General features: G+C 42.9%; 1 protein-coding gene across 1 annotated transcript; it reads right to left on the bottom strand.

The window, feature by feature from the left end:
• Nucleotides 1-9,998: 9,998 nt before the first annotated feature.
• arhgap20 (Rho GTPase activating protein 20) lies at nt 9,999-51,577 on the bottom strand. Its single transcript, XM_061723097.1, has 15 exons — nt 51,287-51,577; nt 47,934-48,019; nt 35,814-35,990; nt 34,139-34,288; nt 32,798-32,839; nt 32,415-32,499; nt 32,249-32,326; nt 32,068-32,134; nt 31,356-31,553; nt 24,396-24,586; nt 22,967-23,131; nt 22,050-22,159; nt 20,626-20,815; nt 13,809-13,920; nt 9,999-12,223 (listed from the first exon to the last, which is right to left on the bottom strand). The coding sequence occupies exons 1-15, from the start codon at nt 51,359-51,361 to the stop codon at nt 10,599-10,601; spliced, it is 3,351 nt and encodes a 1,116-aa protein (XP_061579081.1). The 5' UTR covers nt 51,362-51,577; the 3' UTR covers nt 9,999-10,598.
• Nucleotides 51,578-69,694: the final 18,117 nt, after the last annotated feature.

The following is a 69,694-nucleotide window of genomic DNA, read 5'->3' as shown; positions in this document are numbered from 1 at the left end:
ATGGCTCTTTCAACATTTTTGGTTGCCGACCCCTGGGTTAGGGGATCGGGAAATGAGGGGTGGTTTTATTTATGTTGACTCCCATTCCTAGACTTGGAGGCGTCACACACCGCTGGAGGTCATTTGTGTATGATGGTGAGGGTCAAGGCTCATAGAAAGTTTTTTTTAAATGATTCAATGATCAAAACAAGCACCTTATCAGAACATATTACCTGTGTTCGTTGCAGTGTCTTAGGTTGGATCTGTCCTCCTGGGGAATTGATTTTCATCCCAGAAACAGCACAACATGGGAGCCAGAGCCACCTAGAAGTGAGTACGTTTAACTCTAACTGTAGCCCTGACAGACGAGTTCTCAGGGGTGTTCTTTTAGTTAAACCCAATCTTATTTATCAATCCGCAAGTGGAAATTATACAGAATTGTTGCAGTGTAAATTACGATAAACATGAGCTGAGAAACTGTTGATAGTTGACGTGGGTGAAGTCTCTGGAGATCATCACGAACGCGTCGGGGTGTTGTGTTTGTCGCCTGGTAACACCCATAGTGATGATGTCACAGGCAGCATCAGCAGGGGGAACTCTCTCTGCAGACAGCACAGATGGAAACCTGCATCCAACAACCACAGGTCCTTAATCTGAATCTAAACAAGCCTCTCAAGCACTACTGCCGCACTTCTGTCCATGTTTGTGAAGTCTTTAGTCCACCTGCATCATACCAAATCCTTGTGGAGATGCTGGAGTCCAGAGCATGCTCCTCAAAAACATGATACTCTGTCACGGCTCAGACAGGACAGAGAACCCAAATGCACAACACCAGGCAGGATCAGAGTCCAAGAGGCTTTAATCTTTGTCAAAGGCAGGCAGGGGTCAAACCGGGTAGTCAGGCAGATCAGGCAAACAAAACCAAAACGGGCAGGCAAAGATCCATAAACCAGGAATCAGGCAGGGTCACAGGCAGGCAGGCAGGCAGGCAGGAAGGAACAGGACATGAAGGCTGGAAAGCGAGGCAAAAACACTGTGACCATGACATACTCCTGCTGGCACTTCTGCTCATCCATCCCACCTTCCAGGGGTCTCACACTCCCAAAGATCATTTTCATGTGTAAAACTCACACAATATTATAAACTCTCTCTGTGTTTTTGTATTTGATCCTGATTGGCTTCAAAATACTTCATTATGGGACATGTTTGAACTGAATCTTGTTGTTATTCTCATCTATCAGTTTTTATAATCGCCTGTTTCTTTCACATCACATTGAGATTCATGTGCTCTTTTCTTTCAGTTCAGTCACTGTTTCCACATCATACTGTAAGTACTTTCTAGGTGCAGTTTTTGTACGAGTTAAGATAGAGCCTGAAGAAGAATCCCATAAATATGGGGAAAGCGTGATAACAACTGTTGCTTCATCCATCATCTCCAAAGAGTTTAACGTGTTGTTGAAGCATCCAAAAACAAAGAAAACCTGGCATTGCTGAACTTGCTTTGTACTCCACCCTGCTTGTCTTTCAGCTCAGGTTCATCTTATTACAGCTGATAGCAGCAATCGGTGTTGCTGACTGCTGGCCGACCGGCTGCTGACACATGAAGACTCTGAGGCTCCGAGATGCCCTCCTTCAACCCCCACGTTCTCCATCTCTAACTGTCCTGCCATGAAAGCTGCAGCAACCATAGTGTCTTGTTCCCATAAGATTATAAAAAATGATGGGACTGAGAGAGATGTGTGATTCTGAAATCGAGTAAAAACACCTTCCTTTGGTTCAGTTCAAACATCAGGATAAAACCTTCACTAGCAACAGGAGAACCATTGGTAGCACTTTATAATAACTACACACTATTAAGCATTAGTTAAGCATCAGTAAATGCTTAATTGATCAGGAATTCATCATTAGTAAAGCATTATTCATACATTACTAAGCATTAATAAACACAGTTATAAACCTCACAACTTTACACTATTAAGCATTAGTAAAATGCTTAATTGATCATGAATACTTTGTAAATGATAGGTTTACCATTTATAAATAAGTATTATATGTCTGTTAATGGTTCATAAGATCATTTAGAATGTCTAAGTAAATTATATACGAACCATTTGTATGTATATCTATGCATACATTTGTACATGGTTAGAGTGTTAATACATGTTTTATAAACACTTATTCATACTCAATGAACGATTTATTAAGGTAGTTACTACTCATTAGTTAAGTGTTTCCTGAGAGCCCATCTAAAGTGAGGACAATCTCTGCCTTATAAGGCATTTATAAATGAGATAGAAGCAGTGATATAGAAAATGTCCATTTTTATTGCAACAATGTGAACTGCCCTTGCAGTTTAAAAAAGCAAAGCTAATGCTTTACTAATGATGAATTCATGATGAATTCATGATCAATGAAGCATTTACTGATGCTTAACTAATGCTTAATAGTGTGTAGTTATTATAAAGTGCTACCCAACCATTTCTGAGATGACTATTGTCCAGTTTTAGGATTTGAGACCACAGGAGGAGAAACGAGCAACAAACCCAAGTCCCTTACTTAAACAAGCGTTGCTCTCCCGAACAGAATCAACAACAAAGAAAAAAAAATTTAGAGGAAAAGATAACCAAACAGCAACAGAAAACAACACGGAAACATGACGGAGCAGCAAAACAGTCCAGCCGGGAAAAGAGGAAAGACAACATGGTATACTCTACCTCGTCCTTTTTCCTTCTACAAATGTATTCACTGTGTCTCCTCTGTGTTTGTCCCAACCATCTCTTACCAAGACATAGTTCATTTTCTTTGTACTAATAACCTCTGAAAACCTGATAATAACATGGACTAACATTGCCGATGGTGCAGGGTTGATTCCTCATAAAGAGATCCTTTTATAGGAAGCTTCACTCCAAAATACCTTCGTCTCCATCCTTTATAACCTTTATATTCCAATTTCATGGATCTCTGGCAATATTACAGGACCCATTTGGGCTTCCTAGAGTCTATCCCAATTCCCAAACTATTCCACACTCAATATTAAGAAAGAAAGAAAGAAAGAAAGAAAGAAAGAAAGAAAGAAAGAAAGAAAGAAAGAAAGAAAGAAAGAAAGAAAGAAAGAAAGGTACCAAGGAGGGAAGGAAATCCTAGAAAAAACACCATATGAATGATCAAAACCAAGATTGTTTCGTGTAAAAGGAATAAAACCTCAGTCTTCCAAGAATATCAACTTGAACTGGCATTTACCATCAACAATTCAACTTCTTGATGAAAAGTTGAGATAAGTTATTTGTTTGTCCTGTGGCATTCATCCAGTTGGATGAGTACAAACGCCAATAAACAGCTTTTAACTAAAACTCTGAAATTAGTCTAATGTGACTAATTTCTGTTAAGCAATAGAGTTGTGTGTGCCTGGCTCGCTGAGGAATCAGGCCACTAGATCCCTGGTAACAAGAACCATCCCTGTGTATCGTAATGTCACCCACGCTGGAAAATATGAGGACCTTAAGTGCTCAGATCTGAGAGTCTCACATGAGTCAGGCCATATTTCTCCTGGTTTTGACGTCTCTATAAATAAATGAGTCAGCACTAGGTTAGTTCAGAGAAACAATGGCAAAGCCACAGTTGGTTCTGATGATGTGTCGTCGTGTGAAAAACACGGGTGTAGTTTCAAGGGATCTCACTAGAACCATACATTCAGAAGCACTCATCACATAAATATATAATCATGTCCTGTGGAGATTTGACATAGCCGTGTTACGCTTTCCCACTTTTTCTTCTAATGATGAAGTCGGGCCTTAGATGTTACCGGTGGCTCAAAAAGAAGTTGTAGGTTGTAGTATTCCCTGGCACAAATATGGAGCTAGAACAGTCTCATAATTCGCAAATGCACACACCGTTTCACAAATGCACAGGACAAGTTTCACAAATGCACACACCGTTTCACAAATGTACAGGACAAGTTTCACAAATGCACAGAACAATTCACACGTGCGTAGGACAAGCTATACAAATGTATTTTTGAACCTGATTTACAAACGTTTTTTTTGTCTGTGAGCTGCGCTGCATTTCGTGTGACTTTTGAGACTCTCCTGACGTGACTCGATCCACAAATCCGTTTTTTAACACAGAAGGATCTGCAACCAATCAGATATCTTCCTTTGTTTCAGCCAATCATAAGAGCGCACCCACGTGGGGTCGGTGTGTGCATTTGTGAAACGATGTGTGCATTTGCGAATTATGAGACTGTTCTAGCTCCATACACAAAATACTCTATACTTTACTTCTAAAGAGTTTTATATCCATGATGACCTTGGTATTAAAATGACGGAAATTGCTGTGTCACAGTAATGATAATCTGTCTCAAACTAGTACGAAAAACAGCATACATGCATGTTGTGCAAGAAACTAATCAGTTCCACAGATTATCACAGCAAGAAAAGCATCATAAGGAATTGCTTTAAAACAGCACAAAGCAAGTTTAGGCGTGGAGGTAAAGTTGGATTAGTTTGGCCTCTTGCTTGGTCCTGCTCTCACTCCATCTTCTATTATTTAGGTCTGTCAGTTGCCTCTCCCTGGACGTCCTCTCTAACTCTGTAAGGCAGCGTAACTGAGGTCGGTGTGTGACGTAGTGCTGTAAAGTGATTCTCAGCATGTTGCAAGACCACCAGGACGCAGCTCCAAAGTTACTTCAACATGTTTTGGCCGGCAGTAGGGATGATGAAAACTTGAGCTCGACAAAGCTCCTAAAACCACTCACGTATTCCTTCAGCTGAAGCTCAAACTGATATTTTAATACGAAAGAGTGCTGTATTTTTGTTCTAAATGCAGAAAAACATATACAACGGACTGAAATACAAAATAATCCACAATGTCACACAGTAGCAGGTACTGAGGCTTGTATTTAACGGCTGTAATCTCTGCTGTTTGGTGGCGCGTAGACAGTAAGGTTGCTTGCAAAAAGAAACATTGTTATTAAAACGTAATTGCCTCATCATACGATGTGTTGTGTCTTATTTGAAGTTTTGCTGGCTTTCTGGACCGTCATGATATACCGGTCAGTTGTCTGTAAATGCTCAGTGACACGTTTGTGAGCAGTTTGGATGAGTCTTTGAGTCGTTCACACATGATGATTAAATACCAGCACGAGACCGCTGACCACTCGCCTCACACAAGTCTGGTAAACTCAGCAAAAGGCTTTCAAATTCAGTACATTCATTTCAGCTTTATTGTTTATTTTGCGCCAAATCGTTGGGGGAGTTGAGCAAATATTAAAAAGCTCACAACAATCTCCTTCCACGCAGCATCCAGGAGCTGTTCAAAATCCAGGAAAACAAATATGAACTGAGAAATGCCGGTTTGTTCAAAAACCAAAAGGCAAGAACAAAGTCAAAAGAACATTGTACTTCAGTAAATGGTGTAAAACTATGGAATTGTTGCGAAAAGGACTTAAGAATGTGTAGTTCAATCCATACCGACTATCAACGGGTATAAAAATATACTGTAATGGGATATACTGTAATGCAATCAAATTCATTGACACCAAATTTCATAGTGTAACAATTATTACTAGGCTTTTGTTTGCTTCTTTGCACCTACCTTTAACAAGCATTAACTTTTTTCCTGCACGTCCTTATAAACATTGTCTAGTATTGATTGTATGATAATAGGGTTAAAGACATCACAAGCTCAGGCTTCAGCTACACCTTTTTTGGTCACATCTATTCGAGCCATCTCTGTAGTTCCTCTCTGGTTTTGCTGTTTTCCGCATGTGTGCTGGATGATGATGGTTGCACCGATGTAATAACATTGTTTTTTGGATGACCAAAATAAACAAAAAGAAAGAAAGAAAAGAAAGAAATCATCTCAAGGCACTTCAACAGCACAGTTCAATTAGTCCAATTCGTACAAATACAATAAAATAACAATAATAATGACGTCTTTGCTGAGGAAACCCACTTTTCTTGGATACATCCCCCGTCCTGAGCAAGCACCCGGCGACTGTGGAAAGAAAAACTCCACTTTAACAGGAAGAAACCTCTGGCACCACCAGACTTGGGATGAGTGGAGAGAAAAAGTAGAGAACTGCAACAACAGATCAGGAAGACCTGCTGGGAAGAAGGAACACAGGTTAACAACATGAACAACGGTGTCATTAACAGTTGGATCCAGGATTAAAATCTTGTCATGTGTGGGCCCGTCTCTTATCAACAGTTTCTAGCCTTAAACAGTGACTTAATGTTCAGCTTGACAACAATGAAGTGAATGATTTGGCTTCTTGACAAGCAGCTGACTGCAGTGTGTCAGATTGAAGTACAAAAATGACATGTCTTATCATCCACAGTGTAAAAAATGTGTCCATGTCAAAATGAAGGCTCAGAAATTGTGAGGTATCAATGTTTTACCATATCCATCGTTTTTATAGAGCAGCGTTCATCTGGCATCATGTCAAATCCCATCTGTCTATTTTATTTCAGCCCTTACAGTGTATTTTTAATACTGAAAGAACATTTAGAGCTGCTGGCTGTCAGCATGACAGTCAGCAGACTCATGCCTGACATCAACACATCTCTCCTCAGGAGTTTTCTTCTGGCTCTCTTAACGGCGGAAATATGAATTCTATATCAGCGTTGTCATCTAAAAACAAGGCATGTCAAGATTTGTCAGCGTAAAACTGGTTCTGCAGCTGTGTGTGTGTGCATAATTGTTTGTTTTTCTTGAAGAATGGAACAAATTATTCCCTGAAATGCTTCATGTTGCAGAAACGCAGCCTGTCACAGTAGTTCTGGTTTTGTGTCTCTGCAACAAATCCTGAGACTTTCTGTCAGAATGCTGAGTCTAAAAGACTTGAAGAAACAACCATCTTTTGAACATCTATTGTAATGAATAACTGTGGCAAGGGAAGAATCTGTTAATGGAAACTAAGTGAGCTTTCTGAGACTTCCCGAGACTCCCAGAGTGAGACCCCAAAGAGATGTGTTTACTAGTAAATGCTCTGGGGCCTCAGTTATAAAGCTTGCTTGCGCACAAAACAGGGCTTGAAAGATGCGCACGCCACCTTCTACGCAAAGGTTGGGATTTAAAAAGAAAAAACCCGTGCCGTCTTCGCATCGCCTTCGCACAGGGTGTCTTGATGATTTGCAATTACAGGCTGAGCCTACCGTTAGTTTTTAAACTGTAAAAAGTGGGGGGGACAAGAACATGATTTTGAAAAGTGGGGGGGACATGTCCCCCCTGTTCCCAGTGGAAATTGCGCCCTTGGTCCGTGGCACTCACGCCGTTTAGCGCAGTAACGGCGTGCTGCCACTCACTCGCTTTATTTTATACTATTTATATACTTTTTCTACTTTTACTGTGACCACCAAATAATGTGGTTTTCCTGTCCTCCACATCATCCACAACATCTCCATCTCAGTCTTCGTGAAATGTAGTGGCACGGTGGCTGGATACTTCTCATTCATCCTGACGCGCAGCAGAAACAGGCCACGTTTACACGTAGCCGGGTATTTACAAAAACTGATATTTTCCCCTCTACGTTTTCAAAAAAATCCTCGTTTACACGGACCCGCATGAAAACGCTCTTAACGTCATGCAAGCCAATCAGAATCCTGGAAAAACATCAACAAATGACACGTGTGTAACTTCCAGTTAAGGCTGATTTATGGTTCCGCGTTACACCAACGCAGAGCCTACGGCGTAGGTTACGCGGCGACGCGCACGTACCTTGCGCGTCGCAGCGTACCCTACGCCGTCGATTTAACGCGGAACCATAATTCAGGCTTCATGCTGCTGGCTGACGCGCTCACAGGCTTGAATGAGCAGGAGAGGCTGGACGGGGGGGAGTTACTTTTAAGTGTGACTTTAGAATATTAAACAGGTAAAATACAAGAAAATATTGACGGTGGCCAAACTAATTGTAAACACAGGTCGCACACATGACGCTGGTGAGTTTCTGGTGCATAATGTGACGTTCTGAAGCTTAAATCTCCGTTTTCCTCCGTTTTCCTCCGTTTAGACGCAAACGGGAAAACGGAGTTTTTGAAAATCTCCACTTTGGCCGGAGTTTTCAGAAATGATCGTTTTTGGTGACTTTGACCGCCGTTTCCGTGTAAACGAACGGCCAAAACGCATGAAAACGCCTCCGTTTTTGTAAATACCCGGCTACGTGTAAACGGGGCCACAGGCTGCAGGAAGCCGCTGCGCATGCTCAGCAGGCTCATTCATATGCAAATACTACTTTGCATTGCCCATTTATGGTATGAAGTGGGCATGTAGAGGGCGGGGTATGAGGCGAATTCACCTGCGCAACCATCCAGCTGGACTGTGATTTATGAAGAGAACATTGTGTGCAAGTGTGCGTGCACACGGTTTTATAAATCCAGATTTTTTTTTTGCGCCCGCCATTTTCAGCTTTTGAGTTTACGTGCACTTTAAGTATGAATCCTACACACTCTTTTATAAATGAGGCCCCTGCTGGTGTTTCCTGATTGCACGTCATATTCCCATATGTTCTTAAACTCTTTGGTTTCTCTGTTCTCCACGTACACCAGAGAACCGATTCGACTTTATGCTCAAGATCCTTGAAGGATTTCCTCAAAGGGCGGGGCGGAGCGTTTGATCCCCAACCAAACTGACAGCTTCATTTGTTTGCCATAAATGTAGATACTCATCTCCCTCTTATCACTTCATTCCCGAGAGGCAGCAGCTGCTTCCTCCACCTCAAGCAGAAACATGTCAACAGACTGACGGATCTCAACAGCGGTTTCACAAGAGTAACATTTATTGAAATTGATGATGTTTTAGTTCTTGAGCATTACACATCAGATGTACACGATATACCAAACGGGGCATTTTGGAGCAAATAAACTTTCTATTGGGGCAACAGCAGCAGCAGAATTGGCATTTACAAAATACACATTAGATTTTTTCAAACATCATACCAAAGAATAAGATAATATAATTATATATACATATATATATAATATATATATATATTTTATATATAATTTTTCCATCATAAATATGCAGAACTATACAGGCTGGACACGATTCACTGTAGTGGAGATAATTCTAATAAAGATTCAGGTGATGATCAGGTGTCACCTGAGAAAAGAAAAGGAAAGGTTTCTGAACGACACACATGGAAAACTGTACACGTGTGAGACCGGACGTTCATGGAGATCATGAAGTGCTACAACAAGCCAGAATAAAAGAGATTTCCACCTCAGTGATGCGTGGTCTCACATTTTTCCTTCTTACGCTGCCGACAATCGCGTCATATTCAACAACTTTCGTTCACACAAACTGGCATGAAAGCAGCCTGCAGGGCTGCAGACCACACAGAATCACCGTTTCTGACAATCACTGCACTCTGGAAAAGGAATAGTTCGTCTAATAAATGCAACTGGTTTAAAAAAAAAAAAAAAAAGTACAATTGTTGTTAAACAGTCAACGGTGTTTTGTTTATATCATATGTACAAAAGGCATTTATGTTATAACTGTGAGCAAAATGTTACATGTGCAAGATAGAGGTTATTCTTTTTTTCTTTGTGGTGTTTTAAGCAGACAAAAATCTGTGTTTTTAATGGCTGTAAGAGCTTTGGAAAATGCAACTTCAGAGACATTTTACAAGCATCTGTAAACAGAGTTTGGTCACAGGCCGGAGAGGCCACGGCATTTGGAAGGTGAAATGAGGACAGAAACCAGACTGAATGCTCGGTTTCACAGACGGTACCGGTGGATCACGACACACCACGCCAGGTTTCCCAGCAGTTGGTCCCGACCACAGAAGTGAACCGCTCTAGCGGGGAGACGCAGCCGTACCTTACACAGAATCATGAACTTCAAAGTACCATTACAGTAATCAGCAACATGACCCCTAGGGCTGGGCGATATATCCAGATTTTAATATATATCGACATATTTTCAAAAGCGATATGGTACGAGACAATATCGTTTATATCGATTTAAAAAAAAAAAAAAAAAAAAAAAAAAAAAAAAATATGATTTTGATATAGCTTATTTTGTGACAAATTGACAAATGTTTTGTTATTTGCACAACTGTCAACCTCAGTGGAAAAGTCTGCCTGTTACTGTCTACATTGTATTAATTGCACGGTGTATTTTAATTTAATTATTATGCAGGAAAGGGATATTTGTTTTATTTTATTCAAGAAGCATTTTTATTCTATATATGCAGGCAGTTTATTATTATTATTTCATTTGTTTTATTCATTTTGATATTGTGCAGACCTCTGTTAATAAATGTACCTGTGTGACATTTGGCACGAGGCTTTGTATTAAAACTTGTATTAAAAATTAGACTGTTTTTTTAAGGGTTTGCCTCAGAAAATATGAAGCTAACAGAGATGCTATGCTATAATGCTTTGGGGGAAACCCCAATTATGGCACAGAAAGAATATCGATATATATCGAGTATCGCCATTTAGCTAGAAAATATTGAGATATGACTTTTGGTCTATATCGCCCAGCCCTAATGACCCCCCCCCTTCCAGAAAAATAATGTGTATTTGGCAGAGTATAATCCCAACAATGATGGCAGTCGTATAGAAATCAACATGTCAGATAAAAGTCAGTCTCCCATTTACAAAGTGTACAAAGTTTATTTACACGTAGGACTCTTCTGCAAAGAAAAGCTGCTCAAAGTCTTCCAGTTGCGGGTCGCTGCAGCGCCGGCTCCGCCACTCCTTCTTGCTCTGCACGATGGCCAAAACCACTTCCTGGCTCCTGCGCAGGCAGGCGTCTGAGTCCGCCTTGCCCTGCGAGGAGAAGTAGTCCCTGACGGCCCGGGTGGAGGAGGGAGACAGGCAGGGGTGTGAGGAGGCGTGGCAGGGCTCCACGTCCGTAGCCCGCAGCCTGCCGTCCTGCGCCGGGGCCCCCGGGGCCCTGGGGGCCGGGGGCCGGGCCCGGTCCAGGGTGAGGCTGGCCGGGTGCTGGCACTTGGCCGGGAGTTTGGTGGGCTCGGAGGCTCGGCGGGGGAGAGTCTTCCGGCCCTTGTGGACTTCCAGGGGTGGGATTAGAGAGTGGGACTTGGGCCTGTGCAGGATGAGGGCTGTGGGACTCTGTCCGAAGAAAACCCCCTGCGGGGGCTGCACGCTCTCGCTCTCCCCGCTCCCGGCCCCGGTCTGGGGTCTGGTGGGGGAGGGCGGGGGCCTGCAGGCCGCCGGCTGGTCGTGCAGCAGCCGCAGCTCCTTGACCGTCAGAGCCTTGTCCGCGGCTCGGTAGAATGGGCAGCGCCCGCGCTGCAGCTGCAGCAGGGCCTGGTGGTAGGAGGGGGGGCTGCTGGACCTGCGGCCGCTCTGATTGGTCTCCGCAGCTTCCTGTGCGGGCGCGGCCGTGTGGCCGTTACTGGCGGGGTGGGAGTGTCCGTTCACCGCCACTGCGTCCTCCGTGTGTCCGGTCTCAGGCTGCCGCAGGGACAGGCAGAGCTCCCTCTTGAGCCACGTGTTGGGGTGGAGGCTGTGGCTCTGTCCGGGGGCCGGGGGCCAGTGAGGCGGCACCTCCCTCTGGGGCGGGGAGTCTCTGGGGGACTGCTGGGGGGCCGCCCCGCCGCCCACGCCGTAGTCGGTGGAGTACTGCGAGAAGGCGGAGTCCAGGGAGCTGAGGGAGGAGCCCGTGGGCGAGGTTGCCGGGGACGACAGGCTGGAGCAGCTGGCGTCCAGGCGCAGCGGCGGTGGAGGCGCGTGCTTCGTCTTCCTCCGCCCGCCGCTGGGGACTCGGGCCGCTCGGCTCTGGCTCTCCTCCTTCCTCTCCTCCTGCAGCTGCAGCCGGCCCAGCCCCTGCTCCAGGAACACCTCGTCCTCCTGCTGCCCCTCTCCCTCCATGGCGGCGTCGTAGCTGGCCTTGCGCGGGGGCTGCCGCCGGCTCTCTGCGAGGGCCAGCAGCGCGCTGGAGGAGGGCGTGCCGGCCAGGGCCAGGGCCGGCTCCGAGCTGCGTCTCAGCCGCCGCGGGGCCTGGGAGGAGCAGCCCACCTGCCGGGTGCGGGGCTGACGAGCCACGGGGCTGAAGCGCCGGGGCCGGGCCAGCGGCGGCAGCTGCAGCAGCAGCTCCCCGTCGGCGTCCGGCTCGGGGTCCCCGTCGCTCAGGGTGATCACCGAGTCCCGGCTGCAGCTGTCCGGCTTGTCCTTGTCCCGCAGCGGCAGCGGCTCCTGGTAGGGAGACTCGGGGTCGTCGTTCAGCTCGTTCTCCAGGCTGTCGTAGGACGAGTCGTTCAGCTGGAAGGAGGACGCGTCTGGGAGGAGAGAAGGAAGAGGTTATCAAAAGAGAGACAACAAAGTAAATAAATACATAAACTGTCTGAAAAATAAATATTTTCCAGACAGTTTATCCAAAAAGGGCGGGAGTGATTAGAGCAGGGGTCGGCAACCCGCGGCTCTAGAGCCGCATGCGGCTCTTTAGCGCCGCCCTAGTGGCTCCTGGAGCTTTTTCAAAAATGTTTGACCTTTTTTTTCCTTTTTTTTTTTACCTTTTTCTCTTTTTCTCTTCCTTTCCTTTTTAATCTCGACATTTGGACTTTTTTCTCGACATTTGGACTTTTTTCTCAATTGTACTTCAACATTAATCTCGACATTTCAACTTTTTTCTCAACATTTCACCTTTTTTCTCAACATTTCAACTTTTTTCTTGAGATTTCGACTTTTTTCTCTCGACATTTCAATTTTTTTTTGCTAAATTTTGTCATTTTTCTCAACATTTTGACTTTTTTCTCGACATTTCGCCATTTGCCTTCATTCTAAGGCTTATACAAGACTTTAAATGTTTTGCGGCTCCAGACATATTTGTTTTTTGTATTTTTGGTCCAATATAGCTCTTTCAACATTTTGGGTTGCCGACCCCTGGATTAGAGAGTGGTCTCAGTTGGACTAGAAGAGGAAACACCAGGGATAAAAGCAGGAGCATAGAGCCTCTATCTTTCTATTCTTCTTTTGTGGTTGCAGTTTTATCTTTTCTTTATGCATAAATACAAACAAAAATCCCTGGAGTTAAACTTGATCCAGTATAGATCAAGTCTCCTCATGCTTCCCAAGCTGAAGAGTGAATGCTTATGGATGGATGCTGATGTATAAAGTTGCTTTCGTCAATGGAAATTATGACTAAATATCATGGCCAACGAACCTTCATCACCTGAGGAAAACGAGACGAGACGCAACGAAAATGCTGGTCATGTGACGATAACGATAATTAAATATATAATGCAATATCGTACAGGAATAAAAAAGAGACTAAAATGTAGATTACAAAATACAAACTCTGCTAAAATGTGTGCGATCTTTGGATACACTTTCCTACATAGACGTGGAAAAGAAAACCAAATGCGTCTTCGAAAAAAAAAAAGATGGGGAGAAATGGAGATAAATAAATATGTTGTAAACTCAAATTAGAGTCTTCTGTATCTGGAATTAATGTATTCTTGAGTTTATATGGTAACAATATTATAATAATAAGATAACCTTGTTTGTAATTGTAAAATGGGGTTGGCTGAATACAATCTTTGACTAAACTGGACAATTATGACTAAAATGAGACTAAAATGCTCAGACTTTTAGTCGACTGAAACTCGACACGACTAAAAGGAAAATGAACGAGACTAAAACTAATAAAAACTAAAATGATAGCTGGACCCAAAGACTGGACTGAAACTAAGATAGAAACAGGCTGACAAATACAACACTAGTGATGTATAACGGATCCAGATTCACTGGTTTTAATTAAAGAACAAAACCAGGAGTCTTGGACTCGTCCTCCACCGTCATCCAAGTTTTCATTCATCTTTTCCCCTGTATGTGCTCGTCCTCCCTCTCTCTCTGGGGTCTTACCGGAGCCGTGGTCGCTGCCGCTGCTCTTCTGGCTGCAGGCTCTGAAGAGCGACGCCACGTCTCCCAGGACGCTGCAGCAGTTGTCGATGAAGAGCCGGACCAGCTCACACACCTGCAGGATAAACACGGCCGGGTTAGATCCTGCAGCCGCACACATCTGCACACATCTGGAGCATCTTCGGGTTTTTAAACATCTCCTACAGCTGCTGATCATTTCTTCTCACCGTTTTTCAGTGGGATGACAGAGTTGTATTGTTTATGCAAAGTCTCTGACCCGTTATCGTTCCGTGGTGTAAGCAGCCGCGACATTCTCAGAGGAAATTTAGCCAAAAATGCAGCTTCTAAGTTTCTGTGTCAGGAACGTGGAACCTTTCTGCAGCATATGCACGACACCAGCACACTCAGGGAGATTAGTGTGTTATCTTTGTGTTTTGTAACACAGGAAATCCTCAAATAATGGAAATAAAGATATTGAGCCATCATCCAGATTCATGGAAATGCAAAGCCGTTATCTGAAGGTCACATTTGAAGGCAAGGACTACTTTTCTCTTGGTTCTGCAGAGCAGTATTTGCAGAGTATTTTGCAGAGTATTGGCATTCCCGAGCAGCCTGATCACAGCGCCTGCAGCTCCTCCCTCCCAGCCCTGGTTTATATCCCCGTGATATTATATGACATCATGAACAGTCTTGAATTAGCACTTGCTTTAATGGCCACTGACTGTACGTCACTAGGAACGGCGGACACATCCAGCGTAGGAGTACTGGGGGAACCTAATCTTGACGTTTAGGGTCGACATACCGACCAGCTGAAGTTTTCAAACACGCCAACGGTGTCTGTGGTTTGTAAGTCCTATCAGCCCAGCTGGAATCTGTCTGAAACTAATCACACAGCGTGTTTGAAGGAGCCGCTTCTCAAACTAAACTGACTAATGGCACTTTTCCACTAGCACCTACTCGGCTCTACTTGGCTCTACTCAACTCGGCCTGGTTTCTTTTCCATAAGTCGGGCTGAGTACCTACTAGTGGAAAAGCGCCATAAATGTACTAGACAGGGTCGACATCCTCTCACAGCCACACCAGCTTGTGAATGCTGAATCCCAGCAGAGAAGAGAGTGCTGTTTTCTCCTCCGTCAGCGCAGACAAACTGAGCGAACTGCAGCCGAGTGAAAGCTCAGGCCACCGTGCAGAGACAGAGCGTGCAGGAACGAACGTCCCGTCTGCCTCGCTGTCTCCAACATGGAGTTGACATCACGGCTGCTGAGCTGCAGCATGTGCACACCTGAAAACATCCATCTATCTGCCTTCATCACCCACTGAACAGAAAAGGCACAAAGGCATCTCAGGGATCTGCTTTAGGCAGCGTGAAGCAACTCAATCATCTCCACAAGACCAAGACCAAGTGGATGAAAGGGGAGATAACTTCAGTGCAACTGTCCCATTCCTGAACAACAGCTCAATATTTGTTTCAAAAACACACTTTTAAAGTGTTTCCTAACACAGATAAAAGTGGAAATGACTAAATCAACCAGATTTTAAGACGGAAGCTAAACCGACCTCCACAACGCATGTTGAAGATGAAACCTTTTAAGCAACAGATTAAACCCTGCATGATCTAGATCAGAGGTTTTCAAACAAACATCGCAACAAGTTATTTTAAACGATAAGACTGCAATGAGCAAGATGAGTGTTGGGCTTGATCTGCAGCTGAACACACACATTAGTGGGAGGAAGACGTATTAAATGACATAACAGCCCATTATGACGGCAAAGCCGATCATCTGCTCATGAAAGCAGAGGATGAAGAGATGACGACTTTTAAAACAGGATAAGTTAAAGAAGGTTTAATTGGTCCTGAAATCTGACCAAGCAAAGTGCCACAAGCTCATCCGGCTGTTAACGTGTTGTGCAACCTTTGCATGCCACTTTCTACCCTCTGTGATCCGGTGCCCTCTATGAAATCAGCTACACATCTGCACATTTCCCCGACTGAATCAGAGAGATGCAGTGAAGAGTTTCACTTTGCTGCCAGACTTTAAAATCACGGACATTTTTCTCTGTCACTCAGAGTGCTGCTCTGCTACGTGATACAACACACTGTTGGAAGGAGCCTGTGGGCGTCCAGGACCCCCATACCACCCTGAATCCATCCATCAATCAGTCCAGAGCTGCTGCTGCTTCTGAACCTCAGCAGGATCTAATCTTCACCTCTTTAACCCTTGTGCCGTCTTCAGGTCAAGGGAGGAGGAAGAGAAGGAGGGAGGAAAGAAGGAAGGAAGAATGAAAAGAAGGAAAGAAGGGAGGAAGGAAGGAAGGAAGGAAGGAAGGAAGGAAGGAAGGAAGGAAGGAAGGAAGGAAGGAAGGAAGGGAGAAAGGAAGGAAGGAAGGAAGGAAGGAAGGAAGGAAGGAAGGAAGGAAGGAAGGAAGGAAGGGAGAAAGGAAGGAAGGAAGGAAGGAAGGAAGGAAGGAAGGAAGGGAGAAAGGAAGGAAGGAAGGGAGGAAGGAAGGAAGGAAGGGAGAAAGGAAGGAAGGAAGGAAGGAAGGAAGGAAGGAAGGAAGGAAGGAAGGAAGGAAGGAAGGAAGGAAAGAAGGAAGGAAGGAAGGGAGAAAGGAAGGAAAGAAGGAAGGAAGGAAGGAAGGAAGGAAGGGAGAAAGGAAGGAAGGAAGGAAGGAAGGAAGGAAGGAAGGAAGGAAGGAAGGAAGGAAGGAAGGAAGGAAGGAAGGAAGGAAGGAAGGAAGGAAGGGAGAAAAGAGGAAGGGAAGGAAGGAGAGAGCAGGAGGAAAGAATGAAGGAAGGGAAAAAAGAAGGAAGGAAGGAAACAAGGAAGGGAGAAAAGAGGAAGGGAAGAAGGAAGGAAGGAAGGAAGGAAGGAAGGAAGGAAGGAAGGAAGGAAGGAAAGAGGAAGGGAAGAAGGAAGGAAGGGAAAAAGAAGGAAGGAAGGAAGGAAGGGAGGAAGGAAGGAAGGAAGGAAGAAAACAAGAAGGGAGGAAAGAAGGAAGGGAGAAAAGAGGAAGGGAAGAAGGAAGGAGAGAGCAGGAGGAAAGAAGGAAGGAAGGGAAAAAAGAAGGAAGGAAGGAAGGAAGGAAGGAAGGAAGGAAGGAAGGAAGGAAGGAAGGAAGGAAGGAAGGAAGGAAGGAAGGAAGGAAGGAAGGAAGGAAGGAAGGAAGGAAGGAAGGAAGGGAGAGCAGGAGGAAAGAAGGAAGGAGAATGAGGTCATTTTGACCCGGAGACAGCCCAAGGGTTAAACCATTCAGAGGAAGGAAAGGAGCAAAATAGGAAATAAATCAACGGTATTCATCAAACACAAACTATCTGAACGTTTCAAAAACACACGCACATCCATCAAAGTGCAGATACCACTGCACGGCCATGTGTGCAGCTCAAGCAAAAGATCACACATCTGTCTCAGTAACGCAGGGACTTCCATGCAGTTTTAAAAGGAAAAGTTCAAACCAAGTGAAAGGACTGGTTCACATTTCAGGCACCGAGCTCAAGAAAAAACTGAGACTGAAGCTGCGTTTACCTCAGAAGCTCCTACACAGCTATGTTCGGCCCAAAACATTTAAATTATACCCTGCACCAATCCCAAACGGACAATCTGCTAAAACGGAGCCTTCACACGTCGCCAGGCGAGGCTTGAGAGTAGCCATTACGGAACCGGGAGCTCCGACCACAAGGTGGGAAGGCTCCAAATCTCACTTTGTTATTTTCCCCTCCCAGAAAAAAGTGTTGAGAAGGGACACGCAAACACGCAGCGTGAGAGCATGAAAGTGTTATTAAGGGAGTGTGTGTGAAACGGATCTGCTGGCATCCGAGAGCCGTGGGGATTTTTGCATTGACAAGTGTGTGTGTGTGTAGAAAAGAGGGGTGTTTTCAGTCAGCCACTGCTCTGCATGCAAACACACACTTGGCCTCAGGATTCTGTAGGAAATTCTTTGCATGTTTTCTCAATGAACCTCAACCACTTCGAGATGCAGAACACACAAGCTTTTCTTCACACGCGCAAACATTAGTTTGAAAAGATAAGCAAAGCAGCCACCCACGGAGATTTACCGCAGTAACTAACTCTCCAGATAGTTCAAAACACTCATCTTTTTCATTTGTCTTGTTACATTTTTAAAAAAGGACTTGGTGCAGGGATGTGGTGGAAGCCCGGGCTTCTGCTGCGACTGCAGCGACTGCTGCTGCTGAACGGAGACATTTCAGGGGAGGAACGCCGGCCGAGACGCCAGGGAGGAAGCTACTTTTAGAAATCCACAACAGACGGACTGGACACAGTTTCCATTTCAGCTCAGGTTGTTCATCTGAGCGGCTGTCGCACGTAAAGATCAAGCTAGATTAAAATGACTTGCAGGCAACAATTGTGCATGCATTGTCTGAACAAGTATTTACGTCAAATAGATTGTTATAAATAGATGGAAAATGTAAGTGAATTAAATTATTTGAATGGCGAGACAGCAAAAGAATGTGTGTGTGTGTGTGTGTGTGTGTGTGTGTGTGTGTGTGTGTGTGTGTGTGTGTGTGTGTGTGTCTCAACATTTCTAAACTTCCCATCAGGCCTTTGTCCTCTTTGTCCATGCTGCCCAGGAGGCCGATAGGAACAGATCCACCGTATTTTAATCAAAGTTACCTGAGGTGACCAGCTCCTTCAGCAGACCCCTGCTGGAGTATCTGCAGAGCTGCCAGCAGACATTCACTGAAGAATATAGGGTTTCACATGTTGATTCAACGGCAAAATCTAATATTTACTGCAGAGTCTAGCAGATGCTGAGTGAACATAAACAGTTGGTCGGTCCGCTAAACGCGGTAGCATGGCGACCACGATGAGGCAGTGATACTGGCTAGCCATTGGCTGAGCCGGCTGTCAGTCATATTAGAAATAAACATATCGCTTGATACAAACTCTCCTGGCGTGGTACAAAAAACAAAGAAACAAAAACACCCCCCTCAGAGTTGTCATGGGTGTGAAATCAAATGATTGAGACCAAAACAGTTTTTCGAACCAGACTGTAAATATGTTTTTTTCTTCACAAAATTTTGCAGCCAGCCTCTAGGGGCCGGTTGAGGAACTGCAACCAATCTTAGTTGTGCATGAGCCTCGACCCAGATATCAGAAGGTCAGTGCCTGACCTCTCTCCAGCTACGTGTTGCATCAGTGCTGACCGTCAGGATGTGATTAGGGGAACTAGTACTTCTTTGTTTTTGAATTTCCCGCCGCTATTTCTTCTGTGTGGTTTTCAAGTCGAGCAAGTTAATTGAATTGTCTGCAAAATGCCACGCATCACATTTATTTCTTATATGATTGATTGGCAGTCGGCTCAGCCAACCGCTGGCTGTTATCTCTTCTTCATCCATAATCGTCATGCTACTGTTAAGTCAATACGTTAAACGGTATCTCCTGCTGTAATGGTCTTTGGGAAGGAGCTGGGAGCAAAGCTGACTTTGATTGTAATACGGAGGCCATGTTTCCACCAGCGTCTGAAGAAACATGTTTGCACTTAGCAAGAAAAAAACTACCTTCAAGACCAGTCTTCAGAAACCAATGGGTCATGTGACCTCATGCTTCATCCATTGTTGAATAAAGTCTATGGGTGACAAGTGTTTCTTACAGCACACTCACTCTCGATCACTCATGCTGAAGCAGTTTGCTTAGATTATTCCACTGAAGTGCTAAATTCCTGGGAGTGTGCACAGCGTCTGAGCAAGTCGCTCCACACACACACACACACACACACACACACACACACACACACACACACACACACACACACACACACACACACACACACACACACACACACACACACACACACACACTCACTCAGGAGCGGATCAAAGTGGGCTGAACACGGCTAGCGGGTGAGATGAGAGGATTGATAGAACCCTGAGAGACGTGAGCGGCGCAGCTTCATCAGCTGGTCCAGGTTTTTACTCTGCTGTTTGCTCAACACCTTCTTGGATGAAAGTTTCCTGGATATCCTGATGACGACCAAACACCTTCTCGACAAGAAGTTGGACAGATTCTTGTAATAGGGCGGTGTTAAAGTAGTTTATGTTGTAGACCGGGAAGCGCAGTGGACAATTGAATAGAAATATGAGCACATCCATCATTCCAGTGGAGATAAGGCCGGTTCTGTTGTGGGAACTCGCTCAACCGTTTTCAGCTGACTCCTTTTTCCGATTCACAGATGCTTGACTGCTTTGTAAAAATTAGTTCTCCTGGAAATTTAATTTGAATTCATTTCCAGGGCTTTTTCTTCCTTTCACATCAATAACCACTTTGTCCTACAGTCAGCATGCTTGGATGACAACGGTTTTGATGTATTACTTGAACATGGAAACAGCCAACAGAAGTATCAAGCACACAGCCGCTGATACTTACCACCAAATAGGATACAGATCATAACTTTCCGACTTCAATTTTCTCTTTTTTTTAAGCATTTATTCCAAGTCTGACCGATGCGTCCGTACCACAGAGAATTTTAGGACCCATCTAAATAAGTAGACGATGTTGTCTTATGTAATCAATGATAATAACCTTAAATTCTGCAGACATCTATTTGTTTTTGCCTTGTTTTGCTTTCATTTAGGGAGGGCTGGATGGAGACGCTCCAGGGGTCATTTCCAAGCTTGGGGTCGTATTTTGTTTATTCAAGAATGCTGATAATAGGTTTAAGGTTGCTTATAAGCAGATTTATTTAAGGCTAAATCCCCCCCTCTGCTCCCAGTCTGCAGCCAAAGCTCAGCCTCGCCGTTAAGACCAAACATGTTCGACTCTTATTAACATTTCTGAACATATCTGCATATGATCCTTCTCACCTTTTTGGTGGCCTCCCCCTCCATCTCGGGGGTGCTGGGGGCCGGGGGCCACAGCATGCTGGGAGCAATGCAGACTGACAGGTTGAAGGCGTTCATCTGGTTGTCGTGGGCGTTCCCTTGTATGCAGTGCAGCACGGCGATCACGTGTCGCAGCAGAAGCAGGTTCTCGCCGGGCAGGAGGGGCAGCAAGCTGTGAGACAACGATATAGAGACGGATGAGAGGGGGGGAGACGCACCTGATTATCTGCTTACATGCTTGTGTCTGGACTAGGGATGGGCGGTATGGAATAAAACATTTATCACGATCATTTCTGGCATTTATCCCGATAACGATAAAAATGACGATAGAGAAAATAACAATTCAACTCCATCTTTGTAACTATAAATCTATCACCACATTCAGTCTTTGGAGCCCCCAAAACACTGCTCTAAAAGAATACTGAATACTACTAAACTACACCAATTAAATTCATAAAAACCAATTAAATGAGTCGTGCTGTACTGCAAAACTAACAACTCAAGCTCCTCGCTCTCAGATCCACCATGTTTGTTACACAAAAACGTCATCAACGGGAATCTTCCTTCCTTCCTTCCTTCCTTCCTTCCTTCCTTCCTTCCTTCCTTCCTTCCTTCCTTCCTTCCTTCCTTCCTTCCTTCCTTCCTTCCTTCCTTCCTTCCTTCCTTTCTTCCTTCCTTCCTTCCTTCCTTCCTGCTCTCTCCTTCCTTCCTTCCTGCTCTCTCCTTCCTTCTTCCCTTCCTTCCTGCTCTCTCCTTCCTTCTTCCCTTCCTTCCTGCTCTCTCCTTCCTTCTTCCCTTCCTTCCTTCCTTCCTTCCTTCTTCCCTTCCTTCCTTCCTTCCTTCCTTCCTTCCTTCCTTCTTCCCTTCCTTCCTTCTTTTTTCCCATCCTTCCTTCCTTCCTTGTTTTCTCCCTTCCTTCCATCCTTCCTTCTTTCCTTGTTTTCTCCCTTCCTTCCATCCTTCCTTCTTTCCTTGTTTTCTCCCTTCCTTCCATCCTTCCTTCTTTCCTTGTTTTCTCCCTTCCTTCCTTCCCTTCCTCTTTTCTCCCTTCCTTCCCTTCCTTCCTTCCTTCCTTCCTTCCTTCCTTCCTTCCTTCCTTCCTTCCTTCCTTCCTTCCTTCCTTCCTTCCTTCCTTCCTTCCTTCCTTCCTTCCTTCCTTCCTTCCTTCCTTCCTTCCTTCCTTCCTTCCTTCCTTCCTTCGACGGTTTATCGTGAACGGTAAAATATCACCCATTCCTAGTCTGGAAATATATGTCAGGAATGTCTCTAAAATGGTTAAGTCATTGCTTTAATGCTGCTTCTGGAACAAAAAGGGTATTTGCATCATGTCTCTCATGTCGGTAACAAACATCCCAGTTTGATAATGTCACAGTGGAGATGCAAAAGTCTCCGCTAAGAGCGTCTACCTCTGGATGGACGACAGCCGTTCCTCCTCTCCCTCTCCCTCCAGGACGTCCACCCACTGGTGGTAAAGATCCACACACAGAATGCCGCCGGGGATGTTCCGCAAAAAGTCCTGTAAGAAGAAAAACAAAGATAATTGGATTGAGATTCTTTTTTAAATGAGTTAAGCTTAAATATTTTCTTTGTTGATGTTAACTGGCAAATATGGTTAAATTATTATATTTATTTGTATCAGAGGAATTTTATAGGCCATATACAGGACTGTCTCAGAAAATTTGAATATTGTGATAAAGTAATTTATTTTCTGTAATGCAATTAAAAAAACAAAAAATGTCATACATTCTGGATTCATTACAAATCAACTGAAATATTGCAAGCCTTTTATTATTTTAATATAGCTGATTATGGCTTACAGTTTAAGATTAAGATTAATATTCTAATTTTTTGAGATAGGATATTTGAGTTTTCTTAAGCTGTAAGCCATGATCAGCAATATTAAAATAATAAAAGGCTTGCAATATTTCAGTTGATTTGTAATGAATCCAGAATGTATGACATTTTTGTTTTTGTAATTGCATTACAGAAAATCACAATATTCTAATTTTCTGAGACAGTCCTGTATAATAAATAATCTTCTGTCAAAGGAACATAAACATGTTTATGTCTCAGGTGAAACACATCACACATGAAAATGAAGCATTAGTCATGTCTGTCCCTGGACCCACTGCTGCAGCGGCTGCATCTGGATCTGGATCCAGAACAATGCTCCACCTTGTGAGCGGGACTGGCCGCCTGCCCGGCTGCACAGAGACAGATGATCCTGTCTGGAGCTGGTTCAGTCTGGACGCACATCAGTCACACCTGCTGCAGGAACAGGTGAGGCGGGTGCAGAGCGGTGCTCGCGAGGCCGGTGTGTTACCTTGAGGACGGCAGCGATGACGAACACGGACTGCCGTTTGATCTCCGGGTCCTCCGTCCCGCTGTCCAGCCGGTCTCGCAGCTCCCGGCAGGCTTTGGCCCCGGCTGAGCGCCTGAAGATGCCCCGGGTGTACGGCCCCTCCAGATACAGGAACGCCAGCATGTCCTGCAGGAAACAGAAACATCGGAGGTCAACGGGACAAAAACCCTACAGACCCAGATGGAGGAGCATTGCAGGAATATCAGGGATCCAAAAGAGATCAAAGCATTTCTCAATTTGTTCAAAAATGAACAGTTTTTCTAGTGTCATTGATTAACAGAATAGCAGTTTAACAGACAAAGTAAGCAGCTTTTTTCAATAAAATAAGCATCGACCTCCCATAACTAGGCCTGTTTTGAAAAAAATTGATTTTCCGATTCTAAATCGATTCTCGTATTAATTCCTAAAAATCGATTTGTATGTCTAACGATAGATTTTTTTTCATCATTACATTTTCGCCCGCTGAACTTTAATCCCAGTAGTCACTAGGCCTGTGTTGAAAAAAATCGATTTTCCGATTCTAAAATCGATTCTCATATTAATTCCTAAAAATCAAATCTTATGTCTAAAGATCGATTTTTTTTTTTTCTCCATCATTTTCTCCAGGTGAACCTTAATCCCAGTAGTCGGACACAGTTTGTCATGACACTTCTGAAAAATGCCAGGTGCTTCATGGCAATATGTGTGCGTGGTGACAGAATAAATTAGATAAGCTAAAATGATTTGTTTACTGCATGAACTGTTGCAATTTCTTTCTTTTTTGCACTTTATTGAAAGGCCTGTTTGAGTTATTTATTTCTTAGTTATTTCACAATAATTATTGTGAAATTATTATTTCACAATAATTATTGTGAAATAACTAAGAAATAAATAACTAATTCAGGCAACAGCTCAAAAAACATTTTAAATAACACTAAGCCTAAACACTAATATCGAATCGGATCAAATCATGATAATCGATTCTGAATATTAAGAATCGAATCGATTCTTGACATTTGAATTGATCCCCAGCCCTAGTAGTCACGTCATTTAATTCACACATGGGCGTAGTGTGAAACTATCAAACAATGAACATGGCGTCAAAGAATAGCTGCAGCTCCTGAAAGGCTTAAAAATGTGCATAAACATATTTTTTTCTTGAACTTAATGAATACATTTTTTTATATAACATTTTTAATAACACTAACCCAAATCAATACCGGATCGAATCAAATCCTGATAATCAATTCTGAATCTTAAGAATCGGAATTGATTCTTGACATTTGAATGGATCCCCAGCCCTGCCCATAACACCACATCTCCTTTAAGTCAAGTACAAACTCAACCCAGAATCCTCCCATCACTTCAGGACGAGGTCCCCACCCCCTCACCCGCTCTAATCCCAGCTCACCATGACGGGCTTGGGCAGGCCGTGGTCCGGGGAGCACACCGCGCTCAGGGGCTGTCCAAACAGCCGTCCCTGCGTGGGGGACGGGGACGTCGGGGACAGGGGCAGGCTGTCCAGCTGCGTGTTGGAACCTCTCCAGAAAGGCCAGTTTATCAGCGAGCGCTTTCTCTTGAAGGTCTTGGAGTGACCAGGCTCTGTGAGACACGGGGGGTTGAGAGGTAGATGTTACAATCACCGGTGGTTATTCCAGAGCGTGGCGAACAAAACTACAACGGTACAGCGTAATCACCAGTTTCATCATTAGTGTGCTATACAAATAAACTTGCCTTGCCTTAAAGTGATAAAAAAAAAATACTGAACAATTATTGTCTCCTTAGATTAACCCGATTAACAACCTTAAAAGGATCAGACTGTATTTTTTCCTTAATACTGAACATTCATTATGTCTGAAGCAGACATTAGCTCAAAAACATGAACAAAATCCAAGACTGCAGCTTTGCTTGAAGCCCGCTAAATCATGTAAACATTTGATTGAATCCTCCTCATCAACACTCAGCTGCAGACAATGCTGCATTTGAAACAGGGAAGTTGAACTCTTGACCACTAGTAGTTATACAATCTGCTAAAATGAGGAAAGAAAGAACTGTACTAATAATGTTCTACTTGCACAGGTTTGATTGGATAAAGAAGGGTAAATATTTACAGTCTGAATTGATAAACCCAATCTGAGCTCCAGGCCAGGGAATCAAACTTTGTGATGTTTTATCATTCAGACATTTTAACGAAGTTCGGATTTATTCTCAAATACAATATGGGCTGCAGCATCACCCGCCATCAACAAACCACACTTTAAAACGCAAGTAAAATGTCATCCATACAAGCAGCAGTTCCTATCATCAGGCTCTAAAATCTAAACAAACACACAACAACACACACACATGAATGGTGTGACGGTAAAACGTTTCCCTTATTCTTATCTACATTCTTATCTGTGGCGTTTTATCAATTTGAGCAGCTCGGTGACTTGTGTTGAGACTGTGTGTGACAGGAGGCATCAGTACAAACTGTCCTAACCGCAGACGAGGGATATGCAAATATCTGAGGAGGAAAATGTGCCACGCCAGTATTTTTCTGTCAGTTCCAGGGTGTAAGGAAAGCTTGCCGTTGTAATCCTGGGCTAGAAAAGCATGTTAAAGCAAGACACAGGCGTTTCATTCAGGGATCTGTGCAAATTTAAAGCAGCACAAAGGAACTGAGCTCAGCAGCTCCCCCTATAGAAGCGGAGGTCCAATCGCCTTAACAGCACCCTCATGTTTTCTCTTTACTTATATATCATTAAAATCATTACTTTTGAGTTTAAGCTAGTTAGATATTCCGTCAAATGAAATAAAAACTGATATTTTAACTTAAATAAGCAAGTCTCTTGTGCTCCTATAACAAAAAAGGGCAGAATATATCTCCTTTAAAGAGACAGAAGCTCAAATGATGCATTTCAAATTAAATGTTTCAAAGTTTCTGCAGCAAAGTAGTTTAGAAAAATCCTCTCCGCATCATTAAAGCATGTACATCCCATATAATGCATCCAAAAAAGCATAACAAGATGAATTTAAACGTCACATTCAGAGCATTTCATGATAAACATAAGTGTGGCAATGCTCGCTTAGACACTAAATTCAATCAAACAGGAAGGATGTTTCAGGACAGGCTCACAGAAACAGAAGAAAAACTGACCATGAAGACGTGTGTTCATCCTTGAGAACATCATTTCATCTGAAACTTGTATTTTTACGCGGCGTTTACCCACGCACGTGTTTTCTTGCATACATGCCGGGCCTCGTGGCGATGCGTTCCTTCTGCAGCGTTTGCTCAACGGTGCAGTGCAACAGCGCTTTCCTGTGTTGGGTAAGAGTCTGTCTGCAGGTCTGTGTTCACTGTTTCTACATGTCCTCATTGACATGAGCGCTGAGCACGTCTGCATACTGGCTGTGCACTCAAGTGGTTCATAATAAGAAAATACAGCTGTATAAAATAAAGATTGACGAGGTAGTGGGGGAAACGTGACAGTAGTGACAAACATTGACTATTTTAATCGTGTAGATTTGATGATTTGCTGTTTCTCCTCGCGTCCTCTCTTTCTTTTTTTAATCCCATTAGACATATTTTAAAGAAAATAAAGCGCTAATGTTGCCTTGCCGTCTGGGAATTTGTAACGAACACAAATAGTTCATCAAATAATATCAGATGAGTTAATAGGAGGACTGAATATAGAAATGACTAATAAATGTACCCTCGTTTTTTCTATTAATGCCAACCGGCCCAAACCAAAACACTGCAACCCTGCAGCCATTATTGTGAAATACTACTGAGGCGACTCTCGCTGGCCAGCAGTTTTGAAATAACATTTGTTTCTAACAGGATCTGATTTATTTCCAAGGGCGGGACTCTCCCGACAAACAAAAGATTCTTTTAGTGGGTGGAGGATCCCGCAGCCAAAAAAGCCCCACAAAATCCCTGGCATACCTCACACAGAGTCCACTATTAAACAATCAGCCGTGGCGCAATGCCCACGTGCACCCTGGAGCAAAGTTTAACAGTGACTAAAGATACTGGCCTGCTCCGGCACTCGGGGAAGAAATGAAGAAAAAAAAAATGAAAAAAAAGAGAGAAATCTGAACTTGCTGCAAATCAGGTGTGACATCACTGCAACACTCACAGATCAGAGTAGCAGAGAAAGCAATAAAACATATTTAAGGTTTCTTTTTTAGGGGTCATCTTGGATATGTATATTATTCACTTTTATAGTAAGATATAAGTGATTAATAGGAACTGAAGACTAAATAGCCGAAGATCAGGCGGGCTTACACAACCAGGAGAGGGGCAGACGCTGGTGAGGGAAGTGGAGAGTTTCTGGCGCAAGAAAGTCTGTGTTCTTAAAAGAAACGCAAAGATGTGCATCGTAGGACACATCGGTATCAAAGAGGGCAACGAAGGTTACACACCACCACAGATACCGTCAGATCAGTTCACCCCATGCATTTGAAAATGAAGCTGGAAATGTTATTTGGGAGAGAAACGTGGCTGTTTGTTCTCCTGCTTCTTGACCTCAGTGAGTTGTGTCAAAACAAGCCTATAAATAACTCACAATCCTATTCCTAACCCAAGTTCAATACAATAATTTTTGGGGGTTCTGTTTAAAGAGGTATTGCTGGACAAAGTCCCCTGTCAGCCGTCAGGAGCTGGCCACGGACAGCTGGCTAGTTAATGATGTAGTCTGGCACGTTAGGCCCAGCCCAGCTTTTATGTTGGACATTTCTTTGTTTCTGCTTCATGCTGCTCTGAGGTTCTGTTAAACTGCCATGAATTAGAGCAGAACCTTTAAATCATGGCAACGCCGTCCCAGTTATTGATAGAAAAAGAAAGGACTTAGAACATCTGCAACATGTCACAATGACGCACTGGACTTGAGAGAAATGTTGCTAAACAGTTACTTAAGTGTCATTTAATGGGTTGATTGAGACTAGGAATGGGTGATATTTTACCGTTCACAATAAACCGCCAAAAAAATTCCCCACCGTAAGAATTTGTCATCTCACGGTAAAAATGATAAATTCCCGTTGATGATGTTTTTGTGTAAAGCTGATTTATGGTTCTGTGTTAAATCCACACACAACGTACAGGAAGGAAGGAAGGAAGGAAGGAAGGAAGGAAGGAAGGAAGGAAGGAAGGAAGGAAGGAAGGAAGGAGCCACAAAAAGAAAGAAAGAAAGAAAGAAAGAAAGAAAGAAAGAAAGAAAGAAAGAAAGAAAGAAAGAAAGAAAGAAAGAAAGAAAGAAAGAAAGAAAGAAAGAAAGAAAGAAAGAAAGAAAGAAAGAAAGAAATGAGCCACAAAAAAGAAAGAAAGAAATGAGCCACAAAAAGAAAGAAAGAAAGAAAGAAAGAAAGAAAGAAAGAAAGAAATGAGCCACAAAAAGAAAGAAAGAAAGAAATGAGCCACAAAAAGAAAGAAAGAAAGAAAGAAAGAAAGAAATGAGCCACAAAAAGAAAGAAAGAAAGAAATGAGCCACAAAAAAGAAAGAAAGAAATGAGCCACAAAAAGAAAGAAAAAGAAAGAAAGAAAGAAATGAGCCACAAAAAGAAAGAAAGAAAGAAATGAGCCACAAAAAGAAAGAAAGAAAGAAAGAAATGAGCCACAAAAAGAAAGAAAGAAAGAAATGAGCCACAAAAAGAAAGAAAGAAAGAAATGAGCCACAAAAAGAAAGAAAGAAAGAAAGAAATGAGCCACAAAAAGAAAGAAAGAAAGAAATGAGCCACAAAAAGAAAGAAAGAAAGAAATGAGCCACAAAAAGAAAGAAAGAAAGAAATGAGCCACAAAAAGAAAGAAAGAAAGAAAGAAATGAGCCACAAAAAAGAAAGAAAGAAATGAGCCACAAAAAGAAAGAAAGAAAGAAAGAAAGAAATGAGCCACAAAAAGAAAGAAAGAAAGAAATGAGCCACAAAAAGAAAGAAAGAAAGAAATGAGCCACAAAAAGAAAGAAAGAAAGAAAGAAATGAGCCACAAAAAGAAAGAAAGAAAGAAATGAGCCACAAAAAGAAAGAAAGAAATGAGCCACAAAAAGAAAGAAAGAAAGAAAGAAATGAGCCACAAAAAGAAAGAAAGAAAGAAATGAGCCACAAAAAGAAAGAAATGAGCCACAAAAAGAAAGACAGACAGACAGACAGACAGACAGACAGACAGACAGACAGACAGACAGACAGACAGACAGACAGACAGATTCCCGTTGATGACGTGTTTGTGTAACAAACATCTGAGTCTTTCCAGTTTTGCAGTACAGGTGTAACTCATTTAATTGGTTTTTATTAATTCAATGTAATTGGTGTAGTTTAGTAGTATTTAGTATCTTTTAGAGCAGTGTTTTGGGGGCTCCAAAGACTGAATTTGGTCTTTGGTGAGTTGAATTGGTATTCTTTTTATCGTTATTGAGATAAATGCCAGAAATGATCGTGATACATCTTTTAGTCCATACCGCCCATCCCTAATTGAGACTACAGCACTGAATAAGGGTTTCTGCCTGCCCTCCGCCCAGTAAACACACGTTTGTTAGTCTTTGGAGTCGTCTATAGCCGCGAGGCTGGTATGGAGCGATCACGTAAGATGCTGTTATGCCTGAAGCGAAGGAATCTGAGGCGAAGCTTGTGGTTGGCAAACTGGAGCCTCCTTGCCTGGAAAACACACTTTTTTCCTCCGTAATTTGTTTTCCTCCAAGCCTCATGTCATACTTTTTCCACCATGGCCTCTTCAGTACTGTCCATGGTCATCTTCCCCCCCCCCCTCCCTCACCACGCCGCACACTCCCATCTGCTCCTCGCCGTCTGGGTTTCTTCCCTCTGCAGATTCCTGCGTCTCTATCAGCCAAGCGTTGGTTGTTTCTTTTTCCTGTAACTCCGCTGGCCTTCAATCTTGCTCAATAGCTGTGTCATCGCTTTTCACTTTCCATCTTCCTATTCTCACACCGGTCCATCCCTTCTGGGGTTTCTCTCTCTTTGTCCGTCTTGTGTTTGTCTTATTTCTGCGTCGCTCTTGTCCCGACCCCGTTTCCGTACCAACCTCCTTTCCCACTGTTCTCCTTTTCCTCCCGCCCACCTGTCGGGCCTTCGTCAGGACGGGCGAGATGAGCGTGAGCGTGAGCCGCGACCGCCGAGAACCAGCACAAACAAGGGTAACGGTTTATGTAAGAGGAACAAATTGTGGGAAGTACATTCTGTTCTGCATTAATACTTCTGTATCCTCACATTTCTTCTCGTGGTTTCATAGAGTTCGATTTATAGGTGGATTCTGGACACCGACTGACCACGTACTTAGTAACCTCAACTGTCATGTTAAAGGAAAAAACAAGCATTATTTACAGCAGAGAGTCTACGCCTTTACTTCATGAATCTCTCGGAGCAGAGATAAACTGATAGCGGTTAAGTGCCTCTTGCATCAGGACATATTTGACCTAAACAGCACTTTTTAAAGGATTTATTTTGAGGCTGAAATTGACGTAATTTTATCCGAAGTAAAGCAGGACGATGAATTCACGAGCACCAATGTTAATATCCAAGCAGAGGACTCAATAACTACATTTTGTGATGTTGAAAAGCTCTTAAAACTGTTACCTCCCACATACAGACGCGCTTTTGAAATACGCATAAAAATCCATTTAGATCAACTTGTAAAAGAAACAAGACAAATTTTAAATAAAAGCTACTTTTTGAAACAGTTCTGTTCGTTTAAAAATCAGTGTCACAACTTTATACCAACTACCTCTAACTCACAGCGCAATATAGTGAAAGTAGACGCGAACCATCTGCACCTATTTTTATGAAATATTCACTATTATACATTCATAAACTTAATGTTTTTCACTCATGCTTGTTTGTGCATAAGTTTATCAATAGAAAACAAGATCTTCCTGTCACTTTCCAGCAGTTTTTTTACTTTTTCATCTTATTTTAATTAATATCCAACTAGACACAGTGGCAATCTTCATTTACCTTTCTGTCGAACTTCTGGTCATCAATTTAATATTACATTTAGATCCAAAACTCTGGAATTACTTGAAGGTGTCGCTGAAGTCAACATTATCTTTTACCTCATTCAGAAAGTTATTAAAAAAACATCTTATTCTGTTTTAAATGTAATCCAGACCTTGTAACCATGTTCGCTTTTACGTTTATGTTTATCATTTTTTTCATTTGTTGTACATTATCTTTGTTATTTCATCACAGTTGTTGATGGGAGCTGAAATCTGTACAAGCCCTTCGGGCTTCATTCCCTCCATGCACTGTAAGTAAGTAAGTAAGTAAGTAAGTAAGTAAGTAAGTAAGTAAGTAAGTAAGTATAGTAACTACTTGTTGTAGTTTTAGTTTACCATAATCTGATTTTCTTTCAAACTTTGTTCCCTTTAAACATCCAGTATCTCACCTAGGAGATGCGGCGATGTGACGACAGCCTTGTTGGGTTTGAGGATGAACTGGCACTGTGTGTCTGGGGGGAGACACTGGTCCAGCAGCAGAACCCCCGGGCAGTCGGTGGGACTCATGGGATCCCTCCCCACTCCTCCAGCGCCGCTGCCGCCGTCTCGTATGTGGCTCATCTTGATGCTGAACGGAAACTCGTGGCCTTGGGAGAGAGGTCAGAGTCCAGAGGTTAGAGGTGGAGGCTGTGGTATGTGCGATGTGTGCGCCTTGACGTGGAGCCAGAGCAAAAAAATGTGACGGAAATTAGACCCGGGCCGGAACTGGAGCAACAACAAATCATAAATATAGGGCTGGGATGTTAGGAATCCGGAGCGAAGTACAAAACAAAAGATTCTTCTGTGACTAAAAAGAAAACAACCAAGAGGCTCCCAGATGTTGAGTTTTGATGCTCGCGCCGCAGTCACATCCTGTTGTTTTGGTTTTATAATACTCCTTTACTTGATGACTCGGGGATTTTTATATTCAATACATAACTGAAACTGATCACCCCAAGTATACAAGCACATCTTCCACTTCCCCAGTTTAGAGCCCACCCTGAATCTTATATCACCGTTAACATTTTCACACTTAAAAAAAAAAGGAAAACTATTTTTATAATTGTGTTTCACAAATAAAAAGAAAGAGAAAGTTCCAGATAGTGAAAACCAGCGGCTCACCGATGAGAGGATACGGAGGCTCGTCCTTACAGGAGCTCACCCACAACCGGTGGTCTTTCACACAATTCTAGGCAGAAAAAAAGAAGTTTAATTAAAATTAAATGGCTATTTTCACATATTCCAGCTTCACCTTCATAAATGCGAGATAACATGGAGCTGAGCATCAACAGTGTTCACTCACCGAGATGCCAAACTGCTGCAGAGCCACGCGGATGACGTCCGTGGTGCTGTCAGTGTTGCTGACCACCAGCGTCTTGGCCTGAAACATCATGGAAACGCGCACTTTAATTACAGAAGTGCTGCTGATCCAATAAAGTACCAAAGTTGAAGAAAGAAAAACATCATACATAAGCACAGTTTCCAATATCCTTGGCGAATATCTTTAGAGGAACAGTCTTGGGGTCGTCCTTCTCTTTTCCTTCACTTATCCGACTAAATGTGGGGAAACACAAAGCGAGGAATGAAGTAAATAAAGGATCTGATGTGAGAGGTTGGGGTATGATGGAGTTTAAGCATTCAACAGAACATTATTACCAAAAGAGCTGATAATAGTTGGCTATTCTCCTCAGATCTGTCATTTTCATTTATCCTTACATCACTCTGACTCCCGCTTGAGCTGCTCTGGTTTATAACTTAGAAATGAATCAAAACAAAATTCTTTGGATCCACTGAGAGAATTGGCAACTATAAAGCTCAAGCTTACAACAAAACAGTCCAGCCAGTAACTTACCTGTTGATGAGTGCCAACCATTTGTCCTTGAGCTCCTCGGAGCTGGAGAGCAACAGAGAACAAAATGATACAATATAATTAGATGTTTCGCCATGTTACGCAACTCCAGCGGTGTAAAACCACAAGATTCAGCCAGAGCTAGGACAGGATTCCTGCAGATAGAAGACGCAGAGCTCGTATCTGTCAGGACACATGCGTCTGTGCCAGTAGGGCAGGTGCAGGAGCACAGCGTGGCTCGTTTGACTGCATCGGTTTGTGCTGCATGTCGGAGCCCGTTCTGCTTCTGGTTTGTTTAGGTTGAGCCGAGCTGCTCTTACGTGAGAACGCCGAGCTCTGAACGCTTCAATGTTTGTGGCTGCAGGGTGGGTATGCAGTTCCCCTTAGGAGGCACTTCTGCAGCTCAGAACGCTGCAAACCCGTTCAGAAGTCCACTCAAGTGGCTCACCTCCCCTAACAGTAAAGTAGCGCCGCAAGATGCACCGAATGAAGTTACCAACGAGTCCAATTAATGCTCCTCTCATCAAATTAGATGAAACTAACTAAACTAAACAGAAAGGACTTGTGCAGTGCTGCGTGTGAAGTGGTGCGTGTGCTGTAGTGCGTGTGCTGCGGTGCGTGTGCAGTGGTGCGTGTGCAGTGGTGCGTGTGCAGTGGTGCGTGTGCAGTGGTGCGTGTGCAGTGGTGCGTGTGCAGTGGTGCGTGTGCAGTGGTGCGTGTGCAGTAGTGCAGCGGTGCGTGTGCAGCGGTGCGTGTGCAGCGGTGCGTTTGCAGCGGTGCGTGTGCAGTGATAAATGTGCAGTTGTGCATGTGCAGTGTGTGCAGTGGTGCATGTGCAGTGGTCCGTGTGCAGCGGTGCGTGTGCAGTGTGTGCAGTAGTGTGTATGCAGTGCTGCGTGTGCAGTGTGTGCAGTGGTGCGTGTGCAGCGGTGCGTGTGCAGCGGTGCGTGTGCAGCGGTGCGTGTGCAGCGGTGCGTGTGCAGCGGTGCGTGTGCAGCGGTGCGTGTGCAGTGTGTGCAGTGGTGCGTGTGCAGCGGTGCGTGTGCAGCGGTGCGTGTGCAGCGGTGCGTGTGCAGCGGTGCGTGTGCAGCGGTGCGTGTGCAGTGCTGCGTGTGCAGTAGTGCATACGCAGTGATAAGTGTGCAGTGATGTGTGTGCAGTATTACATGTACAGTAGTGCATGTGCAGTGGTGCGTGTGCATGTGCTGCGTGTGCATTACCACATGTGCAGTACCACATGTGCAGTAGTGCATGTGCATGTGCTGCGTGTGCATTACCACATGTGCAGTACCACATGTGCAGTAGTGCATGTGCATTTGCTGCGTGTGCAGTGCGTTTCCACACCTGAAGGAGGCCACGCAGTTGCAGGTGGGCCAGCCCAGGACGAAGCTCCTCTCGGGGCTCGTGCTGCCCTCACACACCTCCTCCATGCAGTTAGCGGTCCACATCTCGCACGCTCTCACTTGGGCCTTCACTTTGAAGTGCGTTGGGGACCTGAAGAAACCAATAAACAAATAAATTGTCACTGGAGCAAAACTGAAGCACTCAAGATGTTTGGTTCAGTTGTTGAGCAACTTCAAAGTGGACTTCACTTGTCAGTTAAGTGAACGAGGGAACGACATGATAAATTCCTTGTTGTTACTCCAGAAACTCACTTCAGATTCCCACCTTCAAGGAATCTAGCTTTTCTGCAAGCACCAACACATGAAATGATTTAGGTAACGCTCGACTTGGGAACAAATATTAAGACATTCTGTTATTTTAGGCCTCATCCAATCCATTCTCATGAGAAAAATGTGAATGTTATGAAACAGAAGACTGAATCAAAACCAACACAACTTCTGCATTTTGTTTGTTTTATTTAACACATTATCTATTCTTTTCTTTGCCTCCGATGTTGGGTTTACATGTCTGATGCACCTTTGTGTGGTGAAGGTCGTCATCCAGAGAAAGGATTAATGTGAAAAGCTCTAGCGGCTTCCTAACTTCCGTCCGTCCAGCTACTACCCCCTCTCAGTCCTACACAGGCTCACGTTTCCTAACTTGAAACACTGGTAACTAAAACGGTTCCTTGACAGTCGGACGCTGGACGCTCGACAGTGTTTTTGTTTTCAGTCAGGAGGGGGTTCAACCGTCCTTTGGTGAAACCCCGTCCCTCCATTCAGTCGTTTTCACGTGTATTAGCATGATTACAAAAAAGAAATCATGCCTGTGGTCAGAGAAAGGCAAGTATTCAGCATTTAGATTTGATTTAAACTTGAGGCTCTGTCTGTAAACATGTATTCATTTCTTCCGACATCTAATTGTGGAGATTAAAAGATCAAATTGTCAGTTTTTGCCACTTAAATAACACACGTATACACGGCTGAACCTCTCTTCCCTCTCGGCATGACTCTCTCCCAAACACACATTCCCTTAAATCACCCACGATATATTAAAGCCAATTATAGTGTACGCTTTCAGTGCTGGAGGGGTCAGCTCCGCCCACTGGCACATGACTCCCAGCACCCACCACAGACATTCTTCTGCGTCGGCGCTCGGGAGCCTGTGTGTACAGTAAGCACATACGTGCATGCCATGTGTATGCGCGGCTATTTGCGAATGTGTGTGGATGTGCGGATTTCAGAAATGTCGCTTTGAGTTTCTATTTTGGAAGACGCTGGTGTGCTGGAGTTTGTGGGCGGGAAGCCCCGTCCTGCTGGCCCGCAGCAGGCCAGCGGGCCTTTGATCTCAGCCAGGCTTCATATGGATTTAATTGGCTGGGAAATAATTATACACCAGAGGGAGAAAGAAAGAGAGAGACGGAGAAGTGGAAGAAGAGTTAGCAGAGGGATCTTGAGTGTAACTTTACCCAAATACGAAAGTACAGAAATGAACATTGCTAAATGAACTCTTAAATCTGTTTTATCCCCTCTCCACATTAATGCCTTTCTGCAGTCCATTTTCTGCAGCTCTCACACAAACAACCACATAAACACCCACTCCGTGGTTCCAGGACTCATGCAGAAGGAGAACCTACTTGGCCTTGGCGACGAGTAGCGTGTCACCGAAGAGGAAGAGGTGCCTCTCCTGGGTCTGCAGGCCGGTCTTCAGCTGCGTCTGGGCGTGGCCCAGGAATATGCGGCCCGGACTCTCGGCCAAGAAGGCCTGCACGAGTGGACACGACTCCGGGCTGACTGGCGTCAGGCAGCTCTCCCTGTGGGACCAAACGCAGACACACAGCATGAAGCGCCACTGATCCCCGCCGGATAGACTTCGTCATCTGGATGCGTTTTTGAGGTAGAAAAGGGAAGACAAGGTTTGGAAACCTCGCCTTAAGTCCTCCTAAACTCTACAAACAAGTGCTTCGAATTTTCCATTCAGCGCAGAGTTTCTGGAAAAACACATGAAATCTCAAATATTTCTGCAAAGCTGTGTTTCCAGCTTAACCTCAGTCAGGACAGGAAGAAGACACAAACAACTTCCCTTACTCGGTTTTCTAACCTTAATTATGAAAAGAAAAATGATTTAGGAGCAAATATCTGGGTCTTTGATGTGTCACCTTCGGACTATTTGAGTCTGAAAATGTGTCACGTGACACCACAGACCCACATCACAGCAGGATTATCCCACTTCCCCATCACGACTTCCCATGTCACATTTTGCTGTGTAAGCTGCACCTTTGAATGGGTTGGTGCAGACGCCGATCTCAAAAGAGATCCAACCTGCAACCACGAGAGAATAGGAGCTGCGATGCAAACGAGTGGGGTGCCTCTGTACGGCATCCGTGCATTGACCAAAACATCACACACACACACAAACGTCAGCTGCTGAAAAGAGGGCATGCCCTTTCAAGACTTATCTTTTTAGTTACACCAAGCTCGCGTAATCTGTGAGCTACCTGCCACCCTGACGAAAGTCACGAGCGTCAGGAATCAACGCTAAATGAGGCTGAAAGATCACTGAGATGCGATGGAAACAAGGCCCCGTGAACGTGCCACCGCAGAGGAGGACATGTCTGCACCGTGTAGGGAAACTAGCTGAACCTGACTAACTTTGAACTTGTACAACTGAGCTACGTGCTACTTATTTTTAGTAACTTAAATTTGTATTGAGTTTTCACATATTTATAGACAAAAACAATGCTGAAAACCAATTACATGTAAGAATAACAATAATGAGACTAACACAGTCTGGAGATGAAGCTGTTCATTTCACTATTCCATGTAGCATCCGTTCAGTTGGTGTCATGTCAAGCGTTCTATTTTTCCCAATTTTCATCAAATACGTTCTCTTTCATTCTCAGTATGAATGTCATGTTTCCCAGGGCTTGGATTTCCTTGACCATGTCCAACCACTGCTCCTTCACACTGAGCCACTTCCTTGTTATGGCTTTCTTGCTTGATGCAAGTAGCACTTTAGTCAAGTACACAACTTTTTTCATTATCACTTTTTCTCAATGTTCCCAAGATACATCACTGGACAGGTGTTTGGTATTTCATACCCCATAAAATTTTTAAGGACTGAGTTAACAATACAAACTAATTTTCGTACATTTCCAACGTGTTGTCTTAGTTAACCTTTTTATTTTCAGCCCCATTTAGTGCTGAAACAAGCCGATTTGAGATGTGCTTAAATGTCCTAGTAGCTTTTGCATATTTTCGGAAGCTCGTGAGGTGAATTTTCACCACATTATTTCCCAGTTCCTCTTGTGACCACTCACGCAGTCAGGCACGTATGTAACACTTGTTTCTGGAGGTAAACCCACCCCAGGTCCAAGCCCCGGTGGAGAGGAGTGCGGCAACCAACGCAGCACCAATCACAACAGTAACAAGAACTTTTCCGCTTCAAGCCTCCGACCACCTTCAAGAAGGTCACCTCTTGAGTGACGGTGAAGATACTAGGGCTGGGGATCCATTCAAATGTCAAGAATCGATTCGATTCCGATTCTTAAGATTCAGAATCCATTATCAAGACTTGATTCGATCCGATTCCAATATTAATTTGGGTTAGTGTTATTAATTAAAGGTTTTTGGAGCTGTTGCATGAATTATAATACTGTGTAGTTATGCAACATATTAATACTAGTATTATATTGAGATTCAACAGCAAGTATTGGCAACTAGTGATGGCTCCCAGAATGCTGATAGAACTGCTTTCAGAAACATCGTGTGGGTGAGAATTACCAAACAGATCCAGTGCAGCAAACAGAGGACATATGAAATCGTCAGTTTTATTTTTTCCCATTTATGAGAATTGGGTTTTTAGCATTTTATGCAAATGTAACCCCAAGACGGTATACTGTATAAAGCAAAGAAATATAGACAATTTATCCAATTATAACTGAAAACTTTAATGTTACATATTTAAAGGCAAAAACACGGCACTAGTTATGTCCAACAAAACATTCCTTTTTTGGGCATAAACTAAAAAAATACCAAAAGTAGTAATGTAATGAGTCAGACATAAGAATCGATTTTTAGGAATTATCGATTTAGAATCGGAAAATCGATCTTTTCAACACAGGCCTATGAGTGACGGTGAAGATACGGCCCGTCTTCTCACGTGTTAATCTGAGAACTGTGCTGATCGGGGAGCTACAGCTCTGCGGGGGCCGAGGCCGTGAACCGCGTCTCTTTTGTGTTTACTGATGGTGGCATTGGCGACATCCAGAGTTGTTCTTGTACGTCCTATAACAAGGTGGTGGGGACCAGACGCTCTCAAATCTGCTTTGATTGGAGTCATTTTGGTCCCTAGTTTAAGTTTACACTCATTACCATCTAATAACAGAGCTGTGGTTGTTCTGACTCTGCGATGTTTCTGTAACATCCAAACCTGCTTTACAATTGTTTGGCCACAAATCACAAGTTCTGCTGCGTAAGTTCGTCAGAGAGATCCCTTTTACATGATCGCTTGGCGTCTTCCATCTGCCAAGTGGCCAACTGAAGAGCAGATATCCAAATCCTGAGGTTCCTGGCTTTCACTAAAGGACTTTTGAACAACAGATTAAAGGAGATTTTCTTAATGAGGGAAAATAAAATGCTTGTAATTGTGATTTTAATTACAACTGTCTTTCTGGTACTGTCAATAAACCTCAGTGAAGGACTGTAAACAGAAGGGATTAACTTTAGAGGAAAGGGAAATCGTTTTAGAGTCCCATCCTTTCCTGTTTATCAGTCAGCACCAGATAAAACACTTAAATTTAACTCATATACACAGTTTCAATTTCCATCTCCGCCCGTTCTTTTTTCCGGGCAGACAAACATGGACGGCTCTCTAAAGCATCCTCTCAGCTTGTTTCTACTTTTCATCGCTAAACTGAAAAGCTCACAAGGACGCACTATTCTGCAACAAAAAGCTTCCGGATTCGCTGGGAAACCAGAGAAACTTTCACACACATTAAGGTCCTTCAAGCTACGTTGCGCAAGTAATTTGTTACATAATTAATTAACACATAAAAGAGGACAAAAGTGGGGTATTTCCTTTTTTACCTCGGCTGTCTTTGTCTCCATCTAAAAATAACGGCAGAGGCAGCTGAGATAATTCAGCAAAAACTCAACAAATGCTGCCAATTAGGGGCCAGGAGGCCACGGAGCCCGCGGGCCGCCGGACTGGAGGCTGCGATGCTGCTTAAATAGAAATGGAGAAGAATGCAATCATCGTTTTAGCTGGACAATACCTGCCAGAGCTCATTCTGCACCAATTACAAGAGTGTGACTGCAGGAAGACAGGGCAGTAGGCCTGTGTTGAAAAAAATCGATTTACCAATTCTAAATCGATTCTCATATTAATTCCTAAAAATCGATTCATATGTCTAAAGATCGATTTTTTCTTTTCTTTCTTTTATTTATTTATGTATTTTTTTTCATCATTAGATTACAACTTTTGGTTATTTTTTTGTTTATCCCCAAAAAAGGAATGTTTTGTTGGACACGAGAATAACTGGTGCCATGTTTTTGCCTTTAAATATGTTTAAAGGTATGAAAACATTAAAGTGTTAGGTTATAATTGCATAAATTGTCTATATTTCATTACTTTATACACTGTCTTGGGGTTACATTTGCAAAAAATGCTAAAAACCAAATGCTCAAAAATAGACCAAAAATGGAACAAATAAAAACGGAATGTGGGAAAAAATAAAACCGATTTCAAACGTCTCTGTTTCCTCCCTGGATCTGTTTGGTAATTCTGACCCACAAATGTTTCTGAAAGCAGTTCTATCAGCATTCTGGGAGCTGATTGGTCCTTACAGCATCATTAGCTGCAATACTTGCTGTTTAATCTCAATATAATACTAGTAGTAATATTTTGCATAACTACAGTCATATAATTCATGCAACAGCTCTAAAAACAGTTTTAATAACACTAACCCAAATCAATATCGGAATCGAATTGAATCAAATCGATTCGGAATCTTAAGATTCAGAATCGAATCGATTCTTGACATTTGAATCGATCCCCAGCCCTACAGTGCAGGTGTGTGAGCTCCGTCACACACCCCCAAAAAGAAAGAAGGAAAGTATTTCTTTATTAAAGTAAGACAGAAAACAACCATAACGTGCTCTAAAAGCCAGGATTCTTCCTGTCAGAGTCCACACACACAGATACACTTGGATGCAGCTTTTCCCGTCTCTTCCGTATTCAGCTCACGTCAGCCCTCATCCCTCCCTGTTGGTGCGAGGGCTGACAGCTGAGCCGCCCTTTCACCCTGATGTATGAACAGCCAGCATCTCTATTGTACATCATGTGATGTTGATAAATTGAGAGCCCGCCCCGCCCGCGCCTACACGCCGGCTTTTGTGGAGGAGCGACTTCCGTGCGGAGGGCCGTCGACTTTTCTGGGACACAATAAGGGGGCCGGGGTACAATGAACGCTACAACACCGCATACTAATTCTCCTAAATGAATATTCAAACAGCGCTGCGCCAGACCCAAGCAGAGAAGGTCAATCCATCTTCACATGAATCGCAAATTTGGACTCTGCAAATCCATTTTATTGACAGTGTCCAGGAGGCCGATCGATCGACCGGCGAGGACGGGCGATGGGAAACGGGAAAGATGGCCGAGGCAGAGACTCGGGACGTTACAGAAATGAAAGCTGCACAAACAAAAACAAGACTGATCTAAATAACAAAGACGAGCTTCTCATCTACGAGGGAAGCTCAGCGGCGGCAGGTTTTCCTACGTTTACTCATAAATGCAAATCTGATTCCCTCGGAATGGAGGCAACGGTTTAGGAGACGAGCAGGTTTTGATCCAAATCAATTTAAATGCTGCGCATGCGGAGGACGAGTCAGGTAATCCATCATTTCCTCTTTTTCTCATGCAAGTTTCCCTTAGGAAGTTTTCATTTATGAATATTAAAGACCATGATGCTCTTAAAACCTTGTTTAGCCTCTCAAAGCCTCAGTTTCTGCAAAGCTCCACCTGAAATACATCCACACCTCATTCAGTAACTGGTTTCTCTGGATAAGACACATGGGAGATGAAGTACAAGAGGTCGTATAAACTATAACTCTTACCCCCCCAACAACACCCAGCACAATATTTTACCTTCGTGTCCACGACTCCAGTGCATCAGCCGAGCAGCTCCAGAACATCACGTCTGCCAGCAACCGCTCGCCCCAACCGAACCAGACATGACGCACGCTCGACGCGCACTTGCGTAACCGTGAGCAGAGTTCTGATAAGAACCCGGCGATGAGCCACGCCGGCGTATGTGTGCGCGTGGATATCACCTGTGCCATCAGTTCATGTAAAGCTTTGCCCCGAGGGCCAGACCTTTACAGCTCCATCTCTACCTCCATCAGTTCCCCGGCATCAGCCCAAGAAAAACAAAGACTCGGTGAATGAAGTGAAGGATATTGGCTCGTAGAAGACGCTGTCAGCTTCGCTTCTGCCTATAAATCAACCTGACAGCTCTGACTGGGATAAAACACGCAGTCAGAGAGGATTAACGCTGAAACTATTTTAAAATCCAGTCAGAGATGGTGTGCTTGTGCTGTTCACCCAGTGAGGTTGGTGTTTTTTTTTCTGTTTTCTGACTCTGGAGGATTGCATCAGCTGTCCTGTCTGACTCGGACCAGCCAGACAAGCGGCGATTCACGACGTGCGAATGTGAGAGACAGAGAAAAGAAAGACAAGAGTGTCTGCACATTGAGAAAGACGTTATATCACACAACACGCCAGCCCGTACCATCCCCCAAATCAACAGAGCCAGCTTTTCTTTATGACTGCAACAAAGCTACAGTCAGGCCGACAGAACCTCCTCACCCACCTTCATGCAACAGCTCCACTCCAGCTCCATCCGTCTGGAGATGTGAGTTTTCTTGGAAAACGAGGAGCAGGCGAGGTGAGCTCCTTCATTCAAGCATAATGAACTGACATTTCAACAAATGCAATTAGATTTTTTTCTGCTCTTTGAGGCCGATTTAACTTCAGACGGGGCTTTCTGCAGAACTCCCTGAGCCAAAACTCACATTTATTTATCCCTCGTATAATCTGCTCTATTTTAGTCTGTCTTTCTCATAGAGTTTAAAACACATCCAGGCCTCGGTTAAAAATACTGCACCTAAGTTTGAATGTTGTTCCTCACTTTGGTTCAAAATGTCTGCTAAATAAGCAATGTTTAAAAAAAAAAGGTAAAAAAGCGCATGAGAACAAGACTTTTGAGGAAGTGCTTGAACCAGGTAGCAGTGGCCCTGCAGTAGGGATGGGCGGGATGGACTAAAAAATGTATCACGATCATTTCTGGCATTTATCCCGATAACGATAAAAATGATGATTAAAAAAATACCAATTCAACTCCACCTTTGTAACTATAAATCTATCACCACATTCAGTCTTTGGAGCCCCCAAAACACTGCTCTAAAAGATACTAAATACTACTAAAGTTATTTCTTTCTTTCTTTCAGGCTCATTTCCTTCCTTCCTTCTTTTTTCCCTTCCTTCCTTCTTTCCTCCTGCTCTCTCCTTCCCTTCCTTCTTTTTTTCCTTCCTTCCTTCCTTCCTTCCTTCCTTCCTTCCTTCCTTCCTTCCTTCCTTCCTTCCTTCCTTCCTTCCTTCCTTCCTTCCTTCCTTCCTTCCTTCCTTCCTTCCTTCCTTCCTTCCTTCCTTCCTTCCTTCCTTCCTTCCTTCCTTCCTTCCTTCCTTCCTTCCTTCCTTCCTTCCTTCCTTCTTTTTTCCCTTCCTTCCTTCTTTCCTCCTGCTCTCTCCTTCCTTTTTCTTCCTTCCTTCCTTCCTTCCTTTTTCCCTTCCTTCTTTCCTCCTGCTCTCTCCTTCCCTTCCTTCTTTTTTCCCTTCCTTCTCCCCTTTCCTTCCTTCCTTCCTTCCTTCTCCCCTTTCCTTCCTTCCTTCTTTTTTCCCTTCCTTCCTTCCTTCTTTTTTCCCTTCCTTCCTTCTTTCCTCCTGCTCTCTCCTTCCTTTTTCTTCCTTCCTTCCTTCCTTCCTTTTTCTTCCTTCCTTCCTTCCTTCCTTCCTTCCTTCTTTTTTCCCTTCCTTCCTTCCTTCCTTCCTTCCTTCTTTTTTCCCTTCCTTCCTTCTTTCCTCCTGCTCTCTCCTTCCTTTTCCTTCCTTCTTTTTTCCCCTCTTTTTTTTGACGGTTTATCGTGAACGGTAAAATATCGCCCATTCCTACCCTACAGGTACAACCACCTGCCTCCCCTCACCCTGCACACGGGATCTGGTCCAGATATGCAAACCCAACTCTCATCCCTGACACACACACAATGCTCTCTGTTCAGCCTGACACACACGCACGCACGCACGCACGCACGCACGCACGCACGCACGCACGCACGCACGCACGCACGCACGCACGCACGCACGCACGCACGCACGCACGCACGCACGCACGCACGCAGAATGACATCACACTACTGGAACTCGCTTTTTTTTGCTCTTTAAAAGGAAGAAAGGACTGGCAGCTGTTATCCATGACATCTTTAGCAGGATTTTGTTTTATTTCCCGCAAAAAAAAAACCCTTTTAGCAACTTAGGGCTCAAGTTTCATGCTGAAATTACAAGAGAATTAAGTAAATACAATAATGACGTGGTGCTTGGACGGTGATGTGTGCGTCTGCCTTGGAGAGTGGGTTAAGTGCATCGCTGCTCGGGGCTGCTGACAGCTTACAGACGCGCGTTTCCCAGCACCTTTTGGGGGGATATATATATTGCTTATGTTACTCGGTGCTGACACCACGAGCAGGAGCAAGAGAGTGAGAGTGTGAGGTAAGAACTGTCAGCCAGTCTTGTGTTTTTAAGCCTTGTGGCGCAGTCCCCTTCATCCATGATGTATACGTGACATTCCCCCAGGAGGAGAGGCAGGGGCGTCAATTCAGTGGAAGCTAAGGTATGGCAGGGTTACGAGTCACAGAACTTAACTAGAGTATCAATCAACACGTCCAACAAATACTCATCACAGAAGTCTGTTATGTAGCTAATCTGTGTGGTTAGGAAAATTGGAATTTTTTCAAATGCAGTCTCGCTCACTGCAAAAACTCAACATCTTACCAGGAATATTTGTCTTATTTCTAGTTAAAATGTCTCATTTTTAGTCAAAAAATCTCATTACACTTAAAACAAGATTCATCCCCAGAAAAATAACTTGTTATTTGACCATTTTCACCTGTTTCAAGTACATTTTCACTTGAAATAAGTAGAAAAATCTGCCAGTGGGACAAGATTTATCTTCTCATTACAAGCAAAAAAAATCTTGTTCCACTGGCAGATTTTTTCACTTATTTTAAGTGAAAATCTACTTGAAACAGGTGAAAATTGTTGTTTTTGAGTCTTGTCTTAAATATGAGTTTTTTTTAACTCAAAATTAGACATTTTAACTAGAAATAAGACAAATATTCTTGTTAAGATTTTGAAGTTTTTGCAGTGTATAATAACGAGTGAAATCGATCATGTTCTGATTTGCATTTTTAGTTATTCTATGTGTCTATGTATTACGTAATAGAATAATCAATACAAATGGACACAGAGTAATTCCATAAATGTATTTAAAAACCAAACATTTACATTTTCCCTTGAAGCCAAGGTGTGGCGGCTGCCATACCTTGGCATACCCAACTGACGCCCCTGAGAAGAGGACTCTCACTCCGGCGGGCTCCAGTAATATCCTGCACTGAGAGTCCCGGGGCTGAGGAATGGGGTTACACTGCTGGGCGACGTATATAACCTGTGCAGGAAGACGAGGAGGTGATGGGAACGGCTGAGCCCACGTCCAGACCTCTCGGGTTAATGGAGAAAGCAGAGCAGAAGGAGTGGGAGGAGTGAAGATGTCCATGTGCTCATACCGCACATTTATTGGGCTCTCGTGAATGTGATTCATTGTGAATGCACACATGGGCCGCTGTGGCGTTAATCCTGCCACAGTTCACATCTAAAGAACCACATACAGGCGTGCATTTAGAGGATGAAGAGTGGATGTCAGAGTTCGAGTCAGAGTGCAAGTCAGAGAGCAAGATTGAGCGCTTCAAAAACATAAAAAAACATTCCCTATCATCCATCACCAGCGAGAGCCTTCCACACCGATAGCAGTCAGACTGAATCATCGGCATAAGAACTCCATGTTTTCTACATTCGGACCAAAAGTGAGACTGATAATGACTTGAATTGACTTGAATGTTTTTCCTGGTGAGGAATATTTCTCGCTGCACTAATGTAAACTCCAGTTTGTTTGAAAATAACTTCGTAATCCTTCCGATGATCTTAGAGCAACAACTGTTCCCGCTGATGGCAGACGTGGACGTACCAGAGCAACCGGTTCTCCTGACGGCCAGCTCTTCGCACTCCTGAGACCAGATCTTTATCTCCGAGTGGTCAGATTCCAGAATACCAACGATTAACATTTTCTATTCATGACTAGCTCTGCTGAGCCACTGGCTTTTACTTGGATCACGCCGGTGCTGCAAAGAAGCCACTGCCAAGGACGGCTGCACCAACGGACGCACGTTTCAACTGCATTCCAGCACACGTGACGACAAGTTCACAACAACAACTACGAGTCTGCTTTTAAATCAATAAAAGACGACGTTTTAAATAGGGCTGGGGATCGATTCAAATGTCAAGAATCGATTCGATTCCGATTCTTAAGATTCAGAATCGATTATCAAGATTTGATTCGATTCAATTCCGATATTGATTTGGGTTAGTGTTATTAAAACTGTTTTTTGAGCTGTTGCATGAATTATATGTTGCAGAACTACAGTCATATTACTACTAGTATTATATTGAGATTCAACAGCAAGTATTGGCAGCTAATGATGCTGTAAGGACCAATCACCTCCCAGAATGCTGATAGAACTGCTTTCAGAAACATCATTTGGGTCAGAATTACCAAACAGATCCAGGGCAGCAAACAGAGACGGATGAAATCGGTTTTATTTTTTCCCACATTCCGTTTTTATTTGTTCCATTTTCGGTCTGTTTTGGTTTTTAATTTTTGAGCATTTGGTTTTTAGCATTTTTTGCAAATGTAACCCCAAGACAGTATATAAAGTAATGAAATATAGACAATTTATGCAATTATAACCTAACACTTTAATGTTTTCATACCTTTAAACATATTGAAAGGCAAAAACATGGCACCAGTTATTCTCGTGTCCAACAAAACGTTCATTTTTTGGGGATAAACAAAAATAACCAAAAGTTGTAATGTAATGATGAAAAAAAATAAATAAATAAATAAATACATTTAAAAAAATCGATCTTTAGACATATGGATCGATTTTTAGGAATTAATATGAGAATCGATTCAGAATTGGGAAATCAATTTTTTCAACACAGGCCTAGTTTTAAATAATCTGCAGCCACTACGACCTATGACCTCTGCCTACTCAGAAACCTCCAACTACGATCATTTGACAGCTCTCCCAACATAGTAGGGAGTTAGTTAACAAACCCCCCCCCCCAACCTCCTGATCTGTCAAAGGTTAAGCACGACAGCTGAGAGCGTCAACTCGTGGCTCCACACCTACTCCTGCTGCACAGACTGGTCAGACTAAGTGGCTCTGTCAGTCAGACTCTCCGTCTTCGGCCGCCTCTCCCTCTCGCTTCACATGCAAACACAATATCTGTCTTTCCAGCTTTCCTCCTCACATGCACATCAACACACCCTTCCCCAGGAGAACTGACCCGTGGACGTTCCTTCAGCCCTGCAAACGCCAACAGACGTCCTCCCTGAACATGTCAGGCACCGTGTCTTAAGAGAGGTTAAAGTCTGGGATTATTAAACCCCCATGCTGTTTTGAAGGGACTTTTTTTTTATATATTTGAAAACAAAAATAACCGGCAGCAACAAAGGCTTAAATGCGGTACTTGAGACAAGGTTTCTAGTAAATAAATACTTGTCCCAGAAGGGTTGTAATGGCTTATTTCCGAGCGTGTTGGAGGAAGAGGAAGGGATCGGAGTGAGATGGGGGTGATGAAAAGGCTGATAGCTCTGGGAGAAGTAAGCAGTTAAAACCCCCCGAGTGAGACAAACCTCTTAACTTTAACACGAACCAGGGAAAAACATCTGAAACCTCTGCAAATATCCAAAACCTGTGGACTTGTAGAGGTGTATGACGTGCATGCAGCTGTGCACTCGGGGGCTTCCAGTGGTGCAGACCCAGATTTTCACGCCTGTCTGCTGATTCCATCTGCAGCTTTATATTTGTTCTAATCTCGGTGCCATCAGCGCCTCAGATCCCTGGCTCGCTGTTTTCTGGGAACTCTCAGTGACAAAAGCATGAAGGGTTTAAAAGCCAAAGCACGCATCCATTAAACGGCAGTCTGTAACTCCAAACGTCAGCGCCTGGGAAAACATTTCGGAGCTGTTTGCATACCGTTGGGAGCTTGAAGCGGTGTTGATAACACTGTGTTTTAGCACGAGCACACTGATGTTGGTCCAAATGGTAACTTGCAACTAAACAAACCAGTCACCAACCATCCAGAAGGGTTTTCATTGTTTATCTGGACTTTATAAATGTTTTGTGAGGCATGCCATACTCGGACCAAACATTTATACACCACGAGCAACAAGCGGTGTCGGCTAACGTTGTCTCTGAGAAATCAGGGCTCTGGTTGAGGAACCGCAGCACCACGCCGGCGTCTGCAGCGCCACCGCAGCTCGACATGATGGGAGCAGGGTTCTGGTGTACGGGTGGGGTACCTGGATGCGCTTCTGGATCTTGTAAGTGCTTTGCTGATGACCAGCGAGGGAGCCGACTGCCGTCTTTGGGCCAGGGTCTTCATCTTCTGCAAGGGAAGGGAACAGAGCAGGGTCAGAGCAAGAACTGGGTGAAGGTTTCAAACCTTCCTTGTAGGTTTTTAGCAGAGGTGTCTTCAGTATTCACATTCATTACTCAGGTAGAAGTATAGATACTAGAGTTTAAAAATACTCCTGTAGAAGTTGAAGTATCAACTCAAGTTTTTTACTCAAGTAAAAGTATAAAAGTACTGGTTTCAAAACTACTTAAAGTATAAAAGTAAAAGTAACGTAAGGGGGAAAAAAGCCATTAAGGACAAAAGCCATTGAAAATGAATGTATCTTAGTATAATGCAAATATATTAAAGAACCATATATGTGTACTATTGAGCATTAACATGTGTTTCAGAGAGCAGCAGATATGATGACTAGTTGCCTATAAGTATTGTAATGGTGCAAAAAGTCAAACTTCAGAGGCATGTTATCATTTATCCTAACCTTTATTGGAATGTACATCCAAGTTTAGTTGCAGGAATCTGAGGGAACGGATGTAAGAACAAAACTGGACAAGAACATCTGAAACAACCACAACCAAATTCACTCTATCCGGATGGAGCAATTTAACTGGATAGTTTTTTTTTAAAGGCCGAAATGAAATAGAGTAACGAGGCTGTTTTAAAATGTAAGGAGTAAAAAGTACAGATAATTGCGTGAAAATGTAAGGAGTAAAAGTAAAAAGTCGTCTGAAAAATAATTACTCCAGTGAAGTATAGATAACCAAAATTTCTACTTAAGTAAGGTAACGAAGTATTTGTACTTTGTTACTTAACACCTCTGGTTTTTAGGTTTAGGCGGTGCAAGTTGGGCTGCGCGGGAAGAACAGGATATGAGAGAAAAAGGGGAGGACGGTGCCTGAAAGGAGAAGTGACAGCAGTAAAGATGGAGGAGGAAATGAGACCGAGAAAGACAAGTAGCAAAATATGTCGTCCAATAACTCTAGCGACTACAATCATTCCTGCATATACAACTGTACGCTCCTTCACACAAGTATGACCAGCGTCCTTGTGGCTACCACAAGTATTTCAATTAAATGTAATCTATTTAGGATGTACAAAAATCCCCCACCTACAGACACTGGAGTCATTCAAGCTGAAACTTCCATAGCAGCAACGCAAATTTAATAAGACTTGTTCTGCAATAAGAAATGTGAAACATTCCTCCCTTACGGCACTAGACTTATGAGTTATTACAGGCCAAAGTTAAAAGGTTTAAATGTAAATTGCACCATGATGATCATTGCACACCAGACTGAACACGTGGAGAAAAGAAAGATGCACTGATTTTAACAGTTGCTGCTCCTAAAACACTGACATGTCTGACATGGCTCGGGGTGAACAGAACTCCCTGAAAACAACTTCACTGCTGAGACAGTTCATCTGGACTATGGTAGAGTCATATTTTGCAAACATATATCTGTGAAATCAGTCATGAAGGCTCTGACATGATTGAGTTGACGGCTCAATCTTGCAGCTAAGAGGTGATTGTCAGGATGCACAGCACCCCGACAGGGACACGCTCCACGCAGCACATGAAACAAGGAAGAAACATGTGACGTCTCAGATTAAGCTCACCATCTGCAAATGGCAAAGAGGAAGAACAAAAGAAAAAAAAAAGTGCATTCCATGCTGCAGAATAAATACATTGTTTGCATGTTTTTATGCATGTCAAGCACACTTCAAAATTAATATTACAGACATGTCTTAAAATAAACAGCTTTTGAGCGATGGGACACACAATTAAACTTTTTTTAGTAACCTCACAGTCAGCAGCTTAAAGGAAAAGTCCCAGTCCACCATTCTGGCTCATATTTCAGAGCTTCCAAAAGCTGAACGGAGCCCAAGAAGTTAAAAAGGTGTAGAAAGCAAATAAAGGACAGCACAACCGTTATTTGTAACCCGGTGAGAAAATATTCCCTAAAATGGCAAGCTCTGGCCTGTAGAGTGATGAAACACTAACAAAAACATTACAAGTTCTAATAGTAAGACACTTGTAACTGTGTTCTGTGGATTGATGCTTATTTATCATCACTAAAATGTCTTTGGGGTGTAAAAGGCTGATTTTGTTTCCATAAGAAAATACAAAAATATCAATGATTTTAATTTAAGACAAGACCTGCACATAGTAGTTAACTTTTGCTGCCTGTTTAACCTTTATACTCCAGCCAGCCTGCCAGCAGGCACGGGGCTGCAGTGGCGGGTTTCAGCCGCACGGTGGAGGGGGGGCGCTGTTCACTACAAGTTCATGCAGCACTTTAATGCCTTCATAAACTGAATCATGCAAATACCTATAAAAACATGACTGCAGTGTAAAGCTACACGCATACACCAAACTCAGTGACAGAGATTTAAATGATACCTTTCATGTTTTCTTCCTCCGTTGCGCGTTGTGTGGAAAAGACTAAATGAATAGAATAACTGGTTTGTACTTCTGCCTGTCAAATTGACAAATAACCCGTGTCCACACATTATCTTGTCAACTTATTATCTTGAAAAACAAACCGAGCAATCATAATAAAATAAAGGGGAACCCATCGTTCGTCACTGATTAAAAGCTGTTTAATTAAATGGCAGCTAAACGTCAGTTAAGAGAAGAAAAATCCCTGAATTCACAGTTTTGCTTTTTCTTCTTGACACACTTGGATAAAAAGAAAAAAAGAAGACAGCAGTCCCCTAATATAACCCACGTGCTGAAAGAGGGTTCAAAGGACCCTCAAAAAACAGCTCAGAGAAATGTTCAATAGACCAAACAAAGTTGCTGAATAATGAAAACAAAGCACAATGATGCAAAAGTACCAAGGCATGAATCCACCAGGGAAGAGTCAGTGACACCAAAGTTCACACCAATAACTTAACCATTATCCACTTGAGAGGCTCATGTTGACTTATTTTTTAACTTGGATTTGCGAGATTATACACTAGTATGACAAAGAAAAAGGGGAACTAATTCAAGTAAAGTCCACAGAAATAAGTTAAAGGTGAATTTAGATTAGAAAAGAAAGTGGCTGAGTGAGCTCCAAGCCCGCTGCTTCATGCAGGACTATAGGCTGATTTATTGTCCCGCGTTACAACTACGCAGAGCCTACGCCATAGTGTCTGCGTCGATTTAACACAGAACCATAATTCAGGCTTATCGGAGGTAAAACTGATAAATGAGACTTTGTTGACACTTGGAGCCCCGAGACACGCGTCACCCAGCAGGACCAACCCTGTCCCCTATCCTCCCCAGTCCCAGTCCCAGTCCCAGAGAGAGGAGCCCACCTTCTTGCTGTCCCCGGTCATGGACTCGGACCTGTGCTGTCCCATGCTCCCCTGCTGCGGCGGCATCGTTTCCATCAAGGCTGCGGAGCTCCACGGGGCCAGCAGCTCCGCCGGTATATTCCCATGGCAAAAGAGAGGTACGTCCAAACTTTATCCGGCAGAACCGAGGGGCAGACTTGTGGGAGAAAGCATGACTGAAAGGAGCCAGCGGGGCGGACGTGTGTGCGGGCTGCTCGGCTGCTCTCCTCGGTGTGAGCGCTGCGCTGCTGCGGCTCAGCCTGACTCCAGCCTCCCGGCTCCAGTCACACTTCAAAGTACGAGCGAGTGGACACGCAGCTTCCGCCCGGGACTTTCAAAGTAAGAGGGATGGGAGCCCGCCACTTCCGCTGGGGACTTTCAAAGTAAGGGCATTTGTATTCTGACGTGAAAGTATGGCGAAAGATACTCAAACTTTAGAGCAAAGACGTTCATTTCGAGGGAAATTATTAGGGCCCGAGCACCTTCAGTGCGAAGGCCCTATTGTATCTGTAGGAATTTTTCTTTCTTTCTTTTTTCTTTTTTCTTCTGACGAAAGGAGGGCCTTTTTGCCCCCCTAAACGTACCCAAAAAGTCACCAAATTTTGCATGCAAGTCAGGCCTGGCGAAAAATTTGATATTTAATGGTTTGCATTAATGGGCGTGGCAAAATGGCTCAACAGCGCCCCCCGGAAAACTTTGTGCCTCAAGCCCCACAATACGGTTTGACGTACATGCACGAAAATCGCTACACACCTGTATCAGTACACAACTTAAAGAAAAGTCTCTTGGCGACATGGCCGAAACCGAACAGGAAGTCAGCCATTTTGAATTAATCGTGTCACTTTGGCGCAATTTATGCCATTCCTTCGGCAGTTAATACGGCCCGAACCGTAACGTGCCCCCAAGTGTGTTATACATCAAAACGTGCGTCTCCATCCTGCGACAACACGCATTACTTTTCTCTTTCAAAAGCGTTACCGTGGCGACGCTAGACGCCAAAAAGCGCGCCCACCCTTCATCTGGTTGGTTCAGACAGAAAAAACTTTGTGCCTCAAGCCCCACAATACGGTTTGACGTACATGAACGAAAATCGGTACACACCTGTATCATGTTGCAACTTAAAGAAAAGTCTCTTGGCGCCATGGCCGAAACCGAACAGGAAGTCGGCCATTTTGAACATTCTGAATTAATCGCGTAATTTTGGAGCAATATGAGCCATTCCTTCAAGAATTAATACGGCCCGAACCGTAACGTGCACCCAGGTCTGTTATACATCAAAATGTGCGTCTCCATCTTGCGACTACGCGCATTACTTTTGTCTTTCAAAAGTGTTACCGTGGCGACGCTAGACGCCAAAAAGCGTGCCCCCCTTCATCTGATTGGTCCATATTTGATAGTTCTCCAAAAGTCACCAAATTTTGCATGCAAGCCAGGCCTGGCGATAAATTTGATATTTCATGGTTTGCATTAATGGGCGTGGCCTAACGGCTCAACAGCGCCCCCTAGAATACTTTTCTCTGCCATAACTTTTGAAAGGTTTGACATAAAGAGTCGTGGGTGGTGTCATGGGACTCGGTATTGAGTCCTTGACCATAATTGGTGAAAATTAGCCCCGCCCCTTCTTCGGATTGGTTGTCCCGATTTTCTGCTATAAGTTTTGAATGGTTTGACATAGAGAGTCGTGGGTGGTATCATCAGATTCTGTATGGAGTCCTTGACCTTCATTGGCCTGAATTAGCCCCGCCCCTTCTTCTGATTGGCTGTCCCTTTTTTCTGCTCTATCTTTTGAATGGTTTGACATAGGAAGTCGTGGGTGGTGTCATTTCTGATATGCTTATGGGGGCGGTGGCCGTGAGTGCGAGGGCCCGTTCATCGCTGCTTGCAGCTTTAATTGGGTTTAGTTTCCCATGGAGGAATGTTTCCTGAGTTTTAGAAAGCTATATCTTGCTCCTGTGGTCTTCCGTCCTGTCTGTCAACAAACACCAGCTAATTAACCTCTCCGTCTCTGGTACATTTGTGTATCATTGAACATCATCAACCGTGAAACAGCTCGCAGGTCTGCAGTGGACCTCATGCAGACAGCTGAGCTACATTGGTGTTTATACCAAGCCAAGGTAACAAAATATTGCAGTTTCTCAACTAACTAATGGCTCCAAAACGAAGCTTCCTTTGAATCTCAATTTAAAATGTTTGGTTTAGTTTAGTTTATTTTGCACATAAAACAGAACAGTAAAAACAAAGGTCAAATGATGCATTGTGCAGGGGAGGTGGAAGTCAAAAAGGGTTATGAAAATGCCTCCCCTTTTATAAAACATAAACAACAGCGAAAGCAAAAACACAATATAGAAAAACATAATATAAAACAGAAAAAGACAATTTAACATGAACAAGAAAAACAATACTGAATGATTGAAAAATGAGAAAAATGAAGAATATGTAGGATAATTGCATGAAAAAAGTACAATTTAACAACTCCAGAAGTGTTTCTGATCTTAACTAAAAAATTATTTTTTCAAGTGTTTTTTGAACAAAGCCAGTGAAGATATTGATTTTAGTGAAAATGTCCAACTTTACAACAGATATAACCATATATATGATATAACCATACACTGGAAAGGTGCTGCTGCTTTTAATCTCACTGTACTCATGCATAGTGACAATAAAGTATTCTATTCTATTTTATATTTACAACCAAGTTTAAAGGAGCTTGAGGCAGGATTTATGAAAAAAATGCGTATACGTTTTAAGTTTTCTAGTAATAATGTCAGATGAAGCGTTCCAAACCCAAAAGAATGATTCCTCTAGTGTATCTCTCCGTTGCCTTGAACAGGCTGTGTGCTGCAAAATGTGCTGCAATTCCGGGCCCGAATTTCCCGCACTGTCCTGCGGATGTGACGTCAAATGACGCTGCATGCGCGTTCTCCCGTGCCGGCTTCGCTGTTGGCTGCAGGAACCCCAACGGTCGTCGTGGCGCTAATGAGTCTCATTTCTTATTCTTGCCTCAAGCTCCTTTTAAAAGAAGCTCAATTACCCCCCTCAACAACTCTGAGGGGGGATTTATTCATTTTTTTGTTCCACATCAGGTGACTTTATATAAAGTTATATATTTGTTCACAATGTGGGGGTGTGGCCTTTTGATTGGCAGTCAGCTTAGCCAATGGTGAGCTGTTATAACTTCACATCAATAATCTTCATGCTGGGAAGGTTAGTCTATCAGCTGATTGCAGCAACCCAGCTATGTCTGGTTTGACCACTGAAACAACATCTAAAACAGTATCCTCCACTGCAAACGTCCATCTCCAGCTCCGCCGGTCCTCTGCTGGGGGTCAGCTGGAGGAGCTGCTGGCCATGGCCAACTTTCACCCACATAAGGTGAGCTGCCTTTTGTTTACATCCTTTCCTCAGCTCAGACATGGCAACGGAGCACATCCAATATGTATCTTATGTAATTTGGAGCTGATACCTGCTGAGCAACATTCATTGTCACTGACATGACAGAAGTATATCTTTCTAACCGGTTTGAAAGTATCATAAATATTGTGATAGCAGGAAACATGTCAAAGAAAATATGCTACCACGTGAACCAGTCCATGTCCAACCAACATGGAGGTACATTTGTGGGGAGCATTAATTTATATAAATGCAGAATATTGTGACGTGGACTGATTTGTTCATTAAGCTATTTCACCATCACCATCAAATATTTTTTACTCTTTTAACGTGAAGTCTGCTGTAACGCCTGCAGAGATCTAATGTGCAGAGCTTGAACGGCTCTTTAACTGAAAGCCTGCTTTGAGCTTGTCCATGAACACTAGCTGTGTTTTTATTAGAGAGACACATCATATGTTTTCTCTGCCTGGCCGTCAATACCATATAGGAGGTCAGTGTTCTTGTGCTACATGACGGTGGTTTAAAATCCAGGTGTAAGAATGTACTTCCAGAGCCAAGAACAACATCCCTGATGAGGAAAATGTTTGTAATAGTTTCTTTTCCACATGCCCGTGACGCATTACCCTCTCCACTTGTAGGTGCAGCGTATCCTTCACTGGACCAAACCTCACCCAAGGAGCCAGTGTTTACTTTCAAAAGTCTGAGGGGAATCTGAGAGCAGACGCCTCCATCACATCCACCATTAGAGTCTTTAACCCCCGTGTCCGTTAGTTTCCCAGTAACGACCTTAATATTGGAGAATCCTGAATGCACATTAACCCAGCAAATCCACATTTCCCTTATAATCCATTTATGAGGTTTCATGGTCACCCAGTAACAGATGAGCGCCTGTATGGGTTTTTTCTACCTGGCAGGATTGGTTCTTGTATCAGTCTGTAAAGAGCTTCACTGTGAAATTACTGTAAAATACTGAAAACATTTCAAAGAGAAGGCTGCAGGACTACAGGGATCATTGTCATCAATCCAGCAACCCTCCAAAATACAGTTTTATGCTCTAAAAACAGCTGACTATTGTTCATTTTTAACTTGTGACATAAAAGATAATTTAAATGACCTTCTAATGTCTATTAAATGATAGTATTGTTATAAAATACAGAGAAACGCTGATGTAAATCCACCTCAGACGTACAGCAGCTCCGTAACAGCGTAGGCCATTGTTGTCCCGGTATGCAAAGGTATGCAACAATTGTTTCCACTTATCTGTCCCCTAAAAGGTAGCTAGTAAAGGATGATAAGGACATTGATAGTGCTTGGCTATCGTCTTTGATCATATCACGAGCTGGCTGAGACGACAGCCGTAGAATGCCGGCTTAAAGAGCCAAAAATGTGCATTCCTTCACTCTGCGACTATCTGCTTTTATCAAGGGCTGAATGGAGCCATGACATATTTGTCACTGGACTCAAATTGTTTCCCTGTTTTTCGGGGGGTTAAATGACTGCTTTCGCATCCTGTTTCAGGAGCAGCCAAAGGAGGAGAAAAAAAAGGGAAAAAAATATATGCGAAAATAAATGGAGGGTGTGTCAGAACTGTGGTTGGAAAGGCCATTGGTTGCCATCCGTGCCTCTGCTCCGCTCTGTTTTCCTTCTGCCCTTTAAACGTTCCACGCTGGTAGACACTGAATTGTAAAAATGCATAAAAAGAAAGTATGTTTTGGAGTGGGGTTTCTTTTGGTTTCCATGGCAAACACAAAGCACATCTTCTCTTCATCTTCACAAGTCAGAAACACATTTTAAAGCAGAAAACCAAAGTGTGTCACACACCCTGTGAGGGCAGATAAAAAAACAACAAAAAAAACCTTGCGGATTCTCCTCGTGCCTGCATCAGCCTCGGCCGAGCAAATGTAGGCCAAGGAGAAAATCTGAAACCTGATCGCTGGTGATTCCTCCCTTGAATGGAAGATGGAGAATCAATATGTAGCCTTGCAAATATCATCTGGCATTTCCTTTGAAGTGAGTCTGAAAGGGAATGTCTTTGTCACGCTCGGGAAGTCAGGCTGTTGAAAACTTGAAGCCGAGGAGCGCATCGACTTGAAAGACAAACAGTCGATTCCAGAGGGGAAAAAATGAGCTGGAGGCCGTCCAGCCTTCTGACGGGAGCTGCTCGTGAAGGGTCTATTCCTGTCAGCGCATGGTTAGGGTGTTGGGGTTGCACTTTGCACCGTAAACACACAGACACACGCGCTCACAATCAAGGCAGATGCCTATTCTATAAAAAGCACACATGAAAAAACAGACATGTACGAGGAGGCTGATGAAGCCGGAGGGATGTGAGGCCCTAGCGGACGGATGACGGATGATGGAGGGAGAGATAGAGCGTCTGATGTCAGAGATGCTCCAGGCAGACGGGGAGTCTCTGTGATCCCAACAGCGTGGGCCGGGGAGGCCTTCACCACCGCCGCTGCCGCCATCGTCACTGCTGTTACTTTAAGAGGCCAGACTTCCTCGTAGGCTGCCAAAAATAAAACCCCACCGTTTCCTTTTTTTTTTCTCTTAACAACATAATCCAGAGGTTTCTGGCAGACGAATGTTTGAGGTATAGTTGTGCAAATTCTGGAAAAAATGACATCTGGGAGGATTCTTTCTTTTCAGAGCATTTTTCAAGCATAAGTGTTGAGCAAGCCTTATAGTCTCTGGTAACTTCCAAGGATTTTAAAAGACTCTAGATATCCCGCACCACACCCCTTAAAAAAACAATCAAACAAACAAAAAGATGCTAAACAGCCAGGCAAAATAAAAAAGTCGTCCCTCTAGCCAGAATATCTAGAGGACACAAGAAGAGGCTGGTGGAAAACCATCAAAATGTCCAAACTTAACCACAAACCTGCAGGTTTTCAGTTCCCTCTAAATACGCCTATGTGAGCAAATTGCAGCTGTTTCCAGAAAAGCTGGAGCACGGTTCACAATCTAAGCAGGAGTTCACCACTCTCAAAGACTGAAAGAGAAACACTTTAGTAACCCAATAACTCCTCTCAGCATAAAATAGGGGTTTCTTGAGTACCAGTACTAAATTATCACCAAAGATTCAGAGTATCCTAAAAAATGTCTGTCCGGTTAAGACAAAAAATAAAACAATTGCTACTGATATCATGTGTCTTTGCTCTTCAGATTGCATTGAATTAATGGAAACATGATTCTGAAATGGGTACAAATAAAGGTTTTGGAGTGCTGCCATTTAGACAATGTCTTATTCAGAGAAGGCTTTTGTTATTTCATCAAATCAATCCACTTTGTGTGAGTGAGTGTGGCAGAAGCAGGGCTCTGCAGAAAAAGGGCTGAGGGCCAGAGGCCGAGAAGATGGATACACACAGCAATCAAACGTAAGACTTCTTTCACTCAAAGTGCCATTTATAAAAGGAAGAATGCAGATTGAGAATGTGATCAATAAGTCAACACAGCAACCAGTTGTGAAGAAAATGTAAGTGACTTCTCTGAAAAGCTGTCCCACACTGCTCTGGGTCTGTGATGACTTCCATCACCAGCTCAATGTGCACAAGTAAGTGTGAATCCTCTCGGCTGCCACTTGGAGCACCAGAGCGCCTCAAAGGCACGTCAGCCCCAGCTGCAGGTTGAGAAGAACATGCACCGAAGTCTGAAACCGATCAATCGTCCATTACAACCCAGGAAAAACATTACGCAATGTATTATCATCAGTCATGGACTGCACCTCATCTCCCTAGCATCTCTTTCTTTTCCTCTTGGCTCCTGTGAGTCTTCTCCGTCCATCTAGAGTGAATGAAGCACCTGGCTGACCCGCACTACTAATCACCTGCTGCAGTTTTAAGACTCTGCTCCTGAGATAGCCTGTTGTGCCATAAAGTGGTAAAACTTTCAGGGTTTTTTATGTCAAAGTCGACATACATTTTGTGGAACGGTCATTCATTTGTGTTTAACTTGGTGAAGCCACCTTTGCTCCTCTTTTGCACTGCTGAAAAAAAGATTTGCACTATTTTTAAACTTTCTGGGACACAGTTTGTTGTCAATTCTCCGAGACCAAGCTCCGACCAACACAGCGGAGGGTAACTGAATGTTCGTCTGCTAATCAACATTCCTGGTAGTAGTAATGTCTTTGTATGTTTGTGTGTTCTTGTTTTTCCCAATAGTTTTTTCCTACTCTTTCACCCTGCTAGTATTTTGGATTGGTGTGACATTTAAAATGTCCTGCATTCTAGCATTTTAAATATTTAATTCACCAAAGGTTTTTGTTCTTTGTATTCTTACTTTTGCAAGTCAGTTCAGTAAACTCAGTTCTAATAAATACTAACATGAGTGTTTCAATGCCTGGACTCAAACTTCGCTGAAGACTTGGATAAATAGTTATTCTGAAGACATTTTACTCGTGAAGGAATTTTATCTTGTAGTAGATGCGTTTCCACTCATGAACATGTTCAAATTGGAATTGCAAACTGAAATTTTTGCAAAAATACCCATATATTGGGAAAAAAACAAGTTTTACATCAGCATGGGGTGCTTTGTTGGCAATTCAAAGGAGCAGGATTTTTGAATTGATAGGTTACATAAAAGTACCAAAAGAGTCATCTTATGACACTTTTCCACTAGTACCTACTCAGCCTGACTCCACTTGCCCTCGTTTACTTTCAATACCCAGATCAGAAGTAGAAAGTTGGAGTGAAGCTGCTGTGACATATTTGATTGTGTGATCTAAACGAAGAAGACAACAACACTAAAGATGTAGAACCTGGAGGAGATGATAGATGAGCTGCTGGGTCTGTGGCTTGTGTTTGATATCAAGTTAAAAAATGAGAGTGAGAGAAACTTCAAGCGGCAACGCTTTTTTTTTTTTTTGTTTGTCTCGTTGCTGCTGAAAAGTCAGCTGGAGCCGTGAGCAGCTATGAAGTGACAGAGCTCCTGGTAGATCTGGTCGTTCCTTATCACCGTCTAGATCTCTTTTTAATTCTCTCCTCAGCACCAGGTTTATGAACATCTGCACCTCAGAGTTGGATCATGAAACAGACTTTTGCTGCCATTGCCTGTTGAATAAAATGAACAAGAATTTGCCGTCAGAGTCTCTTTCTCTGATTTCCTCCTCCTGACTCAGACGTCTGACTCCAACCCCCCGACCAATCGGTGGTCTGTAGTGTGATGATGTCAGATACAGCCGACTCAGCAGCTTAGAACCTCTGCAGAGTAGTTACAGAAAAAGTATCTACTCGGCACACCTCCACCCGCCTCCACCCCTAGTGGAAAAGCGCCATTAGTTTTTCTATTTAAACTGCTTCTGTTGTCTGTTGTTTGTTCTTGCTATTATTTCAATACAATGTATTTTTTCCTGGTGAGAACTTTGAATAAGCCCATTTAGGGCTTCCTTTCTCACCTGCACATATTTTCATGCTTTTTTATGTTCATTTAAACTTTTGTACCGTTTTTTTATGTTGTGCAAATAAACAAATCAAATCAAATCAAATCTGTTGGGCATAAAGTAGCAGACACAAAAAGAAGAGTTATTGCCTCACCTCAACTCAACAAAGGTGGCATGAGCAATCCTAATGATTTGAATCCACGTGTGAAATTGTGGCCAATGACCTCCCCAAGAAAATCCCTGACACGGCGGGATCCACGTAGCCTTGCCTTCTGATAAGTCATTGCATGGGTTAATCTTTTTTGTCTAAAAATAATGACGGTTGCAGAAATATAAATTAACCTGCCAAAATTAAAAGAGGTTTTGGACATCCATCATAAGATTTGGAAGGATTTACATAATAAGCAGGTTAATGGTTTTTGTTATAATTTTAATATTTTAATGGGAATGCAAGTTGTGACAATGGTCTTTCTCTGCATTGCTAAATAAGGTTGATGCAAACCACATTAATTAAATCACAGTTTCTCTCTTGGGGTGGGTTTTTTTTTTTTTTTTGAATGAGTGCAGACATGAAGAATCATCTGAAGCCCCAACTGTGGGATTGTTTAAACCTTAACAAAGAAATGATGTGGTTAAGAAAGAAAATCTCTCACAATTACACCACAGAGCCCTTTAACTGTTTAAAGTATAACGTTACATTTATGAGGATCCCTTAAAGAAGAGTGAAAGTCAAACCTGATTTTAATGTGCACTGTTTTTGTTCTTCACATGCTGAGTCCATCATGTGTTTACTCCTCTGGGATTCTCCCAGCCAGCCTTTAAAGCCTCTGAGACAAACATGAGGGTTAGTTGCAGGGAACGAAGCGGCAGGAATTTCAGCATCATGCGCTGCCATAGCCAGCGTGTCTCTGTCTCTTTCACTTTGTGTAAACATTGTGGCGTGGGGTGGCCGAGGCATGGAGGCATCAGACGGAGGGAGCTCTGTCCAAACGCACTGAGACAAAGCCTGCGGTGAGAGCATGGGTGAGAGGGGGAGACTCAGGTGGAGGAGAGAGAAGGACCAGATCCAAACAACGCCGCGCTGGAAAGATGGAAACTGTGGGTTAGCTAGCTGGCAGCAGCCTGCAACAGATTTGGCTCGAGCGGTATGACATTTTCATAGCTGGTTTTAAGCTGTTCAGAGAATCAAGCAGCTGGTTTTTCATCACATTAAGAAGACATTAACACAGATCATGCCTTCCAGTTTAATACTAACTGCTGTAAGATTTATCTGTTCGGAGAATTTTCTTTGGCTTTCTATTTGGCTGTGACAGCTTAAAAGGTTTGTTAATTACAGAGGTTGTTCTCCGTGACACAGCTTTAATGGAGACTTTAAATAATCTGCTATCCTGTCAGATTGGAAAGAGAGTTTTATTTTTGTTTAGTTTTTTTTGTCTCCAGAAAACTGTTCTCAGACATATCTTTTATAAACTAAAATCATTCATAGCCTACCTACCAACATATCTTTAAAATTATGATAGTCAAACAGCTCCAACCCCCACTGAAAAGGATAAAGCTGCTATAGAAAATGAGAGAATGAATCATTTTCAAAATGTTGATGCAGTGAGTGCATCACTGCAGGCTTGAGCGGCAATAAAGCACACAAATGTTGCATCAGGTAGATGCATGACTTATTTTCTTTTTTATTTATTTTTGCAAAAGTCCACAGTAACAACTACCTATAAACAATTCATACAAATGGGCTTAAAAGCAAAGACTAAAATGTGAATGAAATGAGAATAAAAGCTGTCTTGTGTATAATATTCTGCTACATAAATATACCAGAGAACCTCTTTGACAGCAAATAGACACCTTAGTAATAAATTGTAATTGTTAATACATTCTGGACTGGAACAACCTGTCTCATGGCACTAAATAGGATTCATTAACACTAACATTTACATTTTTTAAAGTTGTATCTAATTCTTACGAATCAACAAATCCAACTGTGGAATCTTTTTTTTTTCTCTCTCAATAGAAATCTCAATAGCACTTTTGAATAGTCCCAAGATTTTCTGATGCCTTTGTGTAATCCTTCGCCTTTTCCTCTAAGATAAACAACCAGACAGACATGGAGTAAGAAATAGGGAGGAAGAAATCAGAGAAACAGACGGTCTGAGCCTGGCTGTTGGACTGTAACATCTGCTCTCTTGTTGGGCACACACACATTCACACACATGCAGACCCCTCCTCCTCCGTCCAGACCTTTTAACCTCAATAATCTGATTATTGCAGTGTCCCTACAGAGCGAGGATGCTGCTGACACACAGCAATGTGCGTGTTTGTGAGCCATTGTTGTTTTCATGACTGTATTATCATGATTCTGTCACACTGTCATCTGCAGCAGTACGTGGCTTTATTTATGGATTTACATCATTTTTAAACCCTTCAAATATGCACCGCACAAAAAGAAAACTAGTATTTTTTATTCTGATTTTGTTTTGAATATTTGTGAACCGATTCATTCTCTACCCTTATTTTTACAAATTACATTCTGTATGTCAATGCTCTGATTTTATATATAAAATACCTACTTTTTTAAAGGTCTATAAATGAAAGGAATGTCATGTTTTTTGGGAGAATGTGTGTGTGAAATGTTTTTAAGCATGCAGTGAGATGGTTTCCGTCCTTCAGGCTGGCTGACCTGACATGAGCTGATGGGTTGTGTTGGTTCAACAGATGGGGTTTCCCTGTGACAGCTGCAGGGGCATTTGCGTGAATATTTTGGATTTTTTGGAACAGAGCTTACTTTTTTAGAAAACTATTTTTATCACATGAAGCATATAGCATCTGTCAGTTGACAAGAGATAATGTTTTGGTGTTTCTGAGTTGTTACGCCACTTGAGTTTTGGCATCTTGGTTCTGATCTAATTAACGGCCTTCTGCCAGGTATAAGTACAGATATTGGGAGTAATGAAAATAATTTAAACTCCTACAACAGGAGCAGGAGTTAGTGTATACATATCTATATAATATATATATTAGGGCTGGGCGATTTTGGCCAAAGATAAAATCCAGATTTTTTTCTCTGAAAACCCGATTTTCAATTTCGAGTTTTTTGGTAAAACTACAACAGACAATGGAATAAATAGTTTCAAATATTTTATCTTTATTTTGAAAGAAAAATAGCAAACAAATTTCCCTATTGGGAATGAAGTGCAATTGAAAATGACTGTAAATCCTCCTTGAGTTTAGTAAAGTGACAACATTTACAATTTTCTTGACCAAACAAAGATGACTAGACGAGCTCTGTCTGTAATGCAGCCAGCTGCAAAAAAGGAAAATCTATTTTTCCGATTTTCCTTTTTTTAACATCGTCTTAATTAATAAATCCGATTTAGATTTAAAATCGATTAATCGCACAGCCCTAATATATATGTATGTATGCATACATGTATATGTATGTGTATATGTATGTGTATATATATATATATATATATATATATATATATATATATATATATATATATATATATATATATATATATATATATATATATATATCAGTCAATCAGTAACCCCACCCCCCCACCAAGTAGAGATATTGGGAGTAATGAAAATAATTTAAATGCCTACAACAGGAGCAAGAGTTAGTGTATACAGACACACATATATATATATATATATATATATATATATATATATATATATATATATATATATATATATATATATATATATATACATACTGTGTGTGTGTGTGTGTGTGTGTGTGTGTGTGTGTGTGTGTGTGTGTGTGTGTGTGTGTGTGTGTGTGTGTGTGTGTGTGTGTGTACCAGGTTTTCGTCAGCATTCATCAAGTCAATCAGTAGCCCCCCACCCCCCAAAAAAACAAAAAAAAAAGCAGGCCAAAGCAATAAAGCCCCTAACAAGAGAATGCAATTTAATATCTGCTCACATCCGGTACAGCAGTTAAGCCCTGTGGGGGGCGGGGGTTAGAATGGTGACCCCATCAGTCCTATCAGCAACACGTCTGACAGCTTGACAAGTTGAACTCATTAGAAAATATTACTTCCTTAGTTGTCACTGAGGTCCTCTCTGGTGTTTCAGGACAACTTGCTGAGTGAATTAACTTTGTTTTCATTATAACATTACAAATGATTGTTTTTCACCTCCTCTTGAGGTGCTGGTACTGCAGATTTCATATTATCCATGCAAGAGCTTGAAGGTAAACCCAAACTGGCACGACACGAGCTACATAACGCCAGGTTATGAGAAGTTGCAAAACATGCTAGTTCAACACATTCTTACCAAAACAACACGGAATAGACACTAAACAGAAAACCTTTTATCCGTGCTGATGAAAATTCTAAAAATGTGCTTATTTTCTTGTTCCACGTGGTTCAGTTTTCTAAGGAACATTATGAGACGCGGATCAGCTGACGGATATGTTTGGTCCGTTCAGCCAAAAGGGATGGAGTCTGGCAGTAATGCAGGGAAATAATGTCATTAAAACAAAAAACTATCACAGCAAGCACTTGTTTGTCTTTGTCTTTGTCTTTCTGTGTTTCCTTAACTTTGATTAAGCCTTTAACTACAGATATGTTTTAATAAGAGTTTAGATCATTTATTACACAAAATGTATCTCACCTTACATATTGATTTTGAAAAGTGGCCTTAATCGGGTGCAACTTCTAAATTAAAATAAGTGTTTTTATAGTGCATAATTTGCACCCCCCCACACACACACACACATCATGCTGTTTCTGTTCTGTAACTCTTAACCTCTTCATTAAATCACAGCATCATGTGGTTTTAGTCTCACTGAAATGCCCTTTGATGTCTCGTTGCTGAGGTCGCTCCTTGAAGCGTTAAAACATAAATGCTTGCGCTGAAGTCATCAACAACCATCTCCTAGTGAACAATGAAAGGAGTCAAATGTGGTCCTTTATTTACAGTAAATGAATATTATCTCTAATGGATGTGCAATAAATTTGGCATGAAAGAAAAAAGAAGTAGGATTGAGCATAATTGTGGTTTCCAGGTGGTTTTGTTGAAATATGGTTGGGCAGAAACATTAAATCCATGTTGAAGCCTGTCCGTTACAAACACAATACATTCAACATTGATTACACTTTGGCATTAGATTTGGACGATTGATTGATGAATGATCCAATGGATGGTTCATCGTCGACCTTAACCAAAAATCTACCTTTTTGACCATAATTCAACATTGATTTAACATCTTTTGCTATAAGTGTGAATCACCTGAATAGGACACACGATGTGACACTGCAAGTCAACATGGCTGTGGGTTGAACTTAAATGTTTTAGCTTAAATAACATGTTAAAGTGCAGCGAAGAAACCCACAAGCGAACCGAGAGAGCAATAAAACAGTTTCTAATAAAAACCAGAACTGTATAACTGTGTATAACAAAAATCCAAAAATGACATTTGAAATTAAAAATATCCACATCAAATATGGATTTCTCCACTCATTTTGGACACGCAGTGACAGTTTCATTTTGTAGTGAAGGTTTCTGGAGTGTAGTTTTAAGGCCTATGGTTTCCATGTTAGCAAGATCTGACTGAACAATCCTGGGTAATCCAAAAATGAGAAGATGTGTGGGACTACCAAGAACGGTAGCTGCTTAGTTCAGCTGGTGTTAACCCGTGATACTAACTAACACTAACTTACAATCCTTCTGATTTGAATGGTTCTCACTATAGATGTAGCTACATAAACTGTACTTGAAAGGTGAAATAAACACTGCTTGGGCCTGGCTAGGTGGCTCAGGCTGAGATGCTGTCAGCACCAGACTGCTGACTCAGCAGCCGTCTGGCCCAGACCCGTTCCAGCCAACCTAGAGCTGCCGCGGTGGTCTGTTCATACAAGCAACAGCACGATGAGCCATTTTATCACTGAAATTAGCTCTTTATTCATAGATCTGATGTCAAATTCACAAAAAACACTAATGGCACTTTTACACTAGAACCTACTCAGCCCGACTCCACTCGCCCTCGTTTATTTTCAATACCCAGATCAGAAGTAGGAGGTTGGAGAGAAGCTGCTGTGACGTATTTGATTGTGTGATCTAAAGGAAGAAGACAACAACACTAAAGATGTAGAACCTGGAGGAGATGATAGATGTGCTGCTGGATCTGTGGCTTGTGTTCCATATCAAGTTAAAAAATGAGAGTGAGAGAAGCTTCAAGCGGCAATGCTTTTTAATTTTTTTTAGTTTGTCTCGGCGCTGCTGCAAAGTCAGCTGGAGCCGTGAGCAGCTATGAAGTGACAGAGCTACTGGTGGATCTGGTCGTTCCTTATCTCCGTCTACATCCCTTTTTAATTCTCTCCTCAGCACCAGGTTTATGAACATCTGACCCTCAGAGTTGGATCATGAAACAGACTTTTGCTGCTATTGCTGGTTGAATAAAATGAACAAGTAGCCATCAGAGTCGCTCTTTCTCTGACTCAGACGTCTGACTCCAACCCCCCGACCAATCGGTGGCCTGTAGTGTGATGATGTCAGATACAGCCGACTCAGCAGCTTAGAACCTCGGCAGAATAGTTACAGAAAAGTATTGCGCCAAACCGAGTGGAGTCGGGCTGAGTAGCTACTAGTGGAAAAGCGCCATAAATTTACTAGACAGGGTCGACATCCTCTCACAGCCACACCAGCTTGTGAATGTTGAATCCCAGCAGAGAAGAGAGTGCTGTTTTCTCCTCCGTCAGCGCAGACAAACTGAGCGAACTGCAACCATGTGAAAGAGACTTTTGCTGCCATTGCCTGTTGAATAAAATGAACAAGAAGCTGTCAGAGTAGCTCTTTCTCTGACGTCACATCCTGACTCAGACGTCTGACTCCAACCCCCCGACCAATCGGTGTCCTGTAGTGTGATGATGTCAGATACAGCCGACTCAGCAGCTTAGAACCTCGGCAGAGAAGATACAGAAAAGTATCTACTCGGCACGTTAGACGTTAGTGGAGAAGCGCAAAACCGAGGCGAGTCGGGCTGAGTAGGTACTAGTGTTAAAGTGCCATAAGTAGCTAAATCAATGACTGCTAGATTTTAATGCCAAATAGTTCAATGCAGCTGTCATTTAAAATGCCACACACTTACAATGATTATGCATAAATGTGTGACTATTTCACAGATAAACAAACTTTCTTATATTTCAGAAAAGACACAATAACTATAAGAGTCTTGCTGATACAGCAAAAGCTGGGTTATGGTCTATTTTTAGAAAAGCAGCAATGACGTGTGGCCAACTGGACATTTATCTGTGAGAAGGATACTTTCATGAAAGAACTCTAAAACACTATTGGCACATCTTAGATAGTGAAGGATGCCTCTGAGAGCACAGCAGGAAGAAGATTGGCCTCTTGCTCTCTGCAGCAGGAGTCAGACGGCCAGCCAGGCCACAAAAAGATAATCAATCAGGACCTTTACGAGGACGGGATAAGTGTGTTTATGTACACTTCAGGAGCTTCATCCTGTTGTCACTCACAGTGAAGGTGTGCATGTGCACGCCTGATTGTAAACATTATCTGCAAGTTGTTTTTTTTGTGTGCATTTGCGCGTGATGTTTGTGTGCTGTGTGGCCGCCGTGTCAGTCAGCGCCTGCATTTAAAGCGTCGGCAGGCGGCTGTGTGCGAGCGGTTATCGCTACCAGCTGAACCTTATCAGCCCCGCAGGGGTGAGAGGTGGAGAGGTCAAACCTGCATTCCACCAGAGGTCAGGATTACTGGATGCTGAACTCATAATGAAAAACCTCAACTGGGGAAAGTTACATTTTCATCCTATTTTCCTTTTTATTTTTGAAAATAAAAGATCTCCTCAGTGCAACTCTGCAATCGAAACAGCAAAAACGAGTTTCCTCTCCTGATAATAAAGATCACAGAACACCAATAATGGTGAGGTGAGAGGCCAGGGACCAACAGTGTAGGCCGAGCGACGATGAGTGCAAAAACCACAGTCTTCACATTCCACATTGTCAGTAAAAGTCCTGGTTAAATCTTAAATATTGGCAGGGAAGAAAATCTGCGCTTGCGTGTAAAAATAATGTAGCACAAAACAAAACACTGAAAAGAAGCAGAACAGATCAAATCCATTTTAAGTGAAAGTCCAGGTCTGCTTGATACACCACAGTGAGCTACAACATTCCTTTTGTGGTTCTTTGGTTTTGGAATAAAACATAAAACATACAAATACCACTATGCTAAACAAGCAATGGACTGATAAAACTTTCCCCGTGAGGAGATGAAGAAGTTGAGCCATGCAGCAGGAGAAAAGCTGTTCAGTTGTAATTTGTCCAACTGTGGCCTCACTTACTAACTCTGTAAAAACAGGCAAAAGGCACGGTCTGGATTTTATTAAAAGGCAGTGAAATGTGTGTGTGGTCAGTGCGTAAGTCTTAATAAGACGAAATGACACACCTTGGCTTTACGGTGCCAGAAATAAACCAGGATCTGGACCAAAGCTTCAGTGTTGGATTTTTACCATTTCCTCACCACAATTGACCCGCCTGAAGTCAAGAACACACACACACCGGCCGTGTGCCATGTAACACTAACCAAGGAATCACTTTTTAATTTGAACAGAAGAGTGTGGCAGAAGTGCTCAGACATGCACATAAAGCTGCTTCCCGTTCTGCTTCCAGCGAACAACTGTTGGTGTTTTCAACACGGCAGCAGAACCGCCGTGGAGCAGTGAGCACGGATGTCTCTCTTTTTTTCTGTCTTCAGAGCATTCGGTCACATGCTCTGTCAAAACAAAGCGGTAGAGAAACTCAGAGCTGCGGCTGGGAGTCAAATGTAGATGGTACTTTTGGCCTGCAGCCCCGAAACACAACCACTCTGCTGCGCTCCCTCCTCACTGACATGCACTCAATAACCCTTTTAAAACCCGAATATTGGCAATAACCCGAATTTGCACGGTCATGTAAACACCAATAACCCCTTTGAATAACCCCAATTTGCTCATATTCAGGTTTTAAAACCCCGAATATGAGCCCCTGTGTTACTCCTTTTAAAACCCGAATATTGGGTCATGTAAACGCCAAACGGAATATCTCCATCAAAAGGAACATGAATTTGTTTTCTGCACATGCTCTGTTCACAATGAATCCTGGTCTTTTGAGTCCAGGACGTTCTTATAAACACGGAGAAACCAAGCCCAGGAGGAGACTAATCACTTCATAAATGTAATGAAGGATATGAACATTTCTGCATTTGTAGACGGTAGAAAGTACCGGGATAGAAGATTTACAAGAAGGTGAGAAAAAGTTGTGCTAACCAGCATTTGTTTTGAATTTGGATACAGGAAGAAGAAGCGGAAATGACGCTAATTGTCACGTTCTCCGCGCGTCGCTGGTTTGATCGGGACATCCCGAATGATTAATTACCATGTAAACGGAATATTCCGAATGTTTCAGTAACCAGAATATTAGCAATAACCCCAATTTTGACTGCATGTAAACGTAGTCACTGATGCCCTTCTCTCACTCTCAGTTAATGTTAGTGTTTTAATGAAACCATCCTTTGAAACATCTTTCATGGTCAAAGGAAAGCTTGTAAAGGCTGCTGCCATACACAGCTGGAGTGTCCATTAATGAAGAGTGATAATGCTCCTACTAATC

The sequence above is a fragment of the Cololabis saira genome, chromosome 6 (assembly GCF_033807715.1).
Source record: "Cololabis saira isolate AMF1-May2022 chromosome 6, fColSai1.1, whole genome shotgun sequence".
Lineage (NCBI taxonomy): Eukaryota > Metazoa > Chordata > Actinopteri > Beloniformes > Belonidae > Cololabis > Cololabis saira.
The sequence above is the reverse complement of the archived record's forward strand: the minus strand, read 5'-3'. Positions and strand labels throughout refer to the sequence as shown.

Bases quoted from the DNA above. Each gene is read 5' to 3' on its own strand.
- arhgap20 (XM_061723097.1), bottom strand. From the start codon at position 51,361: ATGGAAACGATGCCGCCGCAGCAGGGGAGCATGGGACAGCACAGGTCC. The intron at 32,500-32,797 runs GTAAGTTACTGG...CCCCACATTTAG, and splicing joins TGGTTGGCACTCATCAACAG to TCGGATAAGTGAAGGAAAAG. The intron at 32,135-32,248 runs GTGAGTGAACAC...TTTTCTGCCTAG, and splicing joins TGCAGCAGTTTGGCATCTCG to AATTGTGTGAAAGACCACCG.